The sequence below is a fragment of the Dipteris shenzhenensis genome, chromosome 17, assembly GCF_047967505.1.
Source record: "Dipteris shenzhenensis isolate YYH24624 ecotype China chromosome 17, Dip_SZ_1.0, whole genome shotgun sequence".
Taxonomy (NCBI): Eukaryota; Viridiplantae; Streptophyta; class Polypodiopsida; order Gleicheniales; family Dipteridaceae; genus Dipteris; species Dipteris shenzhenensis.
This window is the reverse complement of record NC_141612.1, coordinates 21,277,397-21,349,485: the sequence shown is the minus strand read 5'-3', so window position 1 is coordinate 21,349,485 and position 72,089 is coordinate 21,277,397. Positions and strand designations below refer to the sequence as shown.

The 72,089-nt window shown below is 42.4% G+C and overlaps 1 protein-coding gene across 1 annotated transcript; it reads right to left on the bottom strand.

The window, feature by feature from the left end:
- Window positions 1-29,286: 29,286 nt before the first annotated feature.
- On the bottom strand, window positions 29,287-65,622 carry LOC147891841 (S-adenosylmethionine carrier 1, chloroplastic/mitochondrial-like). The gene is made up of 12 exons (XM_087388128.1): window positions 65,475-65,622; window positions 65,245-65,367; window positions 65,077-65,159; window positions 44,045-44,121; window positions 31,598-31,688; window positions 30,908-30,961; window positions 30,677-30,772; window positions 30,386-30,475; window positions 30,170-30,221; window positions 29,955-30,016; window positions 29,777-29,857; window positions 29,287-29,613 (listed from the first exon to the last, which is right to left on the bottom strand). The coding sequence occupies exons 1-12, from the start codon at window positions 65,497-65,499 to the stop codon at window positions 29,479-29,481; spliced, it is 969 nt and encodes a 322-aa protein (XP_087244254.1). The 5' UTR covers window positions 65,500-65,622; the 3' UTR covers window positions 29,287-29,478.
- Between the last annotated feature and the right edge of the window lie 6,467 nt (window positions 65,623-72,089).

The following is a 72,089-nucleotide window of genomic DNA, read 5'->3' as shown; positions in this document are numbered from 1 at the left end:
TCAGTAGGTGTGATTGAGTGAATCTAGGTGTGTGGTGTGTGATTGAGAGAATCATGGACTTGATTGAGAGATTTGTGGATCTAGATGCTCTACTGAGCTCACAGATGATGTCACTACTAGATGTAACTTGTGCCTATATATTGGGCATATCTCTCATACATAAACTCTGTCCCTTTTCATCATCTTTCTCTCTCCATCTGGTCTCCATGCTACTCCAACATGTGGTATCAAAGCTTGTATGAACCTCCTTGAGCTTCTACCCACGACTGCCACATGTCATCACCTCCTTCATCTTCTTCATCTTCTCCTTCATCTTCTTCTCCTCTTCTTGGATGACCTTGGAGGGCTTCATCCATGAGATATGCTTCACCATTGCTACTATTCTCTTAGCTAGAGCTTCCTTACTCCAGGGCATTGCTTCTCAACAACGGTGGATCTGTAAAACAAGGAAGAATATATCATGACTTGCATGATGGTTTGCAATGGATATGATTGGAACAAAGGTTTCAACTACCACCATTATGATTCCTATTTTGAAGATGCCTTAGTTATGGTTTCAGTATCTTTCATGATGTATGAAATGTACTTGCATTTGGTTGATTGCATTATGCCATACATTCATGAGCTTCTATGTACAAGAGTAGATATTGCCCTTGTTTTACTAACAAGTGGTAAGACACTCTTCATATTTGATTTATGTGAAGGAATATGGGATGCATATGATCATATACTTGAAGTCAACCTGCTTGAAGCTACTGATTTGCTAGCATACCTCATTAAGAGAGAAGGTATGAAGAAGAAGGATGCAAGAAAGATCAAAGGGCAAAGGACTTACAAGAAGGGCTACACCAAGAACCTCTCCAATGACAATGTACCTCACACTATGGTAGCTTGGAAGAGAATGAGGAAAAGGACAAGATATGTCATCAAAGGGGGGTACTTCCCCACATCTTCAAAGTAGATTTTTGTGTGTGTGGTCATTAATGGTTCTCTGCTTTGGGATGTCCCCCTTAAATGATTATTAGTCTTATGTTTTACCTTGCTGGATCTAAGGGTATTCCCATACATAGTCATTGTCTATCTCTCAGTTGTAAACCAAGAATGCTAGGAGTGAGTCACAGGTTGGGGTCATGTGTGTTGCCACATGATGGTGGGCAAGCCATGGAGCATCCCATGTACTACTGCTGAGGGATGAGGTCATAAATTTATGGGGGGACATGAAGGACAAATTGATGTAATGGGATCATACCTAGGGTCCTAAGGTCTATGGTTGTGTGTGAACACATGGTGTGCCTGGTTAGGTGTTAGTAGGTGTGATTGAGTGAATCTGGGTGTGTGGTGTGTGATTGAGAGAATCATGGACTTGATTGAGAGATTTGTGGATCTAGATGCTCTACTAAGCTCACATATAATGTCACTACTGGATGTAACTTGTGCCTATATATTGGGCATATCTCTCATGAATAAACTCTCTCCCTTTTCATCATCTTGCTCTCTCCATCTGGTCTCCATGTTACTCCAACATAGTGCTTCTTGTTCATAGGGCAACATGCATCATACTAGGACATCCATCAAATGTCTAGAGTTTCCCAAATACCACTTTTAATCTACCGCTCCACAAAGCCACCTGCTTCTATTGATATCTAGTTAGGTACTACATTATCGTTCCTATAGATAGAAAATATAACATTTCATCATACCACGACTAAGGAGTCTCTTGACGTACCTCAACCATATCGATGTCCACAGTAGTAACCATAAAGATTGCATCAAAATCCACATTTGGGAACTCATCCTTGACGTTGGTTGTAGGCTTGCTAGATTCCAAGCAAGATAGGTAGTCCACAACCACATGCTACAATCCAAGTCCTTGTACCACTTTGAATTCTTATTCTTGAAGAAGCAATAACCAATGTACAAATCAACTTGTGAGGTTTTGCTACCTCACTAGATACAGAAGTGCCGAATGGTGCACATGGAATATAAAATGGTGACCCAGTAGATAGTGCCGAAATTTCTTCATGGAGATGAATCATGATCATCCCCAAGACTTCCTACTTAGATACCACTAAGTATTTTTGCTTCGTAGGGGAGAGTCTGTGGCGTGCATAATATAAGAGTCTATACCATCCTACCACATCCTCTTGCATTAACACATTGCCCACCACTACTCTGTCTAATGCATCCACAAAAATGTATCAATACTGGTGCTCTGGACACTTGCACTTTGAGTTACCGGTACACCTTATCACACTCCTCGTACCAGATGAAGGATTTTGGCTCCACATGTTCCAGTGCATTCAATGGTATCACCATGTGAGCCAAGGACCACAAATGCTTGCCATGCCACCGAATTTGTCCCAAAGACCACAAACACTCCTTTGGATTAGTGGGAGCAGGTGCTTGTATGATGACAACCACTTGTTGGGATCCATTGCAATTTCATCTGCACTGATGATATGACCTGGCAGACGGCCATTACGGACCATGAATGCACACTTCATCAGGTTTAGGCTAAAGGAGAGTTTTCGATAGCATTCGACACAGAGATGTAGGTGCTCCATGTGGTCCACTTTTTCTCCGAACACACTAAGATCATCCAAGAAGATCCTCAAAAGTCCATCAAATACTGTCTGAAGATTTCTTGCATTGCTCTCTAAAATGTGGATGGTGCATTCCGTAACCCAAACCACATCACCCCCTAGGTAGTGATGAAATTTGATCTTACAGTGCCATATGGATATGATTATACCCACTGTACCCATCCAAGAAGGAATAGACCTCATGACCTACCACTTTGTCTAGCATAGAGTCCAAGTATAGAAGTGGAAAGGAATCTAGCGCAGTTGTAGCATTGAGTTTTTGGTAGTCCACACATATCTGAAACTTTTTTTTTTCCTTGGGTACTATAACAATTAGAGAAATCCAGCTTTGCCTGTACCTGCTTGGCCACATGCAGGTTCATCTCATAATCTCTGCATTTTGGTTGCATGGGTGTCTTTATTCAAGTTGACTCGGTGCTCATAAAACTTGGGGTCAAGTCCCCACATGTCAAAGTAATCCCACACAAATACATCCGCAAACTCCTGAGTAGTGACACCAACTTTCTTCAAAACTCCTCATCAATTAGGGTGTTGATATTCACTGATTTGGAGCACCATCTATCCTAGAAACATCATATTAAGGACATCTTCCTGAATGCGGGTCACACTTGTCATGGATTCCTTGAATTCCTTCTCCTGCTTAAAAACATCACATAAATCCCAATCTGCCGCAACTAGATCATTTGTCATCCCAATTTGTGGTGGTGGGGTCGCCATACCTATACGAAGGGTCTAGGAAGGAGGTACTATGTGGAAATCTCATGGACATCAACTATGAACAACGAGACCAGATCTGGGTTTGCCCGTAGAAACTCTTCCTTCTTGTCATCATCCAAGCCATCTGCCATGTTGACTGTTTCTGCTAACATTGGTCCCACTACTCCTTCAAGCATGCTCACCACACCCATTGGAATGCAGACTTTCTTTTTGCCTCTCCACATAGACAAGATATTGAGTTTCCAATTTTTCTTGACTCAGTCCTACCGTAGCCAAGGTCGACCCAACAAAATGTTGTACTCCGAACTGGGTGCTTCCATACGGAGAACAATGAACAAAACAACGAAATAGATTCCTACAACCTCCATCACCATGGCTTTCAAGATTTTGAGTGGGTGAACTCATCGCACCAAGAATGGTACATGATCCCATTGCATCCAACCCATTTCCTTATAAGTCTTCAATGTCACAATGTTAACCCTGGAATTGCCATCGACAAGCATGTGTGAAAAGATTCGGCCATGTGCTTTTGCAAAAATAACTAAAATGCACATGGCAGTGATGGGGTTGGGAAGATGTCTAGCTTAGGCACTGTAACTTTGCCCTTCAATGAGTGGATGAGTTGTTTGAGAAATTGTGGCACCAACTATAGCAACTGCCCCAAGGAAATCTAAATGGGTGGGTCTCTCCACTTATGATTCATTAGATTGAGTGACTACCTTCTTCGACTGCTCATCCTCATCTGCCACCCTGATTGACACCTGTTCTGGAATGGCCATCAAAAAGTTGGATCTATCTTCCACTCAGGCTGGCTCTTCCATGGCCATAGAGTGTGACACCTCTGCAAATTAAAATTCCTCAATTTTCTCTAGGCTAAGTTTCGGCACTGGCATCGCTTCTCGTGGAGTCACCTCTTGAACCTAATCGACCACTTGCCATCTCACCACTTCTTGTACTAGCCACTATAGAATTTCTAGTGTTTTCCTCACACTACTTTGCCCAAACATGTCACTACATTCACGTCAGGGAATACTACTGGGTCATCATTCATGATCTGCACCATGGCTATGTTTGGCATTTTCCCAACCAATCTTTTGTCCTTTCTATCTTTACCAATCCCACTCTTGAGCCTCTAGGTCTTCATTTACCAGCCAATATTTTGTGCTTCCAGTTTCTACCAATCCCACTCTTGAGCCTCCGGGCATTAATTTTTGGGATAACTATGGTCAAGGGCTTGCTCTATGGTGCATGTGCGCATCTAGGGGAGTCACATGTGTGTGTGTGTGTGTGTGTGTGTGTGTGTGTTGTAGAGGCACATCTAGTGCTATGATGTGTCTAGTGTGTGACCTAAGTGATGATGTAAGCCAAAGGCCCCCACATGGGAGGTTCCTCTGATTTAGGCTAGTCCTACTGATGTAGGGGTTGATTGCCACTGATGTAGGGAAGGTGCCTTTGATTCCAAGATGCATCTATTCTATCCCACGTGTTTCTACATTTGGTATCAAAGCCTTAGGTTCTAGATCTAGCCTAGCCTAGCATTAGATGCTCTCTCTAGCATGACTACTAGTTTTTTTCAAGTTTCTTCATCATCTCCATTTCTTCCCCTCTTCTTCTCCAAATTTGTGAGAGCTTGCTCTCTGAGTACAGCCCGCCATTTGCAAAACCGTTTGAGCTGGAGCTTCTAACCCCTGAGGCGCACCTCTAGCTGATAGCATTCTCCAAGGACGCAACATTTTGGAGGAGCAAAAACACCTATTTCATTAATTTTGGACTTTTTGTGTTGTTTTTGAACAAAGCCCAAAAATCCTTCCCAAATGAAAACTTTACTTTGTGAAAATATCCTTCCCAAATCAAAATTTTACTTTTTGAAAATACTCTTCCCAAATCAAAAGTTCACTTTGTGGCACTATCATATTCACATAGAAATATTGTTTTTTCAATCTATACTTTTGCACCAACATGCAAGAATTTGAAATAATCCTATATTAGAAATTCTAGCTATATCTAAGTTATTTGTTAATTTAATTATTTTTAATATTTTTCCTTGACGTGATGAATTTATAAATCCATGAAAGGAGACTTAAATATTTCATGAAAATAACATTGTCACTCGCAATATGCACAAAATTTTTAAAACTTTTAATAAATAGAAAAAAGACATGATGCCATAAGACCCAAGTTTTGTATTGAACCAAAGAGGTCTAATAGCAATTATAGCTATTATTATATGATTACATTGAGAGACGTTGCTCTCAGCTAGATTCTTTATATCCAAAATGATCTAGATTGAACATATGTTTACAATTTAAATTATTGCTCTTAAAGAGCCTCAATTCGTGCCATCTGCATAATTTGACTCCCCATTGTCTTATTGCTCAATGTCACGATAGTCCCTTGCCAGGTGCCATCTGCATAATTTGACTCCCACTTGTCTTGCCAAGCCTTGCCCCTTGGGTGCATTGACTCCCCATTGTCTTATTGCTCAATGCGATAGTCCCTTGCCAGGTGCCATCTGCATAACTCCCACAAGTTATCTTGCCAAGCCTTGTCCCTTGGGTGCATTGACTCCCCATTGTCTTATTGCTCAATGTGATAGTCCCTTGCCAAGTGCCATCTACATTAACTCCCTATTGTCTTGGCAAGCCTTGACCCTTAGGTGACATCCAGTGCATATTTTGACTCTCATTTGACATAGGAGGTGATGACTCTGATTATAATTGTCTTGGATTGGCTTCTTGCCTAGTACCCAAATAAAATCCTTCAATGGACTTCAATACAAAGCTTTAATCATGGACATTCTTCATTTGCACTGTCTCCTTCTACTTCCTCCATGGCGAGCATCCTTAAAAATTCGTGTATATGCAAAATAGTTTGCTATGGTATTTTTATTTTTCCTTCTACCTCATATCCCATGCGCTTCTTTGATTTCTTTGCCCTTGAATGCCAAGACACTATGATTGTCTGTGGTCCAGAGTCGACCCATGGATTGCTGGTGGCATTTTTATTAATTGTTTCTTGTTGTGTGTTGACATGAATTACTTCAGTAGTGTGGTGCTTGTGCAAATTATGATGTAGTCAATGTTGATGTCTCTCAAGATGTATCTTGGAGTCGTTGGGGTTATTCTCATGAGCATTCCATGGGCTTATGCAAGGTCATTGGTAGTCTTCTAATGAGCATTCCATGGAGGCTTCAAAGCAAAATGTGTGTTTTGGACATATTTGTCTTGTAGACATTTGGAATTGCTAGGGCTTAGTGTCATTGGGATTTAAATAAGGTGAGCAAATATTCAATGCCTTCATTGAACTAGTAGTCTTCTATGCGTTGAAACGGACTTGTGTGCAAAGTGGAGCCCCCATCCGATAAGTACTTGTTTGATTAACACACTTAGGACCGTGTTTTTTCATTGTTGTGCATGACACTAAGGCAAAAACGGTGTTTTATGCTTGATCGACAATGCAAAGCATATCCGATGGGCACGATACTTTGCACACACCTTCAACTAGGTGGAATTGACTTACATGCAAAGTGGCACACCCATCCCATAAGTGCTTGATCGGATAACATACCTAGCAGCGTGTTTTTTTATGGATGTGCATGACACTAGAGCAAAAATAGTATTTAATGCTTGATCGACCATGCAAAGGATATCCGATGGGCACAAAACTTTTTGTACGCCTCAACCTAGGTGGTATTGGAATGTTCTCAAAGAGGCATACCCATCCGATAAGTACTTGGTCAAATAACACACCTAAGGGCGTGTTTTTTTGTGGATGTGCATATCACTCGAGAAAAAATGGTGTATAATGCATGATCGACCATGCAAAGCATATCCGATGGTGACAATACTTTGCATGCACCTCAACGTAGTTGAAACGGACTTGCGTGCAAAGTGGAGTCCCCCATCCGATAAGTACTTGTTTGAATAACGCACCTAGGGTTATGTTTTTATATGGTTGTGCATGACACTAAGGCAAAAATGGTGTTTTATGCTTGATCCACAATGCAAAGCATCTCCGATGGGTGCAATACTTTGCACACACCTTCAACTAGGTGGAATTGATTTACATGCAAAGTGGCATTCCCATCGCATAAGTACTTGATCGCGGATAACACACCTAGCAGCGGGTTTTTTTTACAGATGTGCATGACACTAAGGCAAAAATGGTATTTAATGCTCGATAGACCATGCAAAGCATATCCGATGGGAACAATACTTTTCCTACGCCTTAACCTAGGTGGTATTGAAATTTTGTCAAAGAGGCACACCCATCCAATAAGTACTTGGTCAGATAACATACCTAAGGGCGTGTTTTTTTGCAGATGTGCATATCACTACGGGAAGAACGTTGTATAATGCGTAATCGACCATGCAGAGCATATCCAATGGTGACAATACTTTGCACGCATCTCAACCTAGTTGAAACGAACTTGCGTGAAAAGTGGAGCCCCCATCCAATAAGTACTTGTTTGATTAACACACTTAGGACCGTGTTTTTTCATGGTTGTGCATGACACTAAGCCAAAAATGGTGTTTTATGGTTGATCGACAATGCAAAGCATATCCGATGGGCACAATACTTTGCACACACCTTCAACTAGGTGGAATTGACTTACATGCAGCACACACCTTCAACTAGGTGGAATTGACTTACATGCAAAGTGGCACGCCCATCCCATAAGTGCTTGATCGGATAACATACCTAGTAGCGTGTTTTTTTATGGATGTGTATGACACGAGCAAAAATAGTATTTAATGCTTGATCGACCATGCAAAGGATAACTTGGCATGTCCATATGATGAGTACTTGATCGGATAACTTCTCCCACCAATAAATTAAGTACTAATTAAAAATTATAATAAATGAGTAGATTATTTAAAAGAGACTAATATTTAGGTAATTGTTGCTATTGCAGCTTGCTTGCGAAGGACTCTCACAAAGGAGATGGCTATAGATTTTGTTCCAGGGATGGATGTGATTTTATGTAGCAAAAGAGAAGTAGTTGCATTTGCTACAGTCCATGATAGTGATCCCAATTCAGTTTGCCACTTTCGAAGACTTGGCGAAGATAAGGTGGCAGTTACTGTATCAAAGATTCTTAGCGCACATGTTGAGCTAAAGTATAAATGTGGAGATATGGAAACACTTGGAGATGTTATGCCCTACAATACATCCAACAAATCATTTATAGCATGGGACAAAGATGAGACTTATGCAACAGACATTATCAAGAATACAAAGTGCACCACCTTGGATTTTACTATAGGGGACATTTTACAAATGAGATCATTTGCAAATAAGACTGTAGCAAAAGGTGAAGTATTGGGATTTAAACAAGTGGAGCAACGGTCATTTGCACAGATGAGGATTTTAAAAGTCACTAATGATGGTATGGTTGATAACATAACATCCTTATGTGATCCCTACTATGAGGTAGGCAAGAATATGAGATGGAGCATGCAATTTTTAAACATGAGAAAGAGGCACGTGGTTTTCAATGATAAAGACAAGGTATACTACAATATCAAAGGACCTACAAAGCGTGCCCATGTGCTAGGCTCTATCACTTCAAATGTGGATGATTTCAATGTACTCAATTATAGAAGTGACATCTTATCTGGAGTGGATGAGTTCATTGGTTCCGAGAAACAAAATGATTCTAGAAGCGAAGCCTTATCTGGGGTGGATGAATTCTTGCACAGTGAGAAGGGCAAAGGTTTCAATAGTGATGTCTTGTCAAGTGTGGATGAGTTCATGCATATTAACAAACCTGGTGTCAATCAAGCTTGTGGATTTGTGAAAGCCATGCAAGATGTCCCAATGAGTGTTGTTCTCTCAGGAGTGGAAGAGTTTCAAGGTTCTCAATACTCTCGTAGAATATTGAATTCATTGAATGGTCCTAAGAGTATGTTAAAAACGAGGATGAGATCAATAGAGGATTATTCAATATTTAACTTTGATTGTGATATGGCCAAGGATGCAACGACCAATCATGGATGCTTAGTTACAAACAAATGTGAGGAGAATAAGTGCATAAATACAGATAACAACGTGCACGAGGAACGAAAACGGTCATACATATGCATGAAGAGAAAGCGAATCCAGGCAGATCCACAAAAGCAACCAAAGAGGAAGAGAGTAATGAAGGAGGAGAACATGTTAAATGCATTGGGATATCTATGTTGCAAGCAAAGATGTATGCGCTTCATTGATCTTGCAGACATCAGGGAATGTAGAGGACGCGTGTGGCAAAGAAGAGGAAGCGAAAGAAATGAATACCTTCTCACAAGTCTCTCTTGCTTTCTTCAAAATGGCAATAAAAGGCTAAGTTCAAGACAAAAGGTAAAACCTCTCGTAAATGGAAAAAGGATTTGCAATAAGGCATATCGCAATATTACTGGATTATCCCATGGTACATATTGGGATTTAGTTACCAAGGCAAAGGGCGGCAACAAATTTAGCATTCACGGTAATAGAGGAACGTCCAAATCAAGAATCTCAACTGTCAGGGCAGCAGCAATTTTGCAAGACTTCATACATGAAAATGCTTTACCTCAACCCCATATATCTACCAAACTCCCTAACGGTGACACGATCACTAAAATGCACCTTCTAATGGGCTTGACAAAGCTCGAAGTATTTGACTCTATTGCAGAAAAGCAAAGGCAAAGAGGGGATGCCGTAGCTTCTTCTCATACTTTGTATACTCTTTGGAAGAAGAACTTTGGACATGTTAAAATCCCAAGGAGGCAAAAAATGTCAAAGTGCAATGTCTGTGATGATTTAAAGCGAGCGATTGAGAGTGCAACATGTCCAAATCAAAGGGAATTATACAAAAAAAACCAAAAATCTCATCATGACCTTATTCGACATTCTAGACAAAAATATGCATTTTGGAAGGAGCAAGCTATTTCGCATCCCGATGACTACATGTGCCTTATTGTAGATGGCATGGATCAGAATACAACAACATTGCCTCGTTTTGTTGCCACTCCACCTAAATTACAAGGAAAGCACTTTCTAAAGACACATCTATGTGGAGTGTTAGTACATGGAATTAAGTTCTTTGCAAATATATGGATTGATTCCTTGCATCTACATGATAGCAATCAAGTTGTAACATCTAATATGAAGGCAATTCGCAATGTACATGCAGAAAAAGGTCGCCTACCACTGACTTTGAGAATACAAGCTAATAATTGCTGGTGAGAAAATAAGAATGTACTCATGTTTGCATTCTGCTCCATGCTAGTTGCTCATCGAATCTTCAATGAGGTCGAATGTGGATTTTTGTATGTTGGGCATACACATGAGGATATCGATCAGGTTTTTAGCATAGTCTCAAGGGAGCTTAAATGCAAGGATGTGGAGACAATAGATGACATGGTAAGAAGATGTGGCAGGCAAGTTGGTGGTCGCAAGGAAAGTACAGTATGTGAGAGGCTCAAAAGAATGTATGATTGGAAGAGCTTCATTCTACCTTTCATACAAACGGGTGGTGATGCATTGACAGGTCATACCAATCCACACTACTTTCATTTTTTTTTTAAAGATGAAAAACCCGTAATGCAATGGCAACAGTATTCTCATGATACAAAATGGGAACTTGAAGAACCTTACAGTCTCTTAACTTCAATTCCCAGCAAGGAAAGGTATCCAACATGGGCTCCTATACAAGAATTCAATGAGAGGTCTAACTGTGAAATAGAAGGATTACAAGCATTTATTACATACAAAGGGGAAATGCTCTAGAGATATCCTGATTCGAAGCCTACTTGGAGAGAACACACTACCATTGTAATTAACAAGACACGAAATTTAATAAAGGACCTTGAGAGAATGCAAGGCTCAAAGGATGTCAAGGAAGAATGCAATATGTTTTGGCCAAATGCTCATAACAATTTGCGCCTAGCTCCAGTCTTTGAAAATGAATTTGTATCATTACTCCCACGTCCATATTGTGGACCAAAGAAGAGAGAGTTTATGCCACAAGTAGATATAGAGGTCGATTGTTTTGTTGTGGTTCGGCCATCGAATGATGAATATGAGAATGTGAAGTTTTGGGTTGCAAAAGTAGTTGATGTGCAAAGAGATGACCAAGGGAGAGCTACAACATTTACAGCGGTATGGTATGAGCCAAAGGGCAGGAAGGAGAATATGGATAACAACACATTGTATACTAATTGTATAATATGATATGTCCGCCCTTTTCAGACCCACCACATGCATTTTGTTCACTACACAAAATGTGCGAGCTGCATTACACCGTCTCCACAAATGGAGAGTCCGAGACCATGAGGGGCTACGGATTGAGCACTTCACACATGGACAAGAGGTCTTGGCTCTAATCCTAGCACATATGTTCAATCATGATGTATGTCATGGCATCCCCCTTGCTTGGAGTACCACCACCATTGTGCCGATACACAAGCAGGGGACCCCATGGATATTGAAAACTACCGTGCTCTCATGAGTGGTCATACACTGGACAAGATTTATCGGTCAGTACTCGTTACAAAGGGGGTTAGTTAGTAGCTTTTGAGTTGGCTTTGTATTTTGTACTAAGAACTCTAGGCTGCTTGAATAATGCCACATGGCAATCTATGGGCACCATCCCATAAATAAAGATCTAAAGCCACCTGCCCTAATCCTATAAAAGGCATGGCTCTCTCATTTGACCTCCGTTTCTAATGAATACACTGAAACTTTTTCTCACAAGCAGGAGTTCTAGCTCTAGCTGAATCTAATAAGGAATTATCCTCTTTCCTGTCCCTGTGCAGCCCCTCACAGGTTCCTGTGTAAGTCTAGCCCTTGACTTATTACTCTCTCTCATTTCTAGAGGTACTTTTCTGTCCTTTCCACAGTACTTCCTGACACACAAGCAATGCAATTCCTACTCTTACATGATGTAATCCTAGCCTATTTTCTATTCTAAGATAATCATAACAGTTCTAGACATGCTAGGCTAGCCTAAGACTCTCCTTTCAAGCTACGTTAGGTGAGTGGTAATGATGAGGGATTAGGCTTACATGGCATTGACGAGGGCCAGGGATCAGGAGAGTGCGACTATCGCCCCTAGAGGAGCATACAACATCCCTAAGCGCACTTGGGCTTCCTAAGACGGACAATAAACTGCATGTCTTTAGCGGTCATATTGACCCTTTTCCTATGGATGGCAGCTAGTTGGGTGTCATCCATGAGGTCTACTAGGTAGGCCTCAGCTGCATACTGCATGGCAAGCAAGGCATCTCTAGAAATATGCCATGGAGCCTCCACAAATATGCACCTATAATATCAGGAAATTGTGCTATTGTTGAGGTCCTACATGACCTCACATACCAACCTTGCAAAGCTCGCCATCGGGATGAGCAGATTGATGGATTTTTGAAACTTTCTGATCTCCCGAAGTGCCACCATCCCCAGCTTGAATCTGTATCGCCTCACTTGAGGAGAGCCTCTTTGCCCTTGATGTGGAGTGCCTCTTCCTTGATGTGGAGGGCCTCGTCCTGGATGTGGAGGGACTCTTTGCCTTGGACCTAGAGCTCAGTGTCCTCTTCCCCATGGGCGTGGACCCTGATTCTCTACTCTTGACTTAGTCCTCTACTCTGTCCTTTGTTGTTGCTCTTCCTCGCACTCCTCCTCTGTGCTCTTTGAGTCATCGGCCTCTGCATGATGATCCTCTTGTGCCTTCCTCTATCCCTCTATCTGTGGGCGTAGACCTTGCTCCCTCTTTAGCCTCCAAAATGGCAGTTTCTCCCTTTGACGGGGATCATCGAGGGGAGAGGGGGGGGGCTATCACTCTCTATCTCTGAGTCTAGAGGTGGGTCTTCTTGTGCCAGTCTCCATGGTGCCTTGATCTTGGTCCTGGCCATGGGGGATGGAGAGAGTGTGCGAGAGAAAGAGTGAGAGTGTGAGAGAAAGGGTGGAAATGTTAGGGGCAAGTGGGATGTGGTGTGGGAGTAGAGAGCTCTCTAAACAATGAAATGAAAATGAGGGCCCATTCTTTTATATAGGGCCTAAAACCCTAATTTTTAAAAATACTTGTTTTTAATAAAAACCCTATAAAAAGAATTTTCTCATTTTTACTGCAACTCATGGCCCTTAAACATTGGCTTTACTGCAAATCACATAACTACAATTACAAATAAATTCTAAAAATCATGCATGGGCATCCACATTGGAAGAGTTTACACCATCATTTTCATATGTCTCCACCCATATGTGCCCTTGTCTATGATGGGTTGCACACCACCTTGCATGATTTTGTCTTGCATTTGATGAGTTGTATATTCTTCTTCGATGTTTCGCGTTAACATCTTGTACTGCATGGGACACTAAGGACTCTTTGAATGCTAGTGCTGCAGCTGCTCTTATTTTGATACACCTATACCACCATTGAACCAATTGAACCATTGGGCTTGACTTAGTTCTACCACCCCCATGTTAGGTCTCTCTATTATATGCACAACGTGCTTGCCAATGCAAATTCTCCATGCCCTGAGTGGACCACACTCCGATGCTTCTATAATTCCATGCCATGTATGGTGCATGAGCATATAAAATATGTTGCCAAATAGAAAAACAAATTAGTAAATATAGAACCATTCAATATGCACATCTCAATGTCCAAGTTAGAGATTACCATGTATTGTGTGAAATGATTCTTTCCCCAAGCTATCTGCATATTTTGGCTAAAGCCATTCACAGCATTGATGAAACACTGTGCATCATCATCTTTGAATCTTTTCTTTTGTAGAGTAAAGGTACAAGCTATCAAGAGCTAAACACACTCGCACCTTTTCCAATCTTTTTAGTCCCTTCCCCCCTCATTCACACTAGGCATTGTGTAACTTTCTCCATACATCAAACTCATTAGCACATTTGAGCTTGTCATTCTTCTTCTTTGTAGAAAGGAATTTTAAAGCCTTAACACCAGCAAAGCTTGGCTTACAAGGAACATTGCCTGTTTTTCCAAATCTTTTCTCATCTTTGGTAATCTTTACTTGCCCAAAGTGTAGTCCCATATCTGAAAGAACCTTTTCAATTCTTGCAATCATCCTCACTCTCTTGTTGGGGCTTCAATTTATATGCATCAATATGTACAAATGCACCAACTTTTCAATTATTCTCACATTATCATGAAGTGCACAAATATGTACTCGCTCAAGAGAAATTTCAAGAATTGGGCTCCATGATGGATAGCATCCCTACCTGTTGCCTTAGTTTGATCTACCTCTGCAAGTTCAAAGGCCCATTGCTTTTGATTCTTTTTACCACCCTTTGCAGGTACTGTCATTTGCATGCATAGTGGACAAGAAAGGCTTGTATTTGCTCCATGTGCCACATTAAACATACATTTAATAGTCTTGAGGTCAGCAGCTAGATGCCATTCTACATGGTAGGATCCATAGCCCTCAACTTCAAGTAGCTCAGTGAGATGCGAGGGAAATGCAGGTATATATGAGAAGTGATGAGATTTTGGCGTGAGAGTCCATCCCATGAGAGGGAGAATACAGAAAGAAGTTTCCCACTCAGAAGCCAACAAGAAATTTGAAAAGAGGGATGGAGCAAAGAAAAAATCAAAATGGTGCTTAGAATTGAGGGGGAATGAAAGGAGTGTGGTAGTTGGATGGGAGGATTTGGTTTCATGTCAAATGGTACAAGTTTAGTTGAGAAACTAGGTTTCTCAATTTGGTTACAGTTAAAAAACGTGATGGGAGAGTTGAGGTAGCAAGTGGGTGCTCCACGTCATTGTTTCGGCCATTGAATAAAAAAATAGAGAAGTCAGGCCACTTGCAATATTCTATTGCCGTCCACCATCCAATCTTCTATTGGGTTTTATTCACCTTATTCTTCCATGTCACTAACCCCAAGGGCTCCCTTATAGGGGCCTTTTTGAGTCCAAAGTTTTTGTAATGTTTGCTTGAACGTCACCTTTTTCTCTTGATGAAAGGTTACGAAGGCATTGGACCCAAGGATGTTGCAATATTGAATTGAAAAGTTCAGCCCTGAGTTAAAAGGTCACAAAGAAATTGGACCTAGGATGTTGCAATATTGCAATATTGAATTGAAAAGTTCAGTCCTGAGTTTTGCACCCATGCTAGTCATCATGCTATCAAAAAAATTCACAGTTTTGTTAACAATCCTCCACTTTTGCAAGTCATCAAATCCAAGTTTGTTGTCTCTAGCGCGCTGCTATCTTTTCGTTACATCTTCATAATCCCTTATGACATTGTCCCATACTATTGGTTCAATGGATGTTCCCATGTTGCCTTGCATTGGCTCACCTCATTGGTAGCTCAAATGTAAACCCCAAACCTACAATTCAGTGTAGGCTAGAGCTAAGGAATGCTCTAAATGATGAACAATATAAACTAAGAATCCATACAATTTTCTACATTAGCTCCATAATGCAAAGTCTAAAAAGAAAACAACAAGTGGAAGAATCAAGGTTTGGTGACCATGGTGAGCATACTTACCAAAGCTTCAAGAAAGCTTCATTGTCCCTTATGACATTGTACCGTACTGTTGGTTCGATTGATGTTACCATGTTGCCTTGCACCTCGTTGGTAGCTCAAATATAAACCCCAAACCTCCAATTCAGTGTAGTCTAAAACTAAGCAATGCTCTAAATGATGAACAATATAAAACAAGAATCCATACAATTTTTTGCATCAGCTCCATAATGCAAAGTCTAAAAAGAAAACAACAAGTGGAAGCATCAAGATCTGATGATTGTGGTGAGCGTACTTCCCAAAGCTTCAAGAAAGCTTGATTGCAAGGAGATCTGACAAGATTGTGGTAGCCCCTTCAATGTATTCTAAAATGATATGTGTCATTAGAGATAGAGAGTTGAGAAAGAATCCACATGAGAGAATACTCTGCCTGAACAAGGATTCTTGGCAATGGAATAGGCAAGAGGAAGCCTGCGCCTGTGTGTGAGAGTGTGTGAGAGAGACATAGTCCAAGAATTGCAATGTTTCCAACTATAGTAGCAGAGTTAGTAAGAGGGAGGACAACAATTCCTGGCGGTGGAACATGCAGGACAAAGTTGGTCTAGCCAAATTTCTGTTAAATCTCTTTGTCTGGACTAGAGTTACAATACATTTGTTAATATATAAACAAATTTCTCTTTTAAATACGGTGTCAAGATCAGTAAAGCATTGCCTCCTTAGAGGGAGTTCTATAGTCCCATGTGTAATTTTCATAAAAAGTTAATTGAATTGGGCAATGGGCTTCTACAAATATTTATACTTTTAGGCTAAAACTATTGTTTAATGGCCCAATGCACTAAATTTCTTTTTGGCTTCTAAGCTCTTTACATGCCACTAGTAGTACAAACTTGCTTGCAAAACTTATTTTTAGTATATTATTCCAAGATAAATTTGATCGGATATTCAAGGTTGCCTTTAATTTTAAGGGACATAATATATACATGTTTTATTTGGAAATCCCAATATATGAATTTTGGGAAATTTTAAGATACAATCTTGGTTTAGTTTTAGGATTGCCCTTAATTTAAGAGCTTTAAAGAATGTTTTGCACGTTGTTTGGTGTCTCTAGTTTTAGCCAACTCATTATAGCTATCACAGTGGTGGTCATGTTTAGTTTGACTATCGTGCTAGTTGATGTAGTGAGCCACTATGCCTACAATCTAATTTCACCCATCATAGTGGTTGATACATGCAACTTCAAGGCAGTCAATCAAGCGAGCGATGTCGGGCGAGCAAGACCATATAAGCGAGCAAAGCAAAAATGGTTGGGCTACAAACACATAATCTCATCATATGTATGTGCTCATCATTAATAAATATTTATAGTGCTTCCTCAACATTAAACATGATTATAACATAATATTGCAAGTGCACATTAGTAATAGTGTTCTATATTCTATGAGATGATCATAAATAGAAATGTTTTGGCTATCAACAATAGGTACTATATAGTTGAAGTGCATCACTTGAGAAAAACATAACCTCACTATATGTATGTACTCATCGTTAATAAAGCTTTATAGTATCACCATAATTTTGAAGATGATTATAACATAAGCTTGTCAGTCTACATTAGCGATTGTGCTATTTATTCCCATGAGATGAACTTGCATAGAAATGCTTTGGCTACCAACAAGTAGTATATAGTTAAAGTGCATCATTCAATAAAAACTTCAACATTGAACATGATCATAACATGTTATTGAAAGTTTGCCTTGGTAAAAGTGTTGTACATATTTTCATCAGAAGAACTTGCATAGGAAACATTTAATTGTTTTTTCCCATATCTATGTATATATATATATATATATATAGTTCTAACATGCTCCTATTACGAGAGGCATTGCTCTAAATCTGGTGCAAGAAACTAGCAAAATTTCCATTAAATTCACATTTTGATGCATAAAATCTCACTAAATGGTGCAAAAGTCATGGTAATCATCTAAATCATGCCTTGCCATTCGTTTTGATATGTAACATGACCCTGTTTGGATTTGTAAATCAAAAGATACAGGACGTCAAAATTCTCATCTTTTGGGCCAAAAGAGGGAGTGCATTAACGCGCTACCTATTTTGGCCCAAAAGAGGGAGCGTGTTAACATGCTGCCTAAGATGAGAATTTAAGATGCCTAAATTCTCATCTTTTGGGCCAAAACAAGCAGCGCATTCTTTTGGCCCAAAAGATGAGAATTTTGACGTCCTCTATCTTTTGATTTACAAATCCAAACGGGGTCATGTTACATATCAAAATGAATGGCAAGCCATGATTTAGATGATTATCATGACTTTTGCACCATTTACTGAGATTTCATGCATCAAAATGTGAATTCAATAAACATTTAGCCAATTTGTTGCATCAGATCTAGAGGAAAATTTACCTAATCGGGACCATGTCAATATGTTGTCTATTTTGGCTTCTACTATTGAATTCTATAAGCAAAGATTGATTTGTTTTGGAATTTAATTCGTTTTAAAGAAAGGGATGTACTTGCTCTTTAGATTTTGTTGGATTGGTAGGATGTAAGAGTGATTCATTAGGGAGGGATTTTTTGCAAATAGAAAAACATGGGTTTTATTCCAAGAGTGAACAAAGTTTGAAAACCCATGCATTCAAGGAGTCCTATGAAACTTTTAACTTGTGTGGAAGATTTCATTGGTGATCTCACTTATGTTGGTGGAGAGAGAGAGCTTGATTATGGAGGATTACAAAAAATTAGATGAGTAAAAGTGAGTGAAGATAGGGTGTGTCTTTTCTAAGATGCCTTGGCAATGACATAGGTCTGTTTCTCTCATGGACTTTTGAAGAACTTAGATAGTTTGGCTACTAAGATAATGGATTTGCCAATTTAATATTGTTTTGTTTTGATTATTTTTTTTGGCTCACTCACTTTTTTTGGTTTGCTCACTTTTCCTCGCTTGCTTTTTGGTAATCGTCCATATCTGTAGGGTCCAATCTAGTCATCACATGGTTAACTTAGGCCACTGTGATTGTATTCTCACAACCCAAGTGGTTGGCATGGTCCTATGTCCTCCACCAATAATCCAATCCATGGCTATGCATGAGAAATGCCATATGTTTTGCATCAAGAACCGACATGGTGGCCATGGTAGATCAAATACAACATCTAAGTCCATGTGGCATACCATTGTCACATAATAAATCTGATGATGCTAGCAATGTTAGTGTAGTAAAGGAACCTACAACAAGATGGTGGCTAAGAAAAAAATTTAATTGGGTTTCTCATCAATGTTAACCACACATGTGAGTTTCATTCTGTGTGTGTGATAGGTTTGCTATCCTATGTCAAACAAGTGTGTTGAGAGGGATGTCGTATTGGTAGCAAGAGGGATATCATATCACCATCGATGAACTCTTAGTAAGTGGCCAAAATAATGGAAGGCACTATCGAGTGTAGAGTGATGTCTTGATCTAGAAAAGCTATGTTGAATCTGAGTATATGGCCTAGTTGCAAGTTTACCTATCAAATCCTACACCATTACAAAAGAGCTAGACTTCGGTGTAGATATTTTTGTGCTTCTAATTCTACATCAAGGAACCTTGCTTTTTTGTGATTCAATTTCCACAAAACTAGTACATAGAAACTTCTCCAACATTTGGTGTGTTTGCTAGGAGACAATTGTTTTTGAATGGTGATCCTCCATAAGAAATATGGAACCGTGTACAAATTTTATATCTACATGAGTTGAAGTGTGTACATGCGCATTTACAATGCTATTTATTTCTTTGTCTAACAATGTATTAGATTATGAGATTTTGAGACAAATTCTACTTGATATTCATTTGAATAAACTCATCCCAAAGAGCATTCATATCCTTGCTAGAGAAATTCATGGGGTGATGAGTTAAATATTTGACCCTCAAACTCAAAAATTAATTTGATGATGATAACTTGTTAGGGACAACCTTGCTCATTTGAGAAAAAACATCTTCTTCAATTCAAGATATGTTTATCTCCTCCTAATCATTTTATCGATTTGGCAAAACCTAGAGAAGGATCAAAACACAAAAGGGAAGCCTTAGATAGTAAAGAATTGTGGGTTTTTCCATCGTAGTCTCCACTCTCGTACCTAAAGGTTAATCATGACTCACCCTAGGGGTTCTACATGGTCATTCAAGTCGAGTGGACCTAGAGGCATACCTCTTGCCTAGCCTATAGGTCTACTTATTGGGTCCCTCTCATGTGGTGCCTACTATGTCAATAGTTCTACCACTAATGATGCCACTATTGCTAAGGTATTCCCTTTCCAATTTTTCTTGGTGTTATTGGTGAAGATCTTGAATTTCATCTAAAAGAATTTGAATATGTCACTACAAGACACAAGCCTCTTTTTGATGCTACATAGGCATGAAGATCGTCGGTACTAGTTGGTGGGCGGGGAAGGTGTCGGTGGGCTTTTAAAAGTTTTAAAAAGCAGTCTGTCGTTCGTGAGATATTTTCAAGCTAGAATGGAAGTATTTCCAAGCAACTCCAAATCAAGATCATATCTGCTCATCCAACAATCAAATGAGTGTAGACCCAAGGTCTGAGTTCATCGAGCTTAGCTAGCTGCATCACGTTATCATCCTGAGGATAATTCGTGGACTCAATGATGACCCGACACCACACCTGGAATTTGTGCAAAATTGGGTGGGCGGAAAGGGTTTGAAGGTCAAAGGAATGGAGAATAGAAAGGTTGGCAGGCTAAAAGTCGAGAGAAAAGTAGGACTGGGGTGGCAGTTGATCGAGATTATGGTAGAGGATGGTTTGTAGGGTGTTAGGAGGAAGGGGAGCAATGAGGTCAAGGTGGAAGATAAGGTTTTGTGCACGAAGGGCATCAAAGTGCATCTGGAGGGTTTGGGTAATAGTGCGTGGGGTGAGAGTATATGTGGCTAGTTGTGCAGAGGCCTCTTGGTACATTTGAAACTCATGTTGCTTGCGGTCTTCCAGCACGGATTCCTCTAGGCGGCTAGAGGTACATAGACGCTCGTTGTCTTCCTGCATAGAAATGGTTAGTGCCCGTTCTTGTGCCAAGAGATCTTGGAGGGTCTAGATTTGTCGGTTGTATCCCTCTTGGATTCTTGCTTGTTGTGCCTCAGCTGTTTGTTTCCAGTGTAGAGACGGGATTTTGCCTTGTCGACTTGGTCCATGAGGGTTTGGACCAGGGATTCATTGGCAGCAAGCTCGTCTTTGAGCTTGGTAACCGAGAGCTCCAGCTCCTCTGCCTTGTTGCAACACTCCTCCACTCGGTAGAGGGCAATTTGCCTTGTAGTTTCGCCGGAGACCATCAATGTGTGACTGTCATGCGCGAAGAGTTGTGCCTAGAGTAGAGTAGAGGAGAGTTGAGAGGCATGTTCGTGCCATCTCTATAGAATGGTGCATGCCATTTGTGGGAGTTGGGCCATTGCATCGAATAATTGCAGCTCCATTTGATCGGCATGAGAGAGCTGCTCAACGGACATGTTGATGTGCCCACTCATTGCCTGATATTGTGTCCCACTTGTTGCCTGATATTGTGGCGCACTGTAGAACTGTAGGGTTTTGGTGAGGCTTGCCCATGGGGACAAGGAGGAGCTGGTGATGAAGGAGGAGGTCTCTTATGGGTGGGTAGTGGTTGAAGCCAAGACTTGGGGCACAGAGGGGGTTGCCTGAACATCTTGAGCTCCTAATTGGAGGCCAATGTTGACTATCTTGTTCTCAGGAAAATCGTCGACTTGGATGGGCTCCCCTTGTATGGTCTTGCCCTTGGCACAGGGATCAGAGTGGTCCATGCCGTGCTATCTACGTAAGAATGCTTGCACCTGGTGATCCTCGTATTGGGCGAGCAACTAAGTGCGACGGGCCAGTGGCTAAGCGGGGCAATTGACCGAAGCGGCGCTGGGCTCTTTTCTTACTCACTTTGGGATGGCCTATGTCTCCTCTTCGTCAGCTAGTACTAGTCCTGTGGCAGCTTTGTCGGCCAACCCGTAGCCGCTTGCAGATTGGCGGTTGCTACTGCATCATGTGATAAAGAACTGCGTATAGCATGGGGTTGCCGAGGACCTCACCATGTGTCTTGAGGTCTCCACATCTGATTACAAAAATAATCCACCCAATTAGTGACCTGGGGTGCTGCTAATCTCGTTAAGATGTTGGGCATGATAGATTGGTGGTGGTATGTGTTTGACTTGGGTCAAAACCACTCTACAGCAAATGCTGACTTTTCCAACTTTGGCTTAATTATTTCTCAAAAATGAATGCACCCCTTTCTCTTCTTACGATCGTATCATCAGATTTCATTGAGGGCCTCGGGCATCTTGTTCTTTTGAGAGTATTTGTCGGTGATGACCGGAAGGCCGAAGGCGGCTCGCACCACATCCACGTTGAGGTGGTAGAATTGGGGAGTGCCCGTCGCATTGCGCAGGATGCCGACGTTGGTGTTGGAGCTTTATCACCACAACTACATTTCGACCATTTTACAAACCACATGCTTTCACTGTACCCAAACTAGCAAATATTTCAAGTACCCACTCATGCTCATTTGAGAACAAATCTTTGAGATAATTTATGATTTGTGGTTTTTATATGGATTTAAATCCCAAAGAAAAAAATTTATTCCCTTTTCCACTCAATTCACGATGGATAGGGAAGCTTGTTGATCGAGCATAAGTCCAATTAATGATGTCATCGCTCGATGGGCTATAGTCCATGGGCTATAGTCCAATCAATTCTATCATCAACCAGTCAACCTTCTCTCTCTCTCTCTCTCTCTCTCTCTCTCTCTCTCTCTCTCTCTCTCACACACACACACACACATCAATCGGCTTGGTTGATGATATCATCGATTGCGCAAACCATCTGATCGATGATATCATCGACCAAGCCAGTCTTGTGCGTGTGCGTGTGCGTGTGCGTGTGCGTGTGCGTGTGCGTGTGCGTGTGCGTGTGCGTGTGCGTGTGCGTGTGCGTGTGCGTGTGCGTGTGCGTGTGCGTGTGCGTGTGCGTGTGCGTGTGCGTGTGCGTGTGCGTGTGCGTGTGCGTGTGCGTGTGCGTGTGCGTGTGCGTGTGCGTGTGTGTGTGTGTGTGTGTGTGTGTGTGTGTGTGAGAGAGAGAGAAGGGGGAGGGGAGGGGGGAGAGGGAGAGGGAGAGGTGGGCAGAGGGAGAGGGAGAGGGAGATGGATAGGTAGAGGTAGAGGAAAGAATGTATTTTAGAAAAGTATGTGTATCTTTTCTTAGAAAAGCATGTATTTTTTTAGTTTTTTAGTACTATATCTAGTATATTAGTTACAGTTGTGATCATTCCATTGTTTTTTCTAGGAAGAAAATAGACCCAATTTTAAAACATATGATTATCATCTTAAAGCAAGATTTAAAATTGAATTTTACCAATTACATGAAACATATGAAACAATAAACCATAAGAAAAGCTACATATATGGTGACTTCTCCAACTCTTGAATTGAGAATACAATGTGAGGGCCCCATATTAAAGGAAAATATTTCTATTTTCAGAAATATTTCTTTGATTAAAACCTTAATCACAACCTACCTTTTTATTGAAGGATATAAATTCCACTTATCATTGTTGTATGGAACTTTTTGGTTATCATTATTGAAGATCCACCAGATTAGCTTGGGAGTGTTCAATACTACTTCTACCTCAATTTCTTCTTGTCATAGTTCTAGTTGCCCTTCCTTTGCTATAGCGGATGTATCTTGTCTAATGTTGGAACCTCTTTTGCGACCTTGGACAACTCTCCCACTAATATCTTTGTTGTAGCCGAATGTGCTTGGTCAATTTTGGGGCTGCCAAATTGTTAGTTGATCGGTGGTGACCTTACCCAATCTATACCACATGTGATGCCATATGGCACTTGATTTGCTATCTTATCACTTGATCTACCTTGGCAATGTTTGTCTTGTAGTCTTCTTTGCTGTCTATTCTCTTTGTGTTTTTGGAAGCCAAATTGTTAGTTGATCGGTGGTGACCTTACCCAATCTATACCACATGTGATGCCATATGGCACTTGATTTGCTATCTTATCACTTGATCTACCTTGGCAATGTTTGTCTTGTAGTCTTCTTTGCTGTTTATTCTCTTTGTGTTTTTGGAAGCTTCTTGGATGTTGGATGTGGCCGAGTAAATCTATGTGGAAGAAATGCAACAAGCCTCTATCGCTTCTACTACTTGTTGTATTGTCTTGATTGCAAACTTGTTCATGTGGGTTGTATATTGCTAGTCGAGTCTGCTACTTTTGCAGTGGCTATCTTTGTAGTTGCTTAGCTTTTGCTATGTATTGTTGTCCAATCATATTCACTAACCAAAAAGGGAGTATAAAGATGTGCATTTGGTAACTCCTTTACAAACATCTATGTAACTTTTTGCACAAGCACCTTTGTGAATTTTGAGGATATTTTAAATCTCTTCTTATCAATATAATTTCTCTTTACTAATCTTTAAAAGTCCCTAATGTAAGATATATGGAGTTCAAATTAACAAAGGCACATTAATAACACCCAATATACATCTCATGTGTGCATTCCAAGGGGCATGGTGAGGTGGCTAGCACAATATATCAAATAGCCCCCTAGTTTTCACAAGGTATGATTTGATCCATCCACCTTTCCAAAAGCAATAAACACTATCATTCCATCAAAAATAAGCATAATCTCATAATATATGCAAGAGTATAATACCATAAAAGTAGCCAAACTAGACTTGCATTCCCAACCTTGAGAGCCATAGCTACCAAATCATTCTAAAACCCATGACGACACATACAAAGCAATAATAAGCCATATAGGTTGAAGGAGGGGGTATCAATAGGCCCTGAAGCGAAGAAAAAATATTGTATCAAAATATTACCACATCTCTCAAATCTCCAACTTCATCAATACACGTTTCAACCTACTAACGCCCAAAAATTTGTTCACCATGTTGAGATCCTTTTTTTTTTTACAAAGAAGAAACATATTGCTTACTCTTGTAAAAGGTTTCAACTTACAATGCAAAAAAAGGTTATGAACTTGCAAATTTTACACAATGTACCTTTATCTCCCTTTAACAAAGACATTCTTTGCAATCATTCTCATCCAATCTATATTATTTTGAAGGGTTATAGAAAAGGTTTGCAAAGGTAGTTGTAGACTCAATGTTGACCATTTAAAGATTTTCCAAATCGTATGTGAACATTCTTGTTCCCTTGGCCTTATTGTACCAACCAAGACCTATTTCTAAGGTTGCTATCTATCAGCTCTTTCCTTCTCGCCACCTGTTTCTTAAAGACACGGCCTACCTTAGGCATGTTTCTTGCTCCATCACTACCTTGTTTAGCCTGTTGCAATTCTGCTGGATTTGCCTCCTTGGGAACCACCTTATGGCCACAATTAGGCCCATCATTTTTCCTTGCACTACTGTTCACATTTGCTCCAAATCGATTCTTGTGCGTAGCCCTTTCCTCAAGGTACTTTTGAAGTGCAAGTCATCACATCTGCTAGCCATCGATTACTCTTATTGATCCTTATTAGTTTTGATTCCTTCTCTTTCCTTGGTCACAAGGTGTTGAACATGCCACCATTGCTCAACTCAAGCCACATTGTCATTGTCCTCACACTAAGGTGTATTCTCAGCATTGTTTTCAATGGAGTTGTGTGGTCATCTATTGCAAAATTGTTGCCATTCTCACCTCGATTTTGTTGTTGATTTATAGTCATCTAACTTTATACTTTCTCGATGATATCTTGGTACAGATTTGCTCTGGTTCTTTGCTCTTTTCAAGGTCTTGCACTGAAATCTTTAAGTGAAAGTAGACATTTGCACTTAGCTTTTGTGTAGTCACTCCATTCAGTCATAGATTTGGGGATATTTTGCATTGTGGTACAAATACACCGGCAAGAAGTGATGTTTTTAGTATGCATGCAACTAAGGACAAGTAATACGGGACTAATTACACACTTTGTTCCTATATGATGCACCATCGGCTTGTTAATAAAGGTGCTTGGAGTGTAGTAAAAATAGAGATGAGAATAGGTGAGTTTCTCCCCCCACTATTAGTATTACCACTACTACCTTTGGAGGTGGAGCTATTGCCTTTGGATTTCTCCTATTTTGACGTGAGGATCACTTGCAGGTTGTCTTGCCACACCACGTACTCTAGAGCAAGATAGAGGGATGGACATGATGCCAATGCATATGTTTTGATAGCATTGTTCATGAGAGGGACCATCATACCTCATATATGCTCTTGCAAAACTTCGAAGGAGGATTGGCTACACTTGCCAGAATCTCTCCAATGCACAATGAATAGTGCATTTCCTTTCGTAGAAGAAATTTGGAGAATCTAACAGTGTATTAGGGAGATAAAGTTTATGAATTCCTAAGTAAGGCGAAGAACCTAAAGGAATAATTGGCTAGTGTGGATGACTTTGTAACAGCTAATACTTCTTTGGTGCCCCCATGATTCTTAATGCTATACCAGATTCGTATCAAGGTTTTGCCATGACAACATGGACGTTCATGGCTACGAGCCAAAATGCATTCACTTTTGATGAGCTTGTCAATCTACTCCTACAAGAGGAGCAATCAAGAGAGGACTGTAGTGGATTGTTGGCAGCATTGTTGGCAGCAAATGAGGCCTTTGCGTAGGCCACAAGGGAAAAGGAAAACCCCATGGGCGTAATAGAAGCAATTTAGATGGCACCATGACTTCTAGCAAGGATGTTGAGAAGGGGGATTACAACAAGACAATGGGAAAATTCAACTATTGCAAGAAGCCAAGACATATGCATAAGTGTAAGAAGAGGATTGAGAAAAAGGACAAAAATAATGTTGGCATGTGGGTAATTGACACTATTGCATCTAGTGGAGACAAAAAAGAGTTCCCAATTATGGAGAGGCACATGATGCAGATTGGAAATTTACATTGCAACGTATTTGTGATCCTTCTTTGCATGATTCTTGCCTTTTAGTATCAAATGTAGATTATTGGTATTTTGATAGTGGTGCTAGTAAGCACATTACCTCACAACAGAGTATGTTTACCTCTCTTGGGAATGCATCTCATGAAGGTACAATTATATGTGCAAACTCCTCCCCATATCCAATGAAAGGAGTTGGAAAAATGTTGCTCACCATAGCTAATGGTAGGACACTTGATTGCTGTTTGGAATCAAGGAGAACCTCATCTCAATTTTAGCCATTGCTAGGGTTAGCCTAGTTGTTGAGTTTGTTCATGATAGATGCACGGCTCACAACATTAGTGATGCTAATATCATAGATACATTGTTGCATGGCTTATATACGATGGATCAATATGGCATGATGCTTGCATAGTTGCTACCACATGGTATGGCAAATGCAAAGCTATGGCATGCCCGCTTTGGCCATTCCAATTTCAGTAGTTTGTTGTGTTAAGGCAAGATAAGATAAGATGCCAAGGATTGAAACCCTCATTGTTGTTGTGTATGTGAGGGGCGTATTTTGGATAAAATACATTAGAAATATTTTCCTAAAGATGGATCAACATGGGCAGATAAAAAATTGCAACCCAGTACGGACATCTATTAGGGGATACCTCTATTTTGTCACTTTTATTAACAATTACTTTAGATTCACATTGGGTATATCCAACAAAAGGAAAATCAAAGATTTTCATTAACTTTTGACATTTTAACTTGATAATTGAAAATCTATAGCCTGCAAGGTTGGTACTCTTTGTACAAATTGAGGGAGGAGAAAGGGGGACCGGGGGGTATGGTATGGGAAGTATATGTCAAGGAGTTTTATGTATATATACATGGCAAACGAAGGCATTATTCATCAATATATTGTGCCATACACACCTTAGCAGCATGTGTGGCTGAGAGGAAAAATGGATCTCTCATGGAGATGGCAAGATGCATGTTGAACCCTGGGCAAGGTTTTCCCAACTAGTTTTAGTTGGAGGCCGCCATGTGTGCAACATATGTGCTAAACAGATGCCCCACAAAAGCCTTACGAGTAATAACCCCGCATGAAAGCTTGGTAGCAAGAAGCCCTCAGTGGCACACTTCTGAGTCTTTGGATGCTTGGCATATCCACTTGTGCCAAAGCAACATAGAACCAAGCTGATGACAAAGCTGTAAAAACGGTTTTGCGTGATGCAATTCAAAAAGAAAAGGGTACAGACTCCATACGGCCGCCAATTGGATTATAGTTAGTAGAGAGGTATTTGTGAAGAACTCAATTCAACCTTGCTGTCATGCACAAAACAAGTAGTTTATCTACAAGAGTGTTTAATTCCTTGACACCCTTATAATTTGGAGGCATCAATTGGCCAAAAGGACTCACGTACAAGAATGCCTTTAAACATAGTAGGGCTAGGAAGAAGAACTAGTAGAGCTAGAAAAATAGTGCATCATCAAGGATGCTCGTATCTGTTTGAAAAAATAGTGCTAGAAATCTTGTATCTTAAAGCACCATCTCTACTAGTTGCCTTTAAAAATGCATCCTTTCCATGTTATGAACCTCCAATATCCATAGAAATTCAAAATTACTTAATACACGATTGAGTTGGCATATTGCCATCAAGAGAACGGAAAGTTACAAAGTATCAATTTCGTTCCATCTCAAAAAACAAGCGATTTTCATATTTTTTCCACAAAGTAACAACTTTTCAAAGGAGAAAATGATGTTACTTTGGGGGCTGTGCAGTGTCTCAGCATTCCAAGGGCATTCTTTCCAATATGGTACAATTCACTAAGAAGAAACTGAAAAACTTCCAAGTAAACCTTAGCAGATGCTTATGTAGAGATGCTGACATGAGTCAAAGCAAGCAGACCTGACCTTCATGAACAATCAGACAGATGTGCAAACAACTAAGCTCACCGTTGTGAGGGAACTGCTTCACTTGATTTGAGAAAATTTCTTTTCAAAGAGCATCCCAGCTGAAGTCACTCAAATCCAGCCTTGGCTTTATTACAGATAATGCTCATTTATATACCTAGATGAATCCAAGAACATTCCCAAACTCATCCTCTAAAAACACAACATAGTGCAGTTTCAATCTCACGAGAGTCACTCATAAGATTGAAAACCATAAACTCCATCACGCATAGTAGGGACTAGCTACTATGACATCCCCACTGACGTCATCAACGCCCAACAATGGGTGTAGACCATAGTATAAAAGTATGCTCTCACACATACAAATCCACACACCGACACATACTTGAGCATCCATTTATACAAAGTCTTCGTACTGAGTTTCTGTCGGCGCTCCGGAGGTGAAGGGCAAACTCAGCCATGACGAAGGCTAGCACTAAAGGAGAAGGCTAATCAAAAAGTAGTCCAAATCTCTTCATTCAAGCTACAACTGCTTGTGAAGTCTAAACGATTTCATTTTAGTCTCTCCCAAACGAGCAGCTAAATCTAAATCTAGCTGATAGGGCAACGCACCATTTAAGATAGAAAGAATTATCGCAATATCAGCAGGCCGCAACTTGGACGAAAACTTCACCAGGTGAAATTTGCATGTCCGCTAAAACGGCATGTAAAGAATTGGATGAAATACAACATTTGTATACAAGCCAATAGGCTTTGAAACAGGGTTGAAAGAATGAAAGATGCTCAAGCTCAATGTGCAATATTCACGTGCATGTGTTTGAATATTCCAGAATTCATTTGAGCAGCATGTAGCGTGTGGCCTTTCAACTAGAATCCCTCAAACTTTTCTCCCGTCCCTCATATAAAGCTTGTGAGCGCAAAAGTTGCTTTGTCCGTTCCAGGACACCGAAAAATATAGACCCACCAATTCCAATCCACAGCACTCTTGGACCGATGCCCTGCATAATTGATCCTTACATTTTAGATTGCTCACCTTAGTCATGATATCTTGACAATTCAAAGAAGTCTTGGAACAGTATGATGTCAGCAGAGCAACCTTGGAACTGCTATAGTGAGAAACAATGGCAAGCTTTTAGACCAATTAAAGTATAAAAACTCTACCTTAAAAAAAGCTGAATAACCTTCTTCCTGCATAATCTTCAACACACAGTCTGACACGCCTTTGTAGTGTCCTTTCGCTCCCTGGAAGTTTGTATTCCACAAAACCCCAGATTCACGATGGAGGCTAATTTTTCAAGGGTGTCAACACATCCAACAAGTTGCCCATATATAGAATTACCTGAGTCATCAATCGTGTCTTAATTACATCCAGAGGTGTGGTCACAGCACCAGTTATTGCCCCTGTTCACAAACCTGACGATGGTTTCAATGCTGCTGACATAACACAACTCCAAACAACACACCACAGTTGCCTGTTTGCTAGAGACCATCAAGGTATTTGAACCCTTTTCTTCAACTACAATTGCAAAACACCGAATTGTGGAATTCGCCTACCAGCAAAAGCCCCGATCAGAGCATTCTCAGAATCATATAGCTCTCTCTTTGCCTTCATGGGGATCACACAATAACAACACCAGTAAATTGCTGTATGAAAGCATGCACACATGCAGAATTTGCAGCAGCCCACCACCTTCTCCAAGGTTATAGAGAACCACACAGCCATTCGTTAAACATAAAGATAACATTGAGGCTACAAGTCAGTAAACATACAGTCTTTTTGTAGCCAAGCTTCATTTGCTCATACAAGCAAAACTGTATAGCATCAAATGGTAGGTCTCGCAGAAGGAAAGCACCACCTCCCTACAACATCATTTGTGAATGGCCATCAAAATCATTTCATGGCGCCCTATAGACAGACGAAGGTCAGCTTCAAGAAAGAACCTCAGGAGAATGAAGCCTTTTAGGTGGACCTTCTTAGTGTCCCGGTAGAAGCTTCATAAGCTTGCAGAAGAACTTGCTTTCGAAAAAAGATTGTTTGAATTTAAAGCCACAACTGCGTACCGCATAGAGACCATGGATGCCCTCCTTTGCCATTATCTGACGCACAGCCCCATAAGCAGATGTGAACTGTCCTGTCTGCATTCTTTGCTTTACAACCTGCAAGGTGGTTAAGATAATATTTCAGGTTGATTCACTTCTCCAGAAAGGCATAGCAGAGACATATATGTCAAATAGAAACTGAATAGAGATTGTGAGTCGTATTTGCAGTAGTTCAGATATAGACAACATTACCTCCGTTGGCACACGAATTAGAGAAGCTGCTGCTCCACCAGCAGCCCCAGCAGTCTAAAAATCCATAATTCATACAGCCATATTAGCTTCCCTAAGCCGTAATTGAGACATATAATTTACACATGTCAAACCAGCCATTTTTCTCAATGATAACATGCTCAGCTAGGCATGACATCTCGTATGAGAATCTACAATAATAATTATATTATATTTTAAAAACCATGCGTTACACTATTTGCAGGCACAACTCTTGACATGCCTGTCAATAGCCTGGGGGTGTGTGCACTGTAAAAAACCATTGAAATCAAGCATATTTGAAACAGATAAAAGATTGCACGGCATGGCCTCAGTGGTTAACCGTTAATGTCCCAACAGGACCGCAACAAACAGAATGTTATGTACGCATGCAATCCACATGCACATGCACAAGTACATATTGATGCAAATGAGCACAGTTGTGAGATAGTGTGAATAATGGTCATCAGCAGACAAGGGCATAAATTCCAAAACAAGATTTCAAGATGGCTACATAAAAAGCAAATAGTTTGGTGTAATTGCTGGCGAAAAAAAGGGAATGATTGCAAAATTTAACAATCCTAGATTTAGGACCCTGGGCAAGATGATAAAGTAAAAGTTTTACTTTAAAAAACACCAATTATGTGTAGTGTTGAATGGCACATTCAGACTCACCAAATGTGCAATTGAGCTCAAGTTCTCTGGAAAAATCTCCTGTAGCTTCTGCTTCACAGGTTCATATACCCCTACAAATATTGCCGAAGCCCTGTTTGCATGAAAAAACTTGTCAATACTTTGAGCTTGCAAGAGATCGTGTTGCATGTTATCAGAGAGCAGAAATTGCTCATCAAGTGTCAACAATGTCTTGTTTAGTGGCTACAGGTTCATGAAAGGTTTTATGGCATGTAGGGCAGGTTGAAACCCAGCTGTGGGTACCCAGTGACACCAGTTGCTAAGTGTCTTTCATGTAGATAATAACATCTGGGCCGAGACAAAAAATTACAAATAAAGAGAAAATATTCTATAACCATGAGTACATGCTTAATCAAGGTCCCGTGAAGTAGCTTTCGTTCCTAAGAAGGCGTTACTTCTTGATCATGAAGACTCTACACAAAAAGGCCTGGACTATTTTATGTCTTTTGGAGCTTTCTCCATCCAGCAATGGTTGGGAGAGAGGATTAGGCCACATGTAGCCTGTGGTCAAGTAAATCCGTCATTTGTCTTTAGATTTTCTAGGATACTCAATAAGGAAGCCTTGACTTTGGAGTAATGCCTAGAATGAGCTCAATAACCTGGTCCAATGGTAGTTCAACCGGTCACTGCTTTGGTACTCCTACAGAAAATAATCCAAATAGGACTAGAAGAAAGGTTGTTCACATATTCATGAGGACCTTGGTGAGGTGTCTCATCAACAAAGTTGGCTAGGAAAAGTGTGGTACAAGCTTGTCACTTGCGAAACCGATCCTACACTTTCAATCCTGAGGCAAGTGATGCTGAAGGGGCATCCTCCTAGTGTGGTTAACTCTAAGGCTGATTGTTGTGAACGACCTGCATGTGATGGCTCCAAAAGCTGAGTTTGGGCATAGTTGTAGAGCCACTATTGTCCTAAGATAACATCGTAGCCCAGTATAGACATAACGTCAAATTTCAGCTTATCCATGTATTTGTTGTATCCTAGGAGGACAACTGTTTGACATGTATATTGAACAAAACAGTTGACTGGAGTTTGATCTAATCATGATAAAACGTGAGCTTGTGTGCACACAAAGACAAGCCTCCAAAGAGCTGGCGGAGAATGTCATACAAGCAGCCACTCTGGATCATTATGGCAGATCGGGTGCCTTGGCCAGATCTGTGCAAACTTAGAACATGTGTCTCCAAGAAATTTTCTAACAAGCTCACATGTAAGGTGTTGGCTACACGAGCAACTTAAGCTTACCTTTACATCTTAAGCAGGTGGTAAACCATGTGTTTTATGTTTAAATTCTGCCTAGTTGCTTAGGGCACACAATCCAGTTATGATTTGCATGAACAAATAGTGCAAAGATCTTTTGAAGACAAAGATCCATTATTTGGACGAAGCTATAGCTATGCTTTGGAGTAATCAGGTTAGGAGTTGCCACATTGTGTCGGCTAAGAATGAAAACGATTTTTGAAAGACCGCTTATATTGTAGGTCTAGATATTGTTCTCTAAACCATGATTTGTTCGTGCAATGGGATTATACCAGCACACCTCTATGGGGTGATTTACAAATGCCACACTGGACCTGTGGTCGGTTGCTTGTCATTCCCAGGTTCTAGAGTTTTTGCTCCAGCAATCTCACTATTTCTTCCAATTTGGAGGTCTTTTTCAACTTTGGCTTCTCTTTCTTCTCTTTTACCTTCTCCTTTTTTGTTTTCTTTGCTGCCTTCTTCTTTTTGGCCTGCCATATATGGAGGCCTAAGTGAAGGCGATGGGCATTTCAAAAGCTCATTTTTTTTAGGGATTCCAGCCGCGTGGAGCCACACCTCATTCTATCTCTCTCTTCCTCCCTCTCTCTTCAAATCCTCTCTCTCTCTCTCTTTCTCCCTCTCTCCCTCTCTCTCTGTGTCTCAGCTTTCTGCCCCCTTTCCATGCTGCACATTCAATTCGTCTTCATTTTTGTTTTCTATTTAGAGGTGCTTCCGGCCGATTGTTTCTCCCCCTTTCTCTCTTTCTCTCTTCTTCTTCTTCTTCTTCTTCTTCTTCTCTCTCTCAGCTTCTAGGGCAAGCCTTTTGAATGTATTCAACTTGTTTTGTTTGTTTTTCTTTTCACCATCATCCGAATCATTGTTGAAATTGTCATTGCTTGTGGCAAATCCAGAATCCGACATGCTTTCCGAGTCGTCCGGACTGCTATCAAAATCTTCTTCAGAATCCGTGCATGTCTTCTTTTTCTTTGTTGTGCCAATTTGCATGAAATATCTTGGTTGTTTACGAAATTTTCATTCTTAAATTCTTATTGGGATCTGAGGCATCCTTTAACAAACAAGATATGCTAGCTCAATTGTGGAATCTGCTGCTGTTGATTTAGAACCACACTAAATGGGACCTTGGAAATTTTTCCATATGAAATAGCCTCCATCGTGGTTAATGGATTTGCTTTTAAGACATTCATGCATAGCATGGGATTGCCTCTCACCATCCGTAAGCACATAAATCTCAAGTACCAATGTGATGAATTGAGAAATCGAAACACACAAGGAGCCTGTTAGACAAAGGCGCCTTCTTCTAGGAAGGGGTCCGAATATGTACGCCTTGATAGTGAGACGCAGCGGACGGGATTTCATCTCAGTGTCGAAGGCCCTAGCCCTAGAGATGTATGAGAAGGTGAGCGAGACGCAAAGTGTGAATGGGACTAAGGAAGGGGGATACCCAAGTAGGGATGCTCAACATTTATGCACCTGCCTGCCAATAGCAAAGAGCACCCTTTTTGACACGACCCTAGCACTCTTGAAACCTCTGATCTGCAAGCAAGCACAAGAACACACCAAACCTGAGGAAACTGAGCAGGATGCTCACCACCCAACCATGACATCTATGGGATGCGATCCCAAATCAAGAGATGTCCCCTCTGAGCCACGAGCTGAGCTAGTCTTGTGTACCCAGTACACGTCGGATATCAATCCGTGCACATGACATACTTCCCCTCCTCTAAGAACTCACTCCTGAGTTTGCTAAAAAACCCGAGAATGTCCTCTGAAGGTTCTGTAATGCCTCCCATGTTGCATCCTCCTCAACACGATCCTTCCACTTGATCTTGTATTCCGTGATAGTTCTATTACGAATCTGTTTTTCACAAAATTCAAGAATACTCTCAGGTTCGTGTAAGGTCAAATCTATAACTTCTATTATTCCTTGAGGAGAAACAAGTTGATCATCCGCACCCAGTAACTCTTTCAGTCTACTAACATGAAATACTGGATGTACCTTAACATCAGGAGGCAATTCTAGTCTATATGCAACTGGTCCAATTCTTTTAATAACCTTAAACGGACCACAATATCTGGGGGATAGCTTCGGAACCAGACCAGTACTTAGGCTCTTGGATTCCTTGGGAATACGCAAATATACCATCGTTCCTTCAGAGAAGTCTCTAGGCGAACGATGCCTATTAGCATAAAATCTGTCCCGATCTTGGGCACCTTTAATAGACTCCTTGGCAAACTGTAGCATTTCTTGCATGTCTTGCAAGAATTTCTTTGCAGCATCATTTTGGAGTCCCTTTAATTCAACCATAACTGGTGACTTAGGTTGAAACCCGTACATAAGCATAAAAGGACTGTAACCAGTACTCGAATGCTTTGCACTGTTATAAGCAAATTCTATCATAGGGAGATAATCTTCCTCTCTTAGAAACATATGCTCAAGGCATATCTTCAACCAATTGGTTAACCTTCTTTGTACTGCCATCAGATTATGCATGATCTGAGGAACTCATACTTTCCAACTTCTCAAAAACAAGTGTCCAGAAGTTACTTGTAAACTTCGAGTCCCTGTCACTGACTATGTCAGACGGCAAACCATACAGCTTTAACAAGTGGTCCACAAACTCGTGGGCCAGCTGAACAGGTGAGATGGTTGTTCTAGTAGGTAAGAATCTATAGCCATTTTTGTCAGACGGTCCACTATGACCCAAATGGAGTCATGACCCTTGTGCGTTCTAGGCAAAATCCATGGAAATACTTTCCCATTTATTACCCGGGATTTACAATGGCTGTAATAAACCCGCACTTCTAAGGCGTTCTGCCTTAGTAACCTGACAAACCCAGCACATAGTTTTCAATAAATGCACGCATCTTAGGCCAATAAAAGGTATGCTTCACAAGAGACAGAGTCCGATGTATACCTGGATGTCCAGTACTAGGAGCATCATGACACTGCCAGACAATCTTGGATCGAAGATCCGAAACATCTAGCACACATATCTTTCCATTCCGAAACAACAAGCCATTCCTAATCATCCACTGACCTCCCGCCGCCTGTACCGTAGGTGGCACAATCCCTAAGTCCTGGTCAACCATGGAGCTCCCATCCTGGACTTTCTGCCAACAAGATTTGCAATGACTATCAGTTGTGCAAAGCCCTCTCAAGGATTGAAATAGGTATGAGGATATTTCCGTAAATGACATAACATTTACAAACTTGATGCGACTTAAAGCATCCGCCACCCTATTCAACGAACCCTTTCGATAACGTATTTCAAAATCAAAATCTTGCATTAACTCTGTCCATCTAGCCTTTCGTCCCCTCAATTCAGACCCGTCACACACCTACTTGATTGACTGATGATCGGTCAATACAAGAAACTTCGAACCATACAAGTAGTGTCTCCAAACTTTCAGAGCATACACAACTGCATAGAGTTCTTTTTCTAGTGTGGGCCAACGATATTGGGTGTCATCTAGCTTCTTACTCTCAAAAGCTACAGGTCTACCCTCTTGAAATAAAGCTGCCCCAATCGCAAAATCACTCGCATCGGCCTCTAAAACATAAGGCCGGGTAGGATCGGGTAATGCAAGAACGGGGGCTTCCTTGATAGTTATCTTCAAGGTTTCAAAAGCCTTGTTCAATGCATCATTCCAAGAGATCGGCTGAGTAGACCTGCATCCGCGACCTTTCAATATGTTTGTCAAGGGTGCCGTGATGTGTGAATAATCACACACAAACTTCCGTAGAAAAACCGTGAATCCTAAGAAAGAACGAAGTTGTTTCACAATCTGAGGGATAGGCCAATCTAAAACCTTCTGGATACGATTCAGATCAACGCTAATACCTTCAGAAGAAATCTTGTGTCCTAAGCAAATGATCTCCTTCATAAAGAAGTCACATTTACTCATCTTGGCATAGAGCTTATGCTGTCTTAGAATAACTAAGACAATCCGGAGGTGTCCTATGTGATCCTCTAGCGTTCGGCTATATACCAAGATGTCATCTAAGAACACGACAACGAATTTGCCTAGAAAATCTCGGAACAAATCGTTCATCATTTGCTAAGAACACGACAACGAATTTGCCCAGAAAATCTCGGAACAAATCGTTCATCATTTGCTGGAAGGTGGCAGGAGCATTGGTCAAACCAAAAGGTAATACGAGAAACTCATAGTGGCCATACCTAGTTCTATCTATGTGTTTAGCATAGATACGGATTTGGTGATAACCCGTATGCAAATCACTTAGTGAAATACTTCGCTCCGGCAAAACGGTCTATCAAATCATCGAAACGAGAGAGAGGGTATCGATTCTTAATTGTCACTTTATTCAATCGTTTATAATCTATACACATTCTCCACGAATTATCTTTCTTCTTTCTTAAGAGGACACGTGCTCCCCAAGGTGATTTACTTTGGCGAATATAGCCCATATTCAGATAATCTTGTAGATGCGAAGCTAACTCATCCTCCTCAAGCTCGCTCATCCTATAAGATGGAACACTAATAGATTGAGCCCCAGGTACTAAATCTATGCAATGATCTATTGCCCGTTCTGGAGGTAAACCTCCCGGCAATTGAGCAGGGAATACATCCATGAAATCATCCAACAACATTCTCAATTCACGGTATTCAAACACGCTTAAATCATTTTTATTATTAACAAAGACAAAAAATCAAGAAAGCGGAATCAAAACACACTGATGCACATCATAATGAGAAGTGGAAGAGAGAATAGTATCACACTGAATACAAAATTGGGTGTCCTTATCCAAAAAAGAAAGGGTATGCTCTTTCCATCCAATCCGAACATCATGGGTTTTAAACCACTCTATTCCGATTAACAAGTCCACATGTTCCAAGTGGATGACATAGCATGTAAGAGCAGCTATGTAGTCTTGAATACGGATAGAAAGTGCTTCAATCTTGCGATCCCAAAACTGCTTCCCAGCTGAAAGCTGCACCTCGTAGATGTGATCGCTAGGTATCGTGGGCAACCCCATCTTCTGCACAAGTTTGTAATTAACAAAGTTGTGAGAGCTACATGGGTCAAAGAGAATGTGAACTCTTTGGTCCCTAACTTCTCCATAAACTCGAAAAAGATCATGGGAATCAAATAACAAATTATTAAAAGTGCAATTACAAGAAAGTGGTCAGGTAATGACATTTACAGAAATACCTGTCATCGAAACTTGATTAGCTCCCTTAGCTTTGGTACCTGGACCCGCATGGAGCTTCGGTCCTGACGCTTGCATCAGATTCTTACGCATAGGACAATCATTCCGAGTGTGGCCCCGCTCCTCGCATATGAAGCAAAGTCCTTTCTTTAACTTCAATGTGTGGAGAAAACGGGCACGATCATTCTTCGTCTGAGTCGAATGTTTCTTGGAGGCGTTGTCTATAGACTTCGACTCCCCGGTACTAGTGGTAGACTGGAAGAACTTCCTCTTATTCTTCCCACCCGTGTCGGCAACTGTGGTTCCCTTTGCGCTAGCCATGGTATCATCATAGATGCGTGCATAAATCATGGCCTCTTGCAAAGTTGTACACTTGTTATTCTTGATCTGTAGCTTTTACAAGTCAGGCAAACCATCCACAAAGAAACCTAACAAGGACACTGGATCCATCTTTGTAGCTCTGGTCTGCAAATCCCGAAACCTCTGAAGATAAACCTCAAAAGTCAGATTCATCTTGGACATATCAAGGGCTTTGAGCTTGCCTACGATATCATAATCTTCCTCCTTCAAAAACTCTTTCCTAAAGACCCCTTCGAATTCTATCCATGTTGCAGGCTTGGGTCGGAGTTCCTTCCACCACAATAAAGCCTTTCTTGACATTAACCCTGCTGCAAGCTGTATTTTCTTGTCATCTGGGTAAGGGTGAAATTGGAAGTGTACTTGCCACTTGTGTAACCAAGTATCAACAACCTCCTTGGTACGAGACTTCTGATCTGCGGGACAAAGATGTGGAGTGATGTTTGGACCTAACACTGAGGCCATGGCATCCACATGCGTGAGCGCCTGAACAGTACTAGTCAAAAGTGTGAGTGTACTATGAATCCCTTGGAGTTGCTATGTCAACCCCGTTTAATTCATGTTAACCTGCTCAAAGTTTTCATCAAGAGCAGTGGTGAATTCACTGAAGGCTGTCTTCGTAATCAAATCATCGTAGAGACCCTGGTCATCCTCCGCATGGTAGTTCATATCCTGGTCTCCCATCGCAAACTCGAGGTCTACAGAATCAGCCATAACTGAATTGGATCTGATGAAGAAAGTAGGCTGAGAGAAGAGAAGTAACAGGTGGTCTCGAAACTGGGAGGCTGGAACAGAGAGAAAAGCTGACGAAACAGAGGGGATGAGAGAAAGAGGGCCGGCTGGATGAAAGGAGAAGAGGCTGGCGGAGGCTGTCAATCCAGGAGCCGAGCTCCTTGCTGTCCCGTACGGAGGTCTGCAGCAGGTGGAACCATAGGGGGAAATCGGGAAGGGGATGTGGAGGGGTAGAGGCTTGCGAACAAATCTGCCCGTAGGGGAGAAGCTGCTACTGCGATAAGTTCTAGAGTAGGGGAGCGATGCTTTTAGAGGGCTCAGCCTCTAAGAAAGCTCCCCCCTCCTAACTTAGAGGGGTAGTGCTTTTTTTAGCATCCAGCCCCCCCCCCCCCCCTCCTCGAATTCACGCAGCCTTGCCTACGGCCTGCTCCAACCTATGGCGCACCCCTCGACTCCCTCCTTGGCTGCGAGCTGCTCCAGCCCTTGATGCCCTCATGGTCACTGCTCAGCCTGCTGTACCTGGGTTCAACGAAGGCTCCCCCTCAGCCCATCGCTACTCTCCTACCAACACTTCTCTCCTACATCACACTCCCCTGTAATCGCTCTCTGCCCCTCCAAGTTACTCCTAACTCTCACTCTCACCTAGCACCTCAGTTCAACGTCGAATTCAATCACTCTCTGCCTTCTCCTACCTTCTTTCCCTAATCTAAAACCACTTCCCTTAACCGATGAACCAATCAAGCACTTGCAGAGTAATGAACATGAATTTCGAAATTAGGGCATACCTGGAGAAAAAATCGTCCAACATTCTCGCAACAGAAGTTCCTACCTCAGGAATTGGCTCTGATACAAACTGACACAACCCCAGCACTCCTAAAACCTCTGATCTGCAAGTAAACACAAGAACACACCAAACATGAGGAAACTGAGCAGGCTGCTCACCACCCAAAAAAAATATCTACGGGATGCGATCCCCAATCAGGAGATGTCCCCTGCGAGCCACAAGCTGAGCTACTGGCACGAACTCCCAACCAAATCCTAACCATCTTGGTGTCCCATACCACCAAGTGGCGCTATGAATCCTGGGATCTGCTGCTGGGCCTTGGGCTACGCTATGATGCAGGCGCGCGTCCGCGACTCAATCCAAGATCAAACCTAGCACCTGGGAACAAGACTTGCTCCCAATGGCTCTCTGAGAACTGAACCTCTGGGCCCCTTATATAGACTCGAGCCCCAAGCGCCAAAAATAGTGAAGACCTCTATCTAGTTCGTACCCTTGCCACTCAACCCGAGAATCAAGCCTGCCTAGCTCTAAGCCTCCCCAGGCTACCTGAGCTAGTCTTGTGTACCCAGTACACGTCGGATACCAATCTGTGCACATGACACTTTTGGAGGCAGCTGATGGAAAGCCTTCTAGATATGGATTCTTGGAGTGTTGTGGAAGACTTCAACAACCTTGAGTTTAAGAAAGACAAGCTAGGAGGGGGCTCCTTTGCTGCCATGCTTTCCTCGGAGCATGGCACGTGAAGCAATTTATCCAGAATCGAGACCCTCGACGAGAGGGTGATTTCTAGTAGCCTTAGTTTCTCTTTCGGGTAGCACCCGACATAAACATCTTTGGAATAAACTAGAGAGATTTTACATAGGCAATTAGTCCAGAAACAGGCGTTCAATAGGCATTTTGCATGGCACGATGGTGTTGGACCACTCTCCTATTGTAATACGATGGTGTTGGACCACTCTCCTATTGTAATACGTATGGAACAGCTATGGTAGAGACTCCTTAGAAATAAATGAGGACTCCAAATGTACTACTCCATGACGAGGAGGTCCAGCAAACCATGGTCCATTGCACAAAATTGGCGTATGAAGGCTCCATTCTGTAGGATGGTTACGCCATTTGGGTGACTAATGCCATTTACCAAAGAAACATCGAGCTCCAATCGCTTGCGCTACAGTACAAGCAAGCCCTTTAGGCGAGAGAGGGTGCTAGGTTAGACTTGCATGTAATGGGGATCCTACACGTGCAGTACTCCTATCACTCCTCCATAACGAGATGGCACAATAGGAGACATGATGACACGATATTCTTTCATAGCACGGGCCCCATGCCAACAAGGTCTCAACTGCAAAGGTGAGAGACGAGGGAAGCCAGATACCCTCGAACCCACAAGATATCTTAAAGATGATGACCTCTTTTCCCTGGAATCTCTTTCAAGCAAAGGTGGACACCTCAAAGGTGCTGCCAGCTCAGGCAAAGGTCTAGGCCCACGCCCCCTCGATGGTCACCCTAGACATCATGGCACACTGAGAGTTTCCCTTCATAGATGAGGAGCTCTTGGAAGCCCTCAAGGCTCTCATTGTGCAAAAATGCCCAAGGGAGGACGGTTTGCCCCGAACGTTCATTCCGAACGTTCATTCGATGCTCCTTGATACTCCTATACTCAACTTTATAGGAGATCTTCAGCTCATGGTTGCTCGCTCAAATGCTAACCCGAGGCTGGATATACCTAATAACAAAAGGGGAGGACTTAACTGACATCCACTGTGGTGCTCGATCACCCTTTGGGACATAGCCTACAAGATCTTAGCCAAGGTCTTGAGCTTGAGGTTGTATCCACATATCCTCAACCTCATCCACGATAACCAAACTAGTTTTGTTCAGGAGAGAAGCATCTTGGACAACATGTTCACTTTTTGGAGACAATCAGAGGAGACCCTACCTCTTGCTATCCTCCTACTGGATTTCAAGAAAGCGTACAATAGCTGGATTGGGCTTTCTTGCAGGGCACCATGCAGTGGTTAGGCTTCTCCAATCAATGGTCAGGGAGATTGGACTTCTTCAACCAATTGGCACGAGGGACTTCTGCCCTTTACGCACGCAATGAAATTAGCTCTCATAGGGGGACACACAGGGGAGGCTTTCTTACTCTCCCGTTCAGTGTGACATGGTTGCTGTCTAGACCCCTTCTTGTTTATTTTCATGGCAAAGGCAATATGGTACTTCCTCTTCTCTCAAGTGGCTCCCCTGATGGGCATTGATGATAATAGAGAAAAAAAGAATGCAAAGGCTATGGAGGATGAAAGAGGAACATGGTTTGAGTGTGAGACTAGGAAGTAGCAAACAAAAACATCATCTATTCATGAAAAAAGGCCTCTTGAATCTCTCAATCATGCCATGTGCTATGACATCACCTACTTCTAAATCATTGCTTACATAACTTGGAAACACACCCCTTAATCATATGGATGGCTAGGAACATTTCGTGATCAATATCCTAACAACACCTCTCAAGTTCCACACTATGGGAATGAACGTGCTCTGTCACCTCCTAGTACAAAAACAAAACGAAGTGAAGGCCCACACTCTGGGTTAGCCCTTGGTGAGGGACCATTGTCCCTAGTGGCTTAGAAAGCCTAGTCTTGATCTGCAACAAGCTTAGCCTCATGAGAAACAACTTCCTCTACTCCTCTCCTCCTCCTCTATGAGAGCTTCGATCTTATTCTTTAGGAAGCATTGTTCTTCTATGTGACTGTTCTTGCCACAAAACCCACAAGTATTTTGTAGCTCTTCTTGTTGATGTAGCCCTTCTTGTTGGGTTGTTTGAGTAATATATATCTAGATGAGTCCACGAACATGTCCAAACTCATCCTCTAAAAACACAACATAGTGCAGTTTCAATCTCATGATAGTCGCTCATAAGGTTGAAAACCATAAACTCCATCACGCATAGCAAGGACTAGCTACTATGACATCCCCACTGACGTCATCAACGCCCAACAGTGGGGGTAGACCATACTATAAACATATGCTCTCACGCATACAAATCCACACATACTTGAATACAAAGCCTTCATACTGAGTTTCTGTCGGCACTCCGGAGGTGAAGTGCACACTCAGCCATGACGAAGGCTAGCACTAAAGGAGAAGGCTAATCAAAAGGTAGTCCAAAAGGCTACAACTGCTTGTGAAGACTAAACAATTTCATTTTAGTCTCTCCCAGACGAGCATCTAAATCTAGCCAAGGTTCAATTGCTTTCTCTTAAACTCTTCAAGTAAAGATGCTTCCACACCTTCTAGCTTTGGATTTGGCAAATTTTGCAAGTGGACACAAGATCAGCATATTCTTCAATTGGCATACTTTTTTAAAGCACTACTATAGCAGCTTCCTCATCAACTGATGCATCTATTCTTGCTAGTTGAACCATAAGACTCTTCACATAAGAGGGGCCAGCAGCAAGATCCAGGAGATCGAGGAGGCCATCGTGGACATGGCCATTGATCATTAACTGACCTTGTGGAGTCTATTTTACAAGTCGTAACTGACATAGCGACACATTTTTCTTATCTCCCTTGATTGAAAAAAAATCTGTTTCGTATGAATGTTGCCAGAGTTATCCCCAAAAACAAAAGCAAAAATATGTAAAAATGAATGCTTATTCAGGTAGCGATTGCTTGGCAAAACGTGCGACATAGTTGCCATCTCATAGCTTATAAAATCATATGCAATATAATATTAAAGGATGTGGAAGAAGACATATATAAGGTGATATTATTCAGCCTCTCAACTTCTCTTCAATAAGCATTGAGAAATACCCTATCATATCCATGAAATTTAAATATACCTTTGTAAGACTAGAATAAGTCCAATCATACAAATTTAGTTTTTTTGTTGTTCTAAAGACCAAAGATCTACACAGAAAATAAAAGAGAAAATGAAAGAGAAGAAAAAAGAGGTAAACAAAAATTTTTATGAAAAACAAAAGGAAGACATACTTAGCAAGCAAAGCAACACTTATGTCGTCATCAGTGCCCAAGCATAAGCAGCTATATCCATGAAATTATTTTTTAGTGGTACAAATATGTTTTTCTATTTGAGAGGGATGAAATTAAAAATCACTCACGGTAGTACGCCAGCAAGATTGCCTGCTAGACCTGAATATAATCCTTTAAAGGTTATCTTTCCACCTGCTCGTGCTGCCTATAAGACCAACAATTCGGCAACACATTTATGTCAGTAAATCAAACTAAGTACAACATGACAAAGTAGCATTAACAAAGCAACTCTTCAACAGCAAAAATAATAATCATAAGGCAAAATAAGAGCTCCAACTAACTGGCCTTGTGCATCCCAGTATCCCAAATATTGTTCCAAAGCTATTTGAACTCCTCATAGAATGCTAGATCTGATATGAGCCATCAAGCTCAATCCTATGGACAACCAAGCCTTTCGGCAGTTGATTCTCACATATTTAAACCAATCGCTCTTGCCCGTTACTGCTCCAATCCTCAAGCATAGGGGCTGAGAGAACATCAGTATCTCACATAATTGTACCACTACTCTCTCTCTCTCTCTCTCTCTCTCTCTCACACACACAAGCAAACAGTAAACCAGGGGGTGTCAAAGAACTTCAAAGACGCATAGCCAAGACAACCTGCAAGCAAATGAGCTGAAGCATTTGCAAAATATATCTTGGGGGCCATCAGGGCTACTCGGGGTAACCACTAAACTTACTACTTTCCAAGCTCATCTTCCTTGGACTTTCTTTTAATGTAACTTTTTTTTCCAGCAATCATTTACCAAATGTCCAGGCATGCAATAATAGTATCACTTTTGTTTCTTTTTCTTGCTCTCCCTATCAGAAGAGTCACTGCCCTCTGCGCCTCATTACCTTTCGTTTTGGGCTTGCCTTCTCCTACTAACCCTTAAGGCTTACTCCTCGTCTTCCATTCCTTTCTAGCTATAAGGATCGTCACCAGCGCATTGTAGCTCTTAGGCAATTACTGAGCACAAGGGTGGTGGATGGATTCATGTTTGTAAGACACATTAAGACACGAAACATTAGACATGCTTCAGACACGAGTGTCTAAAGTGTCTTAACAATACGATACTTAAGACAGGTCATTTTATTTATAATAATAAATATTCAATTAAAAAACCTTATAAAAGCATCCAAATGTATAGCTTTGGACCTTGGTTACAACTTACAAGCATAGCTAGCTGCTAGACGTACACTTAGCATTGTAGTTAAGATTCAAGACTCAAGACTTAAAGTTAAGAGTCCAGATTTGCTGGTTAGCCACCAACATGGTGTCGGGTTTGGAGCAAACTAACACAGTACAGAAGATTGTCGTCGGCTCAAAGTCCAATTTCCAAAGTAAAAAATTTGGGGGTTTTAAGTATTTTATAGCAAGAGTGTCTAAACATGTCTTATAGGAGAGTACGGGCCTAAAATGTCTAAACTGTCTGAACATTAGACACAGGTATCTTGACAACCATGAATGGATCACTATGCACCTTCTGACAAACGACGGACAGTTAATCCTTCAACACTTTAAACATGAACACATGTTCACTTACCCAGTCACCTTCAACCACTTGATTTTGGGGCACTTCATTCTAAGCCATCTAATTTGTCTCACACAAGTCAAGTAGACCTCGGATGCATGCTAGCAAGAAGAGATGATACAAGACACAAATGGAGATGCAGAGAAATAAAACTATGTTATGTCAACCCCTAGCATGCAACTCTCTCTGAATAACAATAATGTATCTCTCTTGGTGTGGGCATAAAAGACTAGATTTCGTGCCACTGCCATAGCACTCTGGTTATCAGTGAAAATAGTAGTGGGTGTCTGCTGAAACTTGCAAAGATCTAGCCAATAATCTCCTCAGCCATACACAATCTACCGTAGCCATGGAACTCAGCCTCACATGTAGATGCGGCAACAGTAGGTGGCCTAATGTTGCCACGTTGCATCCTAGGGTGACCATCCCATAAGCATTGTGGTATATTTTGCCCATGCCTACACCTATAAAAGGCATTCTTGGAATGCAATCTAATGAGAATTCATTTACAGCTGAGCCCTGTTTTGCTCAAAGCTGAGCTAGAATATCTTCTCCTAGACTAGGAATATGCATCCTAGCCTGTTGCTTGTTCAGCCCCTCACAAGCTATGGATTCCCTCAAGATTTCCAGATATTTTCTTAATGATTTGCTAATGGATTCTCATACTTGCATGCCGTTCAGGCCTTTCACCACTAGCTGCTACCTCTAGGGCTAGTTTAGCTAAGTATTAGCGCTTAATTACCTAAGCTGAGAGCTAGCTTAGCTACATTGGTATCAAAGCACTTTTCATGGGATTTGGTGGATGAATTCTTGTCATTTCATTCTGAAATTTGAAGCATAGACTCTTGAGCCTTGGGCCTACCTCTCTGCAACAAATCGTCACAAACAGATGCTCCAATCACCAGATGACATGCGTCAGCTGCTAAGACCCTCGAAATTTCAGACTGCTCACAGTTGCACAACTTTTATATCATTGTGATCAGGCTGATCAGGAGATCATAAGCCCGGACCAGTTGCAGAGAACTTCCAGCATTTGGACCAGAATTGCTCCAGTTTGTGTGACGCAAGCAGCTAGACTCTTCTGCAGTGATCTGGAGATTTGCTGATCCAAAAGCTGATTTGATTACATACAGGGAGTCGCCTCAGCTGCAGGAACCTTTGTACCAGGTTTGAGGATCATCAGAGCTCATTTGCCCTTTCTTTTGCCTTGAAATTGGTTCTCAGGTGGCACAATTTGGGGCTTTTCTGCCTTCAGTCCACAAAATTTGGGGCTTCTAATTCCTAGTTGCAATTCCTACTCTACTCTATCCTGCTCATGCCATTTATTTGTTGGATGCTACCTCTAGCGCTAGTTTAGCTAATGATCAGGGCCTAATTAGCTAGGATGTGAGCAGGCTTACCTACAGATCTGAGGATCACAAGTGCATACTCCAGAACCATGAAAAGAATCACATGGTTACTACAAGCGATTTGTACAAGGGGTTATATCAGTTCGACCAATTTCACAAGAAGCATAATGTGTTTTTGGCAACCATCTCTATGTTGGAAAGGTCACCTCCCCATCTGTAAGCCCCCAAATGAGGAGAGCGTGGGGGAGGGAGACCTAGGGCAGAAGATGCCCAGAGAAGAAAGAGAGAGGGGGCTGCCACATGGGCAGCACCTCACAAGAGAAGAAGGCTGCAAAGGACGGAACCTGTGGAAGGAGCAGAAGGCGGGGACAGCAAGCCCTAGATCTGACCTGGCAGGGTGCGATGACATCAGCAGTGTACGGCGCAGGACACGTGGCTGGGAAGAGGGCCTAGCAGAGGCACAGATATGGCAGGATGTGCAGGCCCAGTTATGCAGCAGGAAATGTGGCTGTCAGTGGGCAGGAGGCAGGCCTTTTATAGGCTGGATACCTGCCTTGAATGGAGGGCCAAAGGACCCTGAAAGTTTGGGCCAAAAGCCCTGGGGGGTGTGCCCTTTTAGGGCTGGACCAGCCACAGACTGGTCAGCCAGTCTGGTCGGCCAGTCTGTAACAGGCTGGTCGGTTTTTTGCCAGCCCCTTTGGGGCCTATAAAAGGAGAGGCCTTGGGCCTCATTTCACATCACTTGGAGCAGCAGAAAAGCCCCATCAGAAAGGAGCAGCAGGGAGCTTGTCTTGGGCCTCATCACTGGAGGAGAAGAGAGCATACAGTAGCTGCAGACTTAGCTGAGGGTGCTGCCCACCTAGGCTGGTGCAAAGACAGTAAGGTGGAAGGGATATAGACGGAAAGTCTACTTACGCTCAAGGTGGAGCACGCGGACTCGAGTCTAGAGATAGCCAGCAGATAGGAGAAGGACCTTGTGGTAAGATCAGAGGACCACATCATTGGTGGGACTCTGGATCTGTCTCTTTTGTATTGTGTCCATATTTGTGGACGGAAATATATATATTTCTCTCTCTGGTTGGTTCATTGTCTATTGATGAGTCTGCACACCTATTGTATGCACATAAGTAAAGAAGTCTGTGATTCCACACCCACACCGCACACTGTGTGAGCTCCTGGGCATTACTATAAGTCTTCCGCTGCGTGTACCCTCTGTTGGGTCATTTCTAACATGGTATCAGAGCCCAAGTAGGAGGCTCACAGGTGTGGGAGCCTGAAGGCAGGGACCTTGCTGAAGGACGACCCTGATTCACAAGCTCTAGGGAATCGACTTCCACGACTGGAGGATTGTGCCCTTGCGAGAAGGAGGGTGACTCAGGTTCAGTCAGGTGCATTAAGAGTTCTGGTTTACTGAAATTGAGTTTGGTTGACTTTGCTGTGTGGTATAAACAGCAGAGATGTCGACCTCTACAGCCTCTTCAGCCCCTGCTTTCCCTTCCTCCTCCCCTAGTTTTCTCTCTTTCACTATCCCTAACTTTGGAGAGTCTGGGAAACTGGACGGGACTAATTACCCGATTTGGAAAGTGAAGATCCGGAGTCATTTAGTGGCTCGGAAGTTGTGGAAGCTGACCACGGGAGAGGAGTCGAAGCCGGAGGACATGGTGGACAGTAAAGGGGAGGTACTCATGGCAGTAGACAGAGAGGAGCTTGAAGCTTGGGAAGAAAGAGATGCCCATGCCCTGGCAATAATCATAGGGACTACGGCGGATTCCGTTCTTCCGCATATCCAGTTGGCCGAGACGTCAGTAGAGGCGTGGGCCACCCTGAAGGATCTGTACGAGACAGACAATACATCCCGGATTGTGCTTCTTCAGCATCAACTCTACAATCTTGATATGAAAGAAGGAGATACGGTACATAGCCATTTGACGAAGGTCAAGGTGGTGCGGGATCAGCTGGCAGCAATTGGTCAGAAGACAGACTCATGCCATCTGGCCTTGATGGTACTGAGGAGATTGCCTCAGAGTTTCAAGAGCTTTGTTACGGTTGTGACAGTAGGACAGAGGACCAAACCATTGACGTTTGAGGAGTTGTGTCCATTACTGCTATAGGAGGAAGCTCGGGAGAAGCTCTACAACGAGGATAAAGATGACAAGGCGATGCTAGTGAAGGATTCCGCTAGCAAAGGAAAGGGCAAGCCTAACGGTGGCAAGTCCGATAAAGACGACTCTGACGACAAGGGGACTTCGAAGAGAAAGCACAAGAAGAAGTGTTTCTATTGTGATACGTCCGGACATTTTGCAAAGGACTGCAGAAAGAAAAAGGCGGATCTGAAAAACAACAAGGAGTCTGACTCAGATTCAGAGGGAAAGGCCAAAGCAAATGTGGTAATCGAAGAGTTGTTCCTGGTGACATCACCAAGTGTTACCGAGGTCAGATATGTTGATCCAGAAATCACAGTAAGGATGTCTGACATAGAGATGTGGGTCGACGAGGAGTCAGATGCTTTTGTGAAGGTGAAGGACAGCATGGAGCGCTTGGTACCTTCCAGGTGTGTGGCTGTTGACACTAACACGAGGGTGGATTCCATGGAAGGCCCTGGGGTCTCATGGTCAGATGGATGCTGGAGTTCAGAAGGGGACAGTACAGGATTACACAAGCGCTTGGTGGGTGCCTCAATGAGACTTTTCTTTCAAAGCGAACATTCAGGCAGTACAACAGTCTGGTATGTATTTGATATTCTGCATTTGAGCCTTTATAGCATGCTGTGGAGAGACTCTGCTCTTCATTTGTCTCAGGTGATAAGAGATTGGAAGGAATTGGCCTTCTTCGAAGGCAGAAGGGGAAGTATTGGTGCTTCTTCAAATCTTGGACGCAGATTGCTAGAAGGTGATGGACAAAGAGTACTGAAGCCAGAAGAGTACCTGCTTGAGAATTCAGCGAGAGTTCATGGTCCAGGTTATCTGGAAATATTCATTGGTTGCAGACCTTGCCAAAGGAAGGACGGGTTGAAACAGACCCTTAGAGCATGGTGCCTGGAAGACTCCAGGTTGTTCACTCATTATGAGGGGGACGACTGGACGATTGTGACGGCTGGATTGCTCGAGTTCAGAGGTGGGAACGTGACTGAAGGAGGTGCTACCAGAGATGGACCTGTGTACCAGGATGGTGTGCGGAAGCGGAACCGGAACTGGACCTGGTGGAGCAGGAGCCACTGGATGAAAAGCCAGGAAAAGATTTCGACATCGAAGAGTTCCAGAGGACTACGACCAGGGAGTTACTGGAGCATCATCATCGACGTGTTGGCATTGGGCTGAGATGTGTCGGTGAGAGGGGGTGTTGGAAAGGTCACCTCCCCATCTGTAAGCCCCCAAATGAGGAGAGCGTGGGGGAGGGAGACCTAGGGCAGAAGATGCCCAGAGAAGAAAGAGAGAGGGGGCTGCCACATGGGCAGCACCTCACAAGAGAAGAAGGCTGCAAAGGACGGAACCTGTGGAAGGAGCAGAAGGCGGGGACAGCAAGCCCTAGATCTGACCTGGCAGGGTGCGATGACATCAGCAGTGTACGGCGCAGAACACGTGGCTGGGAAGAGGGCCTGGCAGAGGCACAGATATGGCAGGATGTGCAGGCCCAGTTATGCAGCAGGAAATGTGGCTGTCAGTGGGCAGGAGGCAGGCCTTTTATAGGCTGGATACCTACCTTGAATGGAGGGCCAAAGGACCCTGAAAGTTTGGGCCAAAAGCCCTGGGGGGTGTGCCCTTTTAGGGCTGGACCAGCCACAGACTGGTCGGCCAGTCTGGTCAGCCAGTCTGTAACAGGCTGGTCCGTTTTTTGCCAGCCCCCTTGGGGCCTATAAAAGGAGAGGCCCTGGGCCTCATTTCACATCACTTGGAGCAGCAGAAAAGCCCCATCAGAAAGGAGCAGCAGGGAGCTTGTCTTGGGCCTCATCACTGGAGGAGAAGAGAGCATACAGTAGCTGCAGACTTAGCTGAGGGTGCTGCCCACCTAGGCTGGTGCAAAGACAGTAAGGTGGAAGGGATCTAGACGGAAAGTCTACTTACGCTCAAGGTGGAGCACGCGGACTCGAGTCTAGAGATAGCCAGCAGATAGGAGAAGGACCTTGTGGTAAGATCAGAGGACTACATCATTGGTGGGACTCTGGATCTATCTCTTTTGTATTGTGTCCATATTTGTGGACGGAAATATATATATTTTGGTGGTTTCTCTCTCTGGTTGGTTCATTGTCTATTGATGAGTCTGCACACCTATTGTATGCACATAAGTAAAGAAGTCTATGATTCCACACCCACACTGCACACTGTGTGAGCTCCTGGGCATTACTATAAGTCTTCCACTGCGTGTACCCTCTGTTGGGTCATTTCTAACACTCTACTCCTGCCATGAAAAAGGCAAAGTTGTTGAATGCTTGATTTGGACATGTAAACTATTGCAGAGACAAAAAATGGTACTGAATATGCTGTTACGCTCAAGCCGAGGTAACATGACCTCAGAAGGGTCAGTCAACATTTTCCCAAGGTCATGTAAATGATCAAAAAGGAATAAAGGTCATGGTGAGGGTGACATGGCACTAGACTAGGTGGATCTAAGGCTAAGGGACCTAAATGCATGAAATGTGCCAAGGGGCAAATAGTTTTAATGATATCCCAAGAGAGGGGTAAATGATGCATTAAGGAAGGACCCTAATATGAAGACATGTGGCATACTAGATCCATCTAGGGAATTTTGGGGCTCGTTGGGAATAAGCAAGCTGAAGCTTTCACGTAATCTGATTTTGTCTGAGAAGCTTGCTACCACCGAGGTTTGCTAGGAGGAAAAATCAAGTGCCTGTGCCCGTGATTCGACGTAACCAGTGTTTCATTTAGTATCAGAGCGGTCGTGATTGGGTTGGATCGAGGACTCACCAGAGACTGACGCGCACGTTAGTTTTACGGGTGGTTACTTTCAGAATCCGTGACAACGTGTGGAGGTGTGCTGTGGTGCGTCGTATCAGAAGTCGTTGGAGAGCAGTGCGTAGAGGCGATGGTCCATCGTGTTGCCCGCAAGCTCGTCTGTTGACAGATGTTATCGCAGATTTGCAACTTGGTGTCTTCAGGGCCCTTTGGCATCATGAAGGGAAGGAAGACGAAGAGAGTACAGCTGACAACGTTGCGTCGTTTGGTAGTTCATCAGTCTGAGTAACGATTCTGAAGTGAGACGAGAGCTACTGTGTGGTCATGGAACTAGCTGTCGCAGGATTTGGTAAGGAAGGCGATTCGGCTCTGGGCTGAGGTCATGAAAGTATCCCGGGAGCGGGGCGATCGTCTGAGCGTTGGTATTGCTACGTGCATGTATTGCTTACAGGTTGCCTTGAGATATCCCGTTACCCGCATGGGTATGTGTTCAAACAACATCTACGATATCTAAGAGGCCGGGTTCACGTAAAGCTGTTGACGAATTGAAGAGATGTTTGGGAAGAACTACCAGATCCACGGGATCATGATATGGTAGCCTACGCACCGATCTTGACGCGATCGAACCAAGTATTGGTTTAATGGTTTCGTTACTAGTTTCAAAGCATATAATGAAACCGAGAAGAGATGGATAGAGGACCAAACGCTGATAGGCCTACCTGCTGACTTCGTAAAGCACACGCTGTGGTACTAATGTGGCCCAAGGATCGCTTACCACGATGCGAGCGGAACGTGCAACGAGTCATAAATGCAGATTTGGAGTGGACTACAGGGACTAGTTGATCTCTTCATGCAGCAAGAATTATAACCAGGGAGCTCTCTATGCCTTCTAAGCTTTGTTGGAGCATATGCTTGTTTATTTGCCTCCGTGTTTGAGTCAATTTGGATTGCAGGAGTTTTCCCTAGTATAGGGAAAAGTGGTTTTGGTTACAGTGTGATATATGCTTTGTTAGCTGTAAATTTGGAAGTTGGACTTTCGAATTGTAATTACAGTTTCAAGCGGTGTTTTTTTTTTTTTTTAATTAAATAACACACACCCATTGACCTAAATGGAAGTAGAAGAAGAAGCTTCCAAGATGGATCCCGTAGAGCCCGGCCGACCCCGCAGATGTCGCACCCAGCAGGTCATACACTATCTGGCAGAATTGCAATGTTAGAGGATGCCTTGCAACAGATTTTAGCGCAGCAGTTACAAACAAATGTAGGGCAGTCTGAGCTCAGGAAAATGCTGCATAGTATGTCTGCCAGACCATCTCGTGAGGAGAAAGGTAAATCTCCGATAGAACCGGAGTCCAGTGTTCGTACGGTCGAGCCTAGGAGGGCTAAGGTGCCTAATATTACCAATTATAGGCCAGAAAAGTATTCTGGTCGGATGTCTGACCGTAGTTCCGATATCATTGAGACCTGGTTACACAAATGGGATGAGGCATTCACCATTTGTGAAATCAGGAATGATATGAAGAAAATCCGCGAGGCCACCCATATGTTTAATGAGGCAGCAGATACGTGGTCGATAAAACAGCAGAAAGATGGAGTAGCATCCACTACTTGGGAGGGGTTTAAAAAGGAATTTAGAAAACACTTCCTACCTCCTTACGAAGCATCCCGAGCTTGGGATCAGTATCGAAACCTTCATCAGAGAAATTTATCAGTGGCAAAATACACTGATAAGTTTAGAGAAAGTGTAATGAAGGTTGATGAACCCCTACCTCAGTCAATCCAAGTAAAAGATTTTATCTTTGGATTGAATGATCGGATAAAGATGGAAGTTCGGGCTAAGTATGCGAACACGCTAGATGAAGCAATTGCCATAGCCCTGAACTATGAGGATGCAGAAGGGAACAGACCAAGTGGGTTTGTGCAGGTTGGGACTCAGTATGGGTACCCGAAGAAAACTGGGTTTAAGAAGAAGTGGATTAGCAAAGGGAGTGTCTCACAGCCTAGTGGTCAAGCGAAGCAGGCAAAACCAATTGAGACTCCTAAATCAAGTACCACCATTGGATTGAAAAGAAAAGTAACGCCAATGGCAGCCCGGGCTTGGTCGAAGTCTTCTTTGAACCCAGAGCAAAGGGAAAAAGCGAGGAGAGAAGGCTTGTGTTTTGGATGCCTTCAACCTCATCAGTGAAAAGATTGTCCACGAAACAAAGATCGTCGGATGGCTGAGATGGTGGTCTCAGAATGCGACGTGGAAATGGAGGGAAGTCCCAGAACAGAACAGATGCAGATTCAGCTAGCGGGATCTTCTCAAAGGTTAGTACCTTTTTTGTTATGTGTGTCTGTTGCTAAGTTTGTAACTAGTGCACCTGATAATATCATGTCAAAGCTCGCAGCAACGGGAAAAAGCGAGGAGAGAAGGCTTGTGTTTTGGATGCCTTCAACCTCATCAGTGAAAAGATTGTCCACGAAACAAAGATCGTCGGATGGCTGAGATGGTGGTCTCAGAATGCGACGTGGAAATGGAGGGAAGTCCCAGAACAGAACAGATGCAGATTCAGCTAGCGGGATCTTCTCAAAGGTTAGTACCTTTTTTGTTATGTGTGTCTGTTGCTAAGTTTGTAACTAGTGCACCTGATAATATCATGTCAAAGCTCGCAGCAACGGGGTATACAGCCTTTAATGATACGGAGTTAATTAAGATGAAAGGGCAAGTAGCTAATCATGATGTCATTGTGTTGTTTGACTCAGCGTCAACGCACAATGTAATTAACTCCAAGCTTGTAAAGAGGCTGAAATTAAAGACTAGTCCATCTGACTATGCATATACAGTCAGGATATTAAAGACTAGTCCATCTGACTATGCATATACAGTCAGGATGGCAGACGGAAGTTCAACTGAAGTATGGGACCAAAGGGTTACCCAGTTAGAGCCTCGAATTCAAGACTATGCTGAGAAGCTTGATTTTGAGATGACTAAGCTTGCTCATGCAGACATAGCCCTAGGTAAGGCTTGGCATTCTAGGAAGAATCCAGCCATTGATTGAAAAAAGCACATTTATCAATTCAAGATGAATGATGTGCTGTATGTCTTACGAGGTGAAAAAGATATACCTCAAGGATCGTTGGTTTCCGTGATGGTAATTCGAAAAGCTCAAGAAGAGTTTTTGTTTCTTTGTACAGCATCGGTAGAGCCGATTGATGATTCTTCGGCTAGCACTGATGTTGTCCAAAATGGAGAGATGGCCAAGCTGGATGATCAAATAGCAGAGGAGTTCTCTTATTGTTTTAGGGATGAGCTACCTTATGGGTTACCTCCACAGCGGAATATTCAGCATAAGATTGAACTAATCCCGGGGGCAGAACCTGTAAATAGACCTCCCTATAGGTTGAGTTTTACCGAAGAAGCGGAGGTACGAAGGCAACTGGAAGAATACCTCAAGTTGGGGCAGATTCAACCAAGTTTCTCACCTTTTGCTTCGCCAAGAAGAAAGATGATACTTTTCGCCTCTGTATAGATTACAAAGCATTGAATAATATCACTGTTAAGCACAGGTATCCGATGGCTCGGATCGATGATTTGCTAGATGCATTACATGGAGCCGTAATTTTCAGTAAGATAAATCTTAAATGTGGCTACCATCAAATCTGTATTAGAGCCGAGGATGTGCATAAAACCGCTTTCAGAAGCAGGTTTGGACATTATGAGTTTTTGGTAATGCCCTTTGGACTTACCAATGCTCCAGCTACATTCGTCATGCTTATGAACGATTTACTACGTCCGTATATCGAAAAGTTTGTAGTACACTTTATTGACGATATTCTCGTATTCAGTAAAAGTATTACTGAGCATCATGAACACTTAAGAATAGTGTTCAGTACTTTGAGGAAAGAACAGAATTGGGCTCTTGACCTCCACGCGACAGAGTAACCTAACGAAACACGGGCTAACCTGACGAAACATGGGCTGACCTGACCTCCATGCGACAGGCTGATCTGAAGCGGTAAGAGAGCAGATTTCAATCAGAGAGCAGGCTTCGATCAGAGAGCAGGCTTCGATCAGAGAGCAGGCTTCGGGGACTCCATAATGTCAAATTTATAGACCAGGGAGCACTTTATCCATTTTCCCTTTTGTTTCTGCCATTTCTGTTTTGTTAGAAACAGATTCAGTTCGTGGGTTGCAGTGTGCATAAAGGGATAGCCAATCCGTATATAGACTTGTGGTTTATAGCAGGGATAGATTATGCCTATGCATATGCCTGTGTGCTTCAATCAGAGTTGACTTGCAGGAATTTCCCTAGTATAGGGAAAAGCGCTATTTGGATATATGCATGTGTCAAATGCCTAGTTAGTGTGAAGCTTGGATTGCAGGTATTCCCTAGTATAGGGAATTGTGTCAGTTTGTAAATACAGTGTTCTAGCGGTGTTTTTAAAAAAAACAAAACAAAACAAACCAAAACACCCATTCAACTAAATGGAAGCAGAAGAAGGGGCTTCCAGGAGGGACCCTGGTGAGTCAGGAGTCCGACCGACCCAGCAGGTGTCGCGCCCAGGAGCTCACACCTTATCTGGCAAGATTGCATTACTTGAGGATGCCTTGCAACAGTTATTAGCGCAACAGTTACAGGCCAATGCAGGGCAGTCTGAACTTAGAAGAGTAATACGCAATATGTCTGCCAGACCTTCTCAAGATGAGAAGGGAAAGGCTCCAATGGAACCGGAGTCTAGTGTCCATACGGTCGAGCCTAGGAAGGCTAAAGTATCTTATATTGCCAATTACAGGCCAGAAAAGTATTCTGGTCGGATGAATGACCGTAGTTCTGATGTCATTGAGACCTAGTTACACAAATGGGACGAGGCGTTCGCCATTTGTGAAATCAGAAATGACATCAAGAAGATCCGCGAGGCCACCCACATGTTTAGTGAGGCAGCAGATCGGTGGTGGATTAAACAACAAAAAGATGGTATAGCATCCACTACCTGGGAGGGGTTTAAAAGAGAATTCAAGAAACACTTCTTACCTCCTGACGAAGCATCCCGAGCTTAGGATCAATATAGGAACCTTCGTCAGAGAAATTTGTCAGTGGCTGAATACACTTATAAGTTTCGAGAGAGTGTAATGAAGGTTGATGAACCCATGCCTCAATCAATCCAAGTGAAAGATTTCATATTTGGATTGAATGATCGAATCAAAATGGAAGTTCGGGCTAAGTACGCAAACACGTTGGATGATGCAATAGCCATAGCCCTGAACTATGAAGATGCCAAGGGCAGTAGACCAAGTGGGTTTGCACAGGTCGGAACCCAGTATGGATACCAAAAGAAATCTGGGTTTAAAAAGAAGTGGATTAGTAGAGGGAGTGCTTCTCAGCCGAGTGGTCAAGCCAAGCAGGCGAAACCAGCTGAAACTCCTAAATCAAGTACCACCATTGGAGTGAAAAGGAAAGTAACCCCAGTGGAGCCCCCATCCGATAAGTACTTGTTTGACTAACACACCTACGGCCGTGTTTTTATATATTTGTGCATGACACTAAGGCAAAAACAGTGTTTTATGCTTGATCGACAATGCAAAGCATATCCGATGGGCACAATACCTTTCACACACCTTCAACTAGGTGGAATTTACTTACATGCAAAGTGGCATTCCCATTGCATAAGTACTTGATCGGATAACACACCTAGCAGCGTGTTTTTTTACGGATGTGCATGACACTAAGGCAAAAATGGTATTTAATGCTCGATCGACCATGCAAAGCATATCCGATGGGCACAATACTTTTCCTATGCCTTAATCTAGCTGGTATTGAAATGTTCTCAAAGAAGCACACCCATCCGATAATTACTTTGTCAGATAACATACCTAAGGGCGTGTTTTTTTGCGGATGTGCATATCAGTACAGGAAAAACGTTGTATAATGCGTAATCGACCACGTAGGGCATATCCGATGGTGACAATACTTTGCACGCATCTCAACCTAGTTGAAACGGACTTGTGTGCAAACTAGAGCCCCCATCCGATAAGTACTTGTTTGATTAACACACTTAGGACCGTGTTTTTTCATGGTTGTGCATGACAGCAGCCCGGGCTTGGTCTAAGTCTCCCTTAAACCCAGAGCAAAGAGAAAAAGCGAGGAGAGAAGGCTTGTGTTTTGATTGCCTTCAGCCTCATTAGTGGAAGGATTGTCCACGTAATAAGGATCGCCGGATGGCTGAGATGGTAGTCTTAGAATGCGACGTGGAAATGGAGGGAAGTCCCAGAGCAGAAGAGATGCAAATTCAGCTAGCGGGATCTTCTCAGAGGTCAGTACCTTGTTTGTTATGTGTGTTTGTTGCTAAGCTTAACGAGTGCACATGATAACATCCTATCTAGGCCCGCAGCAACAGGGTATACAGCCTTTAATGATACGGAGTTAATTAAAATGAAAGGGCAAGTGGCCAATCATGATGTCATTGTGTTGTTTGACTCGGCGTCAACTCACAATGTGATTAACTCCAAGCTCGTGAAGAGGCTGAAGTTAAAGACAAGTTCATCTGACTATGCGTATACAATCAGGATGGCAGATGGAAGTTCAACTGAAGTATGGAACCAAAGGGTTACCCAGTTGGAACTTCGTATTCAGGACTATGCTGAGAAGCTTAATTTTGAAATGACCAAGCTTGCTCATGCAGATATAGTCCTGGGTATGGCGTGGCATTCTAGGAAGAATCCAGCCATTGATTGGAAAAAGCACGTATATCAATTCAAGATGAATGATGTGCTTTATGTCTTGCGAGGTGAGAAAGATATACCTCAGGAACCGTTGGTTTCCGTGATGGAAATCCGAAAAGCTCAAGAAGAGTTTTTATTCCTTTGTACGGCATCGGTAGAGCCGGTTGATGATTCTTCGGCTAGCAATGATGTTGCGCAAAGTGGTGAGATGGCCAAGCTAGCTAATCTTATAACAGAGGAGTTCTCCGAATGTTTTAGGGATGAGTTACCTTATGGGTTACCTCCAGAGCGGAATGTTCAGCATAAGATTGAACTGATCCCGCGGGCAGAACCTATAAACAGACCTCCCTATAAAATGAGTTTTACTGAAGAGGCGAAGGTGCGTAGACAACTGGAAGAATACCTCAAGTTGGGGCAGATTCAACCAAGTTTCTCACCTTTTGCTTCGCCAGTGATATTAAAGAAGAAAAAGGATGATACGTTTCGCCTCTGTATAGATTACAGAGCATTGAATGATATCACTGCTAAGCACAGGTATCCGATGGCTCGGATTGATGATTTGCTAGATGCATTACATGGGGCCGTGATTTTCAGCAAGATAGATCTTAAGTGTGGCTACCATCAGATCCGGATTAGAGCTGAGGATGTGCATAAAACCGCTTTCAGAAGCAGGTTTGGTCATTATGAGTTTTTGGTAATGCCCTTCGGACTTACCAATGCTCCAGCTACATTCGTCATGCTTATGAACAATTTACTATGTCCGTATATCGGAAAGTTTATAGTACATTTTATTGACGATATTCTAGTGTTCAGTAAAAGTATTACTGAGCATCGTGAACACCTAAGAATAGTGTTCAGTACTTTATGGAAAGCCAGTCTTTATGTAAATAAAAAGAAAACTATACTGTGTATGGTTAGGCTTGAATATTTAGGATTCATAATTACTCCAGAGGGGGTAGAAATGGATCCAAAGAAAGTGGCTGCGATACTGACTTGGCCAATCCCTCAAAGTCTGACCGTGTTGCGATCATTCTTGGGGTTTGTCCAATTTTATAGGAGGCATATCAAAGGATATTCCGAAATAGTATCACCATTGACTGATCTGACCTCAGATAAAGTACCTTTTATATGGAGACAGAATCAACAAGAGAGTTTTAACACCATAAAACAAGCTGTGGTCACAAGACCGGTGTTAAAAATAGTTGATCCCCAGAAACAGTTGTTCCTGGAAACCGATGCAAGTGGCATTGCGGTAGGAGCAGTTCTCCTTCAAGAGGGAAGGCCAGTAGCCTTTGAAAGCAAGAAGCTTTCTCCCTCTCAAAGAGATTGGCCAACTCATGAATTGGAGTTGTATGCTGTTATCCATGCTTTGAAAACATGGAGGCATTATTTGTATGGTTCAGAGTTTTATGTGGATGTGGATCATGATACTCTGAAACATTTTTGTAAACAACCTGACTTGAGGGGCCGCCAAGCTAGGTGAGCAGAGCTCATGCAAGAGTTTAATTTAACGATTCAGTACCGAAGAGGGAAGGATAATAAGGTTGCTGATGCGTTGTCTCGCATTATGCACAATATGAGCTTTACGGTATTAGAGAGTGCTCTAATGACCGAGATTAGAGAAACTCAAAAGATGGACGAGTTTGTCCAAAGCTTATGGCCTAAAGCTCATGTGTTAAAACCCGGGAAAAATGAAAAGGATGACCTGGCATCCAGAAAGGCCAAACTTATGCAAGATATACCATAAGGGATGGTATGCTAAAAGGAATGGCAAGGTAGTAGTACCTAGTCAGAATGATCTCAGGCAAATAGTCATTCGACAGTGCCATGATAGCCCATATGCGGGACATCCAGGGGTCGAAAAGACATATGATCTCGTGAAGCGAGATTTCTTTTGGCCAAAGATGAAAAAGCATATTCATGAATATGTGACACGGTGTTTCTCGTGTCAGGTAAGTAAGGCCAAGCGGGTGAAGCCACCCGGACTTTTACAGCCCTTGGAAATACCACTGAGTAAGTGGGAGAGCATTTCCATGGACTTTATTTATTGTAGGGCTGCCTACGACACAAGGAGGGTATGATTCTATCCTTGTGGTGGTTGATCGTCTAACCAAGATGGCTCACTTCATTCCGACTAGAGAGTCTGTTAGTGCCCCGCAAGTAGCGGATTTGTTTATTCATATTTTTCGTCTGCATGGATTGCCTAAATTCATAGTGTCAGACAGAGATGTCAGATTTACCGGTCATTTTTGGACCGCGGTATTTGAGACACCCGGACTCAGTTAGGAATGAGTAGTGGGGATCATCCTGAGACGGATGGTCAGACGGAGAGAGTCAACCAGACTTTAGAGAATATGCTGAGGGCGTATGTGTCATTGAGGCAACATACGTGGGACAAGTGGTTGCCATTGTTAGAGTTTGCCTACAATGATAGAAAACATTCCTCTACCGGGTTCAGTCCGTTTGAGCTTAACTATGGTTATAGACTAACAAATCCAACTATAGTTGGAGTACCTCAAAAAGTGCCTAGTGCCACTAACTTTGTGGTTCAAATGCGGGAGATGCTAGCACTTGCGAGAGCTAATATCCGCCAGGCTATGGATAGAGCCAAGGTGTATGCGGATGAAAACCGGTCTATAAGAGTATTTAAGGAAGGAGAAAAAGTTTTTCTCAAAGTTCCTTCGCACTCTAAGTCGTTAACTTCAGGAGAGTGTGCTAAGTTATCACCTCAATACTGTGGGCCGTGGTTAATTCTAAAGAGAAAGGCAAGGTAGCCTATAAATTAGAATTGCCACAGGGGTGTAAGGTGCACCCGGTTTTTCATGTTTCGCGCTTAAAGAAATTTTTACATACAGGTGACTCACTAATCGAAGGTGTGGTTTTGTTTCAGGAGATAGAGGATAATGCGAGGCGCAAACCAACAAGAATCCTAGACCGAGGAACAATGCAAATACGAAATCGGAAGAAAGATACCCACGGTGTTGGGTGCATGGCATGGTCAGCCTCTATCCGAAGCTACCTCGGAATCCATATACCAGTTGCGGAGAGTGTTCCCATACTTTATCATCGAGGACGCTGATATCTGAAGAGGGAAGGAATGTTACGCTCTAGCCGAGGTAGCATGACCTCGAAAGAATCAGTCGACATTTCCCTTAAAAGATCTATATTTGTAATATATTTATTTGCACTTCATGTAAATGATCGGGAGGGAATTAATGTCAAGGTCCTAGGTGAGGGTTGATAGCACCAGACTAGGTGGATCTAAGGCTAATGGTCTAATGCAAGAAATGTGCCTAGGGGCAAAGGAAACTAAAGCATCCCAAGAGAGGGGTGAAATGTTGCATTAGTAAGGCCCTATAATGATGACATGTGGCATCTAGATCCATCTAGGGAGATGGGGCTTGTTGAAGCTAGTGAGAGGTGAGAATGAGCTTTCACGTATGTTTTGGAATTAGATTTTTCTCAATTGGCTCTCACGTTTCAGCAAGGTTGGCTGGGTGGAACAATATTGGTGCTTCTCCCGTGATTTGTCTGTAGTTAGAAGTTAGTGGTTAACAGTTGTAAGGTGCACCCAGTGTTTCATGTTTCTCGTTTAAAGAAATTTTTGCATACAAGTGACTCACTAATCGAGGGTGTTGTTTTGTTTCAAGAGATAGAGGATAATGCAAGACGCAAACCAACAGGAATCCTGGACCGAGAAACAATGCAAGTACGTAATCGGAAGATACCTGGGAATCCGTATACCAGTTACGGAGAGTGTTCCCAGACTTTATCATCGAGGATGCTGATGCCTGAAGAGGGAAGGAATGTTACACTCAAGCCGAGGTAACATGACCTCGGAAGGGTCAGTCGACATTTTCCTTTAAAGGATTGGTTTGTATTATATTTGTTTGGGCTTCATGTAAATGATCAAAAAGGAATAAAGGTCAAGGTCCTTGGCATGGCACTAGACTAGGTGGATCTAAGGCTAAGGGACCTAAATGCATGAAATGTGCCAAGGGGCAAATAGTTTTAATGATATCCCAAGAGAGGGGTAAATGATGCATTAAGGAAGGACCCTAATATAAAGACATGTGGCATACTAGATCCACTAGGGAATTTTGGGGCTCATTGGGAATAAGCAAGCTGAAGCTTTCACGTAATCTGATTTTGTCATCTGATTTTGTCTGAGAAGCTTGCTACCACCGAGGTTGGCTGGGAGGAAAAATCAAGTGCCTGTGCCCGTGATTCAACGTAACCAGCTAAGAGCAAACATATTTTTGCGTTTCATATGCCTTTGCTAGAATCACCTCCCAGATATGTATGTGAGGGATACATTTTGGGCAAAATGTTTTCCCTAAGGATGGATCAATCAGAGCTCATTCATAGTGGTCCCATGAGGACACCACAGTACCACCACTAGGGAAGTCTCTTTATTTCGTGACCTTCATTGATAATTACTCCAAAATTGCTTGGGTGTATCCTTTAAAAGAAAAATCTAAGGTGTCTATGACTCCCATTTAATGTAATGCCAAGATGCCACTCTATGTGCCTAACTCTAGGCCTAACTATGGTTGGCACCTAACCACAATTAGAGATGGTCCACTGACTCTCGGGTCAGACTCTTCAGAGTTGCAGCGGTCGGACCTTCAACAAAGAACAAGAAGGAAGTTAAAAAGGGATAAACAAAGCTTCAAAACAAAACTTTATGCTTTATTTGTTCTTTCTAAAAGTATCTGATCTTCGTAGTGGGCTGGCTTTTGCTAGCTATCCAAAGGGAAACCCTTTGTACAGACCGAGAAGGAAAAATGTGTGTCTAATTTTAAAGCATACTTAATGGAAAAAAGCATTAAGTTTGCAACGAATCAATAGAGGTTCATGTTCGGGGCAAACTCTGCTTGTATTTGTTGCCTTCTTGCTGAGGAATCTATCCAGCATTGCTTATGAGGATTGCTACTTTATTCCTTACCCCTTCTTCATGACCTGGGGCTCGGTGGCTTCTTTCTATTTCGGGACCTCAAGTGTTTTAAGAGACGTGATTCTTCTTGGGCTCTCTCAGTTCGACGACATTTCATTGAGTCATGCTCTTTGGATGCTAATTCCATTCTCCTTCCAACCTGCACATGCCTTTGTGGATACTTCCTGGGATATTCTAGCAAGCATTCCAGCATGGCATATTTGGAGGTCAAATTTACAGAGGCATTGGACAGGTTTCCAATTCCACCACCCTGCACACACATTGGCCAGTATTTGGACAAATACTATACACAACTTGGTGGCCATTTGGGGAAACATGCAGGGGTCTTCCCAAGCAGCTTCTACTAGGAGGAATGTTTTCCTCAGGGACTCATGTGCATATTGAAAAGCTGGTGCTGGAGAGTCAATATATGAGAAGTGTTATGTGTCTCCGACAAGTCCTTCAGAGTGGCCCACACGTCTATTGATGTGTCAGCCATCTAGATATGAGGAATCACAGAGTCTGCCGACGTCCCTATGATTAAAGCCAGGGCTTGGGCATCTTTATCCTCCCATGCTTCGAGTTCATCTTTGTCCACCGGCATCGGCATCCTGCCCTTGTGATCTACAATATCCTCCGGCTTTGCGTCCACTCTCGTCATGAACTTCCACAGCTTCCATGCCACAATGTGACTTCGGATCTTTACCTTCCAGATGGGGTAATTTGTCCCATCCAGCTTCCCAAACTCTCCAAAGTTAGGGATGGTATAAGAGCGAACATGACTAGCGGAAGGAGTGTGAATAGTAGTGGCAGAAGAGGCTTCTGACTTCGACATGTCTGCTGTAAATTTCACACAGCAAAGAATCTCCATCTAGAATGTGCGGTAGATGAAATAAACTCTGCAAACCTAGTTCGATCGGAGTTGCTTTTCTAAAGAAGAGAGACTTCTCTTGTATAGGAACAACCTAACTATCCATCTGGTTCGTTTCTTTCAAATAGCATCCGTGAAGGATTAACAAATGTCTTTAAAACTCAATGAGAAATAAACGATATATTGGAAACCTGAAGCCATGCCTCTGAATCTATAACAGCAGGCCAGCGACCATGCTAGTTAGTTTTGAACTAGTCTTCTGTCAGCATAGGAATCTTGAAGTCATCTGTACAGAAATCATCAAGGGGTTTTATTGAGACTCGGCACGTCAAATTAGCCGCAAGGGGAATTTCTTCAGGTCATCTTGCTCTGTTTAATTTTGCTCTCTACAGATGCAGATTTCAACTCAAGGACAGCAGAAGAGATCACAAAGCAGCAAATTACTGTAGATTGTACTTGAAGAAACATGCGTGCAGAATACCCTACTAACGCATGGCAAGCACCTAGCCATCATTCTATAAGGCAATTATATAAAATTTGAAGGGCACCAGGTCAGTTTTCATCTGAAGGGCACTTTACGAGTTCCCATTTGCACCACTCGGAGAGCATTCGAATATTTGACGTACACAGAGTGCATTATAAGTTATAAAGGGTCTTATATAATAAAACATAGCATGTCATTCAATGCAATTCAAAAATCGCACTAGTCAGCACAGAAAACGTCGAACACATCATGTCACATACCTCAAACGATCAATTCTCTTAACTTATCTTGGGCTACACAAACACTGTCACGACCACGGATACCATGAGCTTACCTGCAGACGCGTCTTTATGGTATCGATGGGATACAGAACCGTCTCGACCACAACTCCCGCCGTGCCCCCTGCCACTGCTCCCTCTGCACAAAGAACGTAACCACTCAATCTCCGAAGGAACAACTCACATTTTCAACAGGGTACATCCATCATCAAGTTCTCCCATACCGAACAAAACACGAAGGAAGCTGACACGTGTAGGCTTTTCAGAAGCAGTTGTGGAGACGAGTTTGAGCTGCAAGGCATCAGGTCCGCGTCGAAGAGCAAACTTCCGTCTTTCCAGGAGCCCATCTGTCAAAACGGGATGTTTGAGTGGATTGTGAACAAGAAGAAGAAGAACCAATTAGAAAAGAATTAGAAAAGGGGTTTAAGTGAGGTTCAAGAGTTGTGTGGCGCACCAGCCTTGGGATGGTCGAGCGCCATAGCCAAAGACTCTTCACCCAATTCCAACAGACCGTTGAGTACCCAAATATGTCCCCCTTCTCCAATCACAAACAATGGAGCCAGTCTTCACCAATAACATTTTTTCCCCAAACTATAACTAACATGGCCTCAAAATTACAATTTCAAAAACCTTCTCCCCCAAATTTTTAAGGTTTCTTAACAATTCACCTCACATAAACCTTGAACACTCAAGGGCGCATGCTAGCTTTAGGCTCAATGGCACCCGCACCTCGGCGGCCATTCTAACCAATGAGAGAGCTGGGTTTCCATGGCGTGCAACCAGCCCATTACACATCCGCAAACACGTGGATACCAAAAATGGATTTCTATGTAGGTACACTAGATTAAGTCTCCGTTTTTGAGAAAGTAATATTTTTTTGTGAAAGACGGATTTCCACCATAGTTATTATCGCCATATGTTGAGTCATTTGTAATGAGCTCCCCCTATAAATTTTGCCTCAAGTGCATCTACCTTACTTTTTCGATCTATAGTGGCTAGGACGTTGGCTTTGAAGTTCGCATCAAACAATTTTCAATAAGCGTTCTCTCATCTATATCTATAATATATTAAGGAGAGTAAATAGTTATGACCATTGAAAGCACGAGGGCCCTTGGATTTAATCTAACCAATGTGAGCCATAAGATTAAAATCAATTAAGGACTCTTCTTGATCAACTAACTACCCATACGCGCTCACCCCTTCCTCGGCCTTAGCATCACCATAGCTTCCCTGTGGCTCTTACCTTTCCTATCCCTTCCTCCCCTATGAAGAAGAAAATCCACCCATCCCCTTGCCACCGTGATCACCCTCGCTCCCTCTTGCTTGTGCCTCTATACACTCCACATCATCGTCATTGACCGTCGGATTACTTCAATGCCTTGGATGCATTTGATCAGCGCGTCAAGTCATATTTTCATTTTTGGTAAGACAGAGATGTGTAGCATGCGTGGTTTCTTGATAATTGTCCTTGCTTTCATGTAGCGAGCACCAAGTTTTGTTGGTGGTGCTAGCTTCATGCCCAAGCTTCAAGGAAAGGCTTGCCTAGATCTCAATGGCAGTCATCATGGATTTCTTACAGGTGCGATACTGAATAAGGGATGCAACCCAAGCGTTGGCATTCTCTTTAGCTGGGCTTCTTTGCTATCGCCATTGTCACTCTAGGTGGAAGTGTTGCTCATCCAATAATGATTGGCTTTAGTGTTTTTGTGACAGGTGTGGGAAGTGCTTGTTTTTTGTTATTGGTTGTTTACGTTTAGATTAGGTTGCACTCTAACTATGAGATTGAAAGGGGGAAGTCGTACTGAACATTTTTTATCGCCTTTGGCCTTATCATGGTTGCCAAATAGAAAGGAGTCAATGCATTCAGCATATCTATAGATAGTTTCTTGTCATTATGCATAATCTGGTTAGGATAGAATCTTCATGAATCTATTGCAATGAATTTCAATAATGTCGTGGACTCCCTCAAAGTCGAAGGTATGGAACCAATAATGTTTGATTCTCTTCTACACATCATTAGATTTGCATTCTTGTTTGATTCTCTGAATGCATTTATGTACTAATCACGCCATGACTCGAGATCTAGATTATGAGATTGTAGTAGCTTTTTTTTGGGGGTTTGACTGTTTGAATGCGTTTTGATTCAAATCATGCCATGACTATCAAGTCACCATCAGTTTGATTTGTGGGATTGTACTTGCTTTGTGTCTTCCCCTGATGTGTGCAAGCTGCTTGCTAATTTTTTGGGTAATTGCTAATATGGTGGAGATGGTACTACTGGGCCTAGGCTGATCCCATTTCATGTCACTCTATGGCTGATTGCGTCTCGGCTGGGAGATGGGATGAGTGTTGTGATTTGAGAGCATCCCCAACACCACCACAACTCCTAAAAGTGTGAAGGAATATATTCAGGACAGCCTTGGAGTTTCCTTGTAGTAGTGGTAGGCTACAGCAATGCATTTGAAAGAAGTGATCCAGAAATTCAATGACTCAACAACTAGGTCTATTAATCCCTCATTGATTGAATAGGAGGAAAGATCGATCTCAGTGAAACCTTGTGTCATTTTGACAAAATATCTACGCATGATAGCCCGTCATTGCACTAGATGGATGCATTAACTTTTACAATGTATAGACTCCGCATGGTGTCTTTCACAAGGGAAAGTGATTGTAGCTCGTGGCTTGCCATGGGTTGCGCACTAGTTTTTGTAAATGAAGTCAAATTTTATTATAAAAGTACCTGGTTTTTAATGTTCTCATAGATGACAAGCTATATCAATTGCTCGCAATTCACGTGATCGTAGATGACAAGCCATGTCAATCATCTGTAATTCACATCTTGAACCTACAAAGCAAAGGTAAAGATATCTCGTGAATTTATAAAAGCAATGAAATGCACTTCAAACTTCATTTACATTTACAAAAGAACTATTACTTTTATTGTTCTTTATAATTAGATAGGTGAACAAATAGTAGTTCAATTCTTGTATATAACCACACATTCATGTGGATAGAAAGTTGGGAGTATAAATAACCACATGTTCATGTGACAACATGGTCATGTGGGCAGAAAGTTAGCAGTACACATAGCCATATGTTCATGTAATACATGTTCATGTGGGGGAAGAGTTGGCACACTTCTCTCTAAAAGTTTTTGCATTTTGTATTTTGCACATAGCACATTGTATTTGAGTTCTTATATATAACCACACATTCATGTGGGCACCAAAGTAGGCAGTGCACATAACTACATGAATAAAGTACTTGGTCTTTTTTGTGAAATCATAAGTGTTGTCTTTATTTTCATAAAGAAAGTTAAATACTATAGCAAAAGTACATGCTTTATGATATGCTCGTACTTAACAACGTATATCAATCACTTGCATACATGCATTGACCTACAAATGTAAATATGAAGAAATATTGCACAATTATAATGTGTATTGAAAGTGCCAACAAATCTCTTTGCATGAATTTACACCCAAGTCAATGCATATTGCTATAGATAAATTGACGGCAAAAAAAGGTGAGTTGACAGCAGCAAAGTGAAGCAACATCTAAGAGGATTGTAGCAGCCAAATCAATAGATAATATCATAGAGGATTTTTGAGTTGAAACCAAAGAGAACCAACATCTAAGAGGACTGTAGCAACCAAACCAATAGATAACATCATGGAGGAATTTTAAGTAGCTTGCCAAATCCAAATGGCTTTACAAGCTTTCTTTTTAGGAATCTTATCAGCATCATTAGCATCAAGACATGCCAACTTGATATGAGTGTGTAATTGTTAAGTCCTCACCAGCCATGAAACTCTTGGCATGAATATTTCTTTCTTTCTTATTCCCCTTTCAGAGGATGTGGGCAATTCTTGCAGGCATGAACGATGCTAAAATCACTAATTGCATCCATAGAAAGAGACTTCACTTAATTCAGTCTAGCTAATGCAAGAGTTGTAGAGTCACAACCATAGATAGAGGAAGCGGAGGTAGACATGGACACGTGGAGAGTATCTCCTAGTCATAATTAGGGGCAAGACAATGAAGGTGGGGAGGTAGATAGCTTTGAGAGGCCTACAACGAAATGAAGGAGTTGCCAAATTGAGGAGAGATGCAGTTGAGATGAATCCCCACCATGGGCCATTTCACAACTATAGGAAATTTTCAGAACCAAAGTAGCAGCCAAAGCCCAGTCAAGTTTGATAGAAATCCATCCCTCATGCCTTGATGGTAGTCTAAAACATGTGTTTCATGTAGAGCTAACACTGAAACTCTTGTGAAAGAGGCTAGTTTGAGTTTTACAATATGGTATGCCTCCTACTTTTTTGGCGTAAGGCCAATTCAAGACTTTAAATACCTTCTCAGGTTTTGATTTCCATGCATATGTGAAACCTCAAAAGGTAGTGGCACCGGGCATCACCTTCTTTCAGCAACAACAAGCATCGGGCGCATTGATGCAATTGTGTACTACATCCTAGTGGTGTTCCGACAATCTAGGGTGAAAAGCAAGATGGGCATGCTGGGAGGAGTGGGGTCTTCAAGATGGGATTCTTCATTAATAGACTCATGACCTCAGCATCACCAAGGGCATCACCCCACAGGCACTTTCACGGTTCCTACGCTAGTGCTCTTCACCTGCGAGATAGTTGGTCCTACAAAGGTCGAGGCGCATCAACGCCATGAAGGTTTTGATAGAGATAGTTTGTGGGGAGGACCAGCAAGAAGTGAAGCTAACTAGAAGACATCTAGACCATCAACAATCTAGAACCATAATGGGAATAGTGGGAATCTATTTATTTTTGAAAAACCAATGCCTAAAGAGCATGGCGACGGACCAAAGCTTAGGAATGCATGACAACATCAAAACTTTTGCCAAACAACTAAAGAACATACTCCAAAGGCAAAACCTTGAGCACCTCGAGAATGGTCACAGGTTGGAGCTGAAAGGGTGGAGAAAGAAGTTTGAAGAAACAATCTAAATAGAAAAGCAGACTAGTTCTTTTTATAGGTGAGAGACACGTGGTTCAATGAGAGCTTGAATTTTTCATTAATGGCCCTATGCTTCCTGCCTAATCACAAGTTGTTCCAAGGTCCCTCCAGCAACGCCGAGCTTCTTAGTGTGGGTGACCAGCACAGTACACACGAATGCCCAAGGGGCACTTCAAATTTTTTATGCAGGTTCACGCAGGTTGTGTGTGTAAAGGGTCTGCCCATGACAACATTACCCATCCCATTTATTTAGGTGTCCCAACAATAAGCTCTTGTTTGGCAACTTCTAGCGGTATATAAACAGCCTTAGGCCCTTTACACACCAATGACTTCCCACCCGTCATTAATGGGAGGGGCCAATCAGGATGCTTCATTGGGGTGAATGGGTGCATCCCTCTTTACACACATTGCAAAACTTTTGGGTGATTCCACAAGGTGAGTTAGTTGCCACCTTCTAACCATCGTTAGTGATTTCTTGGGCAAGTAACCTTCGTTGCCCAACCAATCAAATTCAAGTAGAGGATCATTCCCTATTAAATGCTACCTTTTAATATAGATTCTTGCTTGGAAGTGCCTACCCATTGAAGACATCCCATAACATTTTTTGGCCACCCACAGCTTGGGCACGTTCGGCAGTGTGTACCACATCAATATATTAAAGAATTCAATAAGCATCTAACAGCGTGGCAAAAACTTCAAAATGAGCACTCCCTTAGCTCCCCACATCTAGTGGACCATAAATCCCAATGTGTGCAAGTGATGTAATAAGGGGAAAAGCTGAATGGTAGGAGCATCTTACTCTACAAATAAGCATACTACTTTTCTCAAATTTTTGAGTTTGTTTGACTTTGCTGTGTGGTTTGGTAGCAAAGATGTCGATTTTAGAAGCCTCTTCAACCCCTTCTCTACCTTCCTCCTCCCCTAGATTTCTTTCTTTCACCATCCCTAACTTTGGAGAGTTTGGGAAACTGGATGGGACAAATTACCCTATCTGGAAGGTGAAGATCCACAGTCATTTAGTGGCTCAGAAACTGTGGAAACTGACAACGGGAGTGGAGGCAAAGCAGGAGAATATGGTGGACAACAAGGGGGATATACTCATACTAGTAGATGGAGAGAAGCGAATCATGGGAAGATAGAGATGCCCACGCCATAGCATTGATTATAAAGACTATGGCAGAGTCTGTGCTTCCTCTCATCCAAATGACCAACACGTCAGTAGAGGCGAAGGCCATTTTGAAGGATATGTACGAGACAGATAACACATCATGGATCTTGCTTCTTCAGCATCAGCTTTGCAACTTGGATATGGATGAAGGAGATTCGGTACATGACCACTTGACGAAGGTCAAGGTGGTGAGGGATCAACAAGCATCAGTTGCTTAGAAGGTGGACTCGTGCCATTTGGACTTGATGGTATTGAGGAGGCTCCCTTGGAGTTTCAAAAGCTTTATTACGACTGTGACAACAAGATAGAGGACCAAACCTCTAACTTTTGAAGAGTTGAGTCCATTACTGCTTTAAGAAGAAGCTAGGGAGAAGCTCTATGACAACGATAGCTTTTAGAGCAAGCACATAGGCAGTTTGACAATCTAGTATGTACTTGATGTTCTTAATTTGAGCCTTGATAGCAAGATGGTTGCCATGGGGGTAGAAGGCAGAGAGGTCAAAGTCTCCTTGCAATGGACAAGTATGAGGCCAGGCACATGGCTTGCATTAGGCCTAGAATAGGGCAAGAAGAAGGCAAGCTACTTGGCAGTGCTTGCAGGCAAGGACTTGGCCTATAGTAAGACCTGAAAGGAGGTGCAATAGGAGGGGTGGTCCCTACAAAAAAATAAGGGAATGTGCCTTGGTTTTAAGGAGCAAGAGGGCCTGCACACAGGTCGACCAAGAGGGGGACAAAGGTAGCAATAAGGGTCACTTATTTCCCCTACTGGATCAATGGTGTGGTGGGAAGCCTTGACCTATTAAAGGGGGTTGGGCCCCCACATAAATGCAAAGGGCAATCAGCCCCACAGGTATCACCCACAGCCCAAGTTAAAGGGCTCATGGGGTTGCTTTTTGGAGCAGACTGGTCGGCCAC

What these genes read in the sequence shown, in the direction of transcription:
- LOC147891841 (XM_087388128.1), bottom strand. Translation starts at nt 65,499, where the DNA reads ATGGCGCTCGACCATCCCAAGGCTG. An exon ending in AGACACGATTGATGACTCAG is followed by an intron (nt 29,858 to 29,954) that starts GTAATTCTATAT and finishes ACAAACTTCCAG; the next exon opens with GGAGCGAAAGGACACTACAA. An exon ending in GTTATTCAGCTTTTTTTAAG is followed by an intron (nt 29,614 to 29,776) that starts GTAGAGTTTTTA and finishes TCAATTATGCAG; the next exon opens with GGCATCGGTCCAAGAGTGCT.